Source organism: Panthera tigris, chromosome X (genome assembly GCF_018350195.1).
Source record: "Panthera tigris isolate Pti1 chromosome X, P.tigris_Pti1_mat1.1, whole genome shotgun sequence".
NCBI classification, from domain to species: domain Eukaryota; kingdom Metazoa; phylum Chordata; class Mammalia; order Carnivora; family Felidae; genus Panthera; species Panthera tigris.
This window is the reverse complement of record NC_056677.1, coordinates 70,770,259-70,842,347: the sequence shown is the minus strand read 5'-3', so window position 1 is coordinate 70,842,347 and position 72,089 is coordinate 70,770,259. Positions and strand designations below refer to the sequence as shown.

General features: G+C 38.1%; 1 long non-coding RNA gene across 3 annotated transcripts; it reads left to right on the top strand.

The window, feature by feature from the left end:
- The first annotated feature begins 27,535 nt into the window (after nt 1–27,535).
- On the top strand, nt 27,536–64,456 carry LOC122235479. Of its 3 annotated transcripts, none has more exons than XR_006213560.1 (5): nt 27,536–27,721; nt 29,070–29,152; nt 29,745–29,883; nt 58,931–59,029; nt 64,282–64,456. It is a non-coding gene; the product is annotated as an uncharacterized LOC122235479 (long non-coding RNA). The 3 variants fall into 3 exon arrangements; XR_006213559.1 differs by lacking the exon at nt 64,282–64,456 and adding an exon at nt 59,268–59,361; XR_006213558.1 differs by lacking the exon at nt 64,282–64,456 and having other exon boundaries at nt 58,931–59,146.
- Nucleotides 64,457–72,089: the final 7,633 nt, after the last annotated feature.

The window sequence follows — 72,089 nt, the reverse complement described above, 5'->3', positions numbered from 1 at the left end:
AACCAGAATAGACAAAGCAATCCTGAAAAAGAAGAAAAAAATTAGAGTACTGAAACTTCCCAACAAAGCTACTATAATCAAGATAGTGAGGTAGTGATATAAAAATAAACATATAGATAAGTGGAATAGAATTCAGAGTTAAGAAATAACCCCTCAAATTAAAGTCTGTTTGGGTTTGACAAGGGCACCAATACAATTCAATTTAAGTCTTAAAAATTGTGCTGGGAAACTGGATGTTCATATGCAAAATAATGGAATTTGGACATGTAGCTCACACCATATATAATAATGAACTCAGAATAGCTAAAAGACCTAAAAGCAGGAGCTAAATCTATACAACTCTTAGAAGAAGAAAACTAGTGTAAATCTTCATGACTGGTTTAAGCAATGATTTATTAGATATGACACCAAAAGAACAACTGATGGAAGAAAAAATAGATAAATTGGAAAAAACTAAAATTTAAATTTTTAAAATGTTTATTTATATTTTTTGAGAGAGAAAGAGAGAGAGAGAGAAAGCAGGGGAGGAGCAGAAAGAGAGGGAGACAGAGAACTTGAAAGAGGGTCCAGGCTCTGAGCTGTCAGCACAGAGCTTGATGTGGGGCTTGAATTCACAAACCATGAGATCATGACCTGAGCCGAAATTTGTTGCTCAACTGACTGAGCCACCCAGGCGCCCCATGGAAAAAACTAAAATTTAAAATTTTGTGTTTCAAAAGACACCGTTAGGAAAGTAAAAAGATAGCCAAGAAAGTTTTGGTAAAACGTGTCTCATAGGGGACTTGTATCTAGAACGCACAGAGTTCCTAAAATTCAAAAATAAAAAGATAAATAATCTAACTAAAAATTTGGCAAAGTATCTGAATAGACACTTTTCTAAAGAATATATACAAATGGTCAATAAGCACATGAAAAATTGTTCAATGTTATTAGCCATCAGGGGAATGCAAAGTGAGGTTCTTCTTCATACCCATTAGAATGGCTATTTTAATAAAAAAAAAAAATACAGACAGGGGCACCTGGGTGGATCAGTTGGTTAAGCATCTGATGTCGGCTCAGGTCATGATCTCATAGTTGGTGGGTGAGCCCCACGTCGGGCTCTGTGCTGACAATTCAGAGCCTGGAGCCTGCTTCAGATTCTGTGTCTCCCTCTCTCTCTGTCCCTTCACCCCCCCATGCTCACGCTTTGTCTCTGTCTCTCAAAAACAAATAATAATTTTAAAAAGACAGACAATAGTGTCAGTGAGGATGTGGAGAAATTGGAACCATGAAACACTGCTGGCAGGAATGTAAAAATGGTGCAGCCACTTTGTAAAGGAGTCTGGAAGCTCTTCAAAAAGTTAAACATCGAGTTATCATATGACTTGCAATTCCACGTTGGTATTTACATAAAATAATTGAAATTTTATACCCAATCAAAAATTTTACACAACTATTAACAGCAGCATTATAGTAGTCAAAAAGTAGAAATAAATCTCCTTCAACTGAGGAATAGATAAACATAATGTAGTACATCCATAGAATGGAATATTAGTTGGTAAAAAAAAAAAAAAGAGAACTGTAATACTGATGAGTGCGACAACATGGGTGAGCCTTGAAAAAATTGTGGTAAGTGAAAAAAGCTAGTCACAAAGGATTACATATTGTATGATTCCATTTATATGAAATATTTAGAATAGGGAAATTTATTTGATGGTTGCTTAGGACAGAGGTTGGAAGGACAGAACTTGGGGGTACATGATGAATGACTGCTACTGGGTACAGAATTTCTCTTGGAGGTGATGAAAATGTTCTGAAATTACAGAAATGGTTGCACAACACTTTGAATATACTAAAAACATTGAGTTTCACACTTTAAATGAGTGAATTCTGTGGTATGTGAATTATATCTCTATAAAACTGTCTTTTAGAAAAGAAAGTGAAAAAGTGCAAATTACCAGAATTCTCTTATTATACTGTTCTACTTTACATTTTAGAATATTTCATGCATGATCTCCTATTTAATACCCTCATCATTCTTTAGAGATAGGGATTAGATGATTTATCTGTTGTCTCTTCTTCCCAAAATGTATTATCTGTGTCCCATCTCTATGTCCAGATGCTTGACACATAGAAGGTGCTCAATAATAAATTATGGCATAAATACTTGAAGAAGTTATATTTCTATGTTAAAGATTTTGCTTTCACACAAACCAGATGAGAAGATATGCCTTGCCAGCCACTGGGCTCAACACTTGATACACATTGTCTCCTTTAATTCCTTTTTTTTTCAATATATGAAATTTATTGTCAAATTGGTTTCCATACAACATCCAGTGCTCATCCCAAAAGGTGCCCTCCTCGATACCCATCACCCACCCTCCCCTTCCTCCCACCCCCCATCAACCCTCAGTTTGTTCTCAGTTTTTAACAGTCTCTTATGCTTTGGCTCTCTCCCACTCTAACCTCTTTTTTTTTTCCTTCCCCTCCCCCATGGGTTTCTGTTACGTTTCTCAGGATCCACATAAGAGTGAAAACATATGGTATCTGTCTTTCTCTGTATGGCTTATTTCACTTAGCATCATACTCTCCAGTTCCATCCATGTTGCTACAAAAGGCCATATTTCGTTCTTTCTCATTGCCACGTAGTACTCCATTGTGTATATAAACCACAATTTTTTTATCCATTCATCAGTTGATGGACATTTAGGCTCTTTCCATAATTTGGCTATTGTTGAGAGTGCTGCTATAAACATTGGGGTAAAAGAACCCCTATGCATCAGTACTCCTGTATCCCTTGGGTAAATTCCTAGCAGTGCTATTGCTGGGTCAGAGGGTAGGTCTATTTTTAATTTTCTGAGGAACCTCCACACTGCTTTCCAGAGCGGCTGCACCAGTTTGCATTCCCACCAACAGTGCAAGAGGGTTCCCGTTTCTCCACATCCTCTCCAGCATCTACAGACTCCTGATTTGTTCATTTTGGCCACTCTGACTGGCGTGAGGTGATATCTGAGTGTGGTTTTGATTTGTATTTCCCTGATAAGGAGCGACGTTGAACATCTTTTCATGTGCCTGTTGGCCATCCGGATGACTTCTTTAGAGAAGTGTCTATTCATGTTTTCTGCCCATTTCTTCACTGGGTTATTTGTTTTTCGGGTGTGGAGTTTGGTGAGTTCTTTATAGATTTTGGATACTAGCCCTTTGTCCGATATGTCATTTGCAAATATCTTTTCCCATTCTGTTGGTTGCCTTTTAGTTTTGTTGGTTGTTTCCTTTGCTGTGCAGAAGCTTTTTATTTTCATAAGGTCCCAGTAGTTCATTTTTGCTTTTAATTCCCTTGCCTTTGGGGATGTGTCAAGTAAGAGATTGCTACAGCTGAGGTCAGAGAGGTCTTTTCCTGCTTTCTCCTCTAGGGTTTTGATGGTTTCCTGTCTCACATTCAGGTCCTTTATCCATTTTGAGTTTATTTTTGTGAATGGTGTGAGAAAGTGGTCTAGTTTCAACCTTCTGCATGTTGCTGTCCAGTTCTCCAGCAACATTTGTTAAAGAGACTGTCTTTTTTCCATTGGATGTTCTTTCCTGCTTTGTCAAAGATGAGTTGGCCATACATTTGTGGGTCTAGTTCTGGGGTTTCTATTCTATTCCATTGGTCTATGTGTCTGTTTTTGTGCCAATACCATGCTGTCTTGATGATTACAGCTTTGTAGTAGAGGCTAAAGTCTGGGATTGTGATGCCTCCTGCTTTGGTCTTCTTCTTCAAAATTACTTTGGCTATTCAGGGCCTTTTGTGATTCCAAATGAATTTCAGGATTGCTTGTTCTAGTTTCGAGAAGAATGCTGGTGCAATTTTGATTGGGATTGCATTGAATGTGTAGATAGCTTTGGGTAGTATTGACATTTTAACAATATTTATTCTTCCCATCCATGAGCAGGGAATGGCTTTCCATTTCTTTATATCTTCTTCAATTACCTTCATAAGCTTTCTATAGTTTTCAGCATACAGATCTTTTACATCTTTGGTTAGATTTATTCCTAGGTATTTTATGCTTCTTGGTGCAATTGTGAATGGGATCAGTTTCTTTATTTGTCTTTCTGTTGCTTCATTGTTAGTGTATAAGAATGCAACTAATTTCTGTACATTGATTTTGTATCCTGCAACTTTGCTGAATTCATGTATCAGTTCTAGCAGACTTTTGGTGGAGTCTACCGGGTTTTCCATGTATAATATGTCACCTGCAAAAAGCGAAAGCTTGACTTCATCTTTGCCAATTGTGATGCCTTTGATTTCCTTTTGTTGTCTGATTGCTGATGCTAGAACTTCCAACACTATGTTAAAACAACAGCGGTGAGAGTGGGCATCCCTGTCGTGTTCCTGATCTCAGGGAAAAAGCTCTCAGTTTTTCCCCGTTGAGGATGATGTTAGCTGTGGGCTTTTCATAAATGGCTTTTATGATCTTTAAGTATGTTCCTTCTGTCCCGACTTTCTCAAGGGTTTTTATTAAGAAAGGGTGCTGGATTTTGTCAAAGGCCTTTTCTGCATCAATTGACAGTATCATATAGTTCTTCTCTTTTTTTTTTTATTAATGTGATGTATCACATTGATTGATTTACGAATGTTGAACCAGCCCTGCATCCCAGGAATGAATCCCACTTGATCATGGTGAATCATTCTTTTTATATGCTGTTGAATTCGATTTCCTAGTATCTTATTGAGAATTTTTGCGTCTATATTCATCAGGGATATTGGCCTGTAGTTCTCTTTTTTTACTGGGTCTCCATCTGGTTTAGGAATCAAAGTAATACTGGCTTCATAGAATGAGTCCGGAAGTTTTCCTTCCCTTTCTATTTCTTGGAATAGTTTGAGAAGGATAGGTATTATCTCTGCTTTAAACGTGTGGTTGAACTCCCTTGGGAAGCCATCTGGTCCTGGACTCTTATTTGTTGGGAGATTTTTGATAACTGATTCAATTTCTTCGCTGGTTATGGGTCTGTTCATGCTTTCTATTTCCTCCTGATTGAGTTTTGGAAGAGTGTGGGTGTGTAGGAATTTGTCCATTTCTTCCAGGTGTCCAGTTTGTTGGCATATAATTTTTCATAGTATTCCCTGATAATTGTTTGTATCTCTGGGGGATTGGTTGTAATAATTCCATTTTCATTCATGATTTTATCTATTTGGGTCATCTCCCTTTTATTTTTGAGAAGCCTGGCTAGAGGTTTATCCATTTTGTTTATTTTTTCAAAAAAGCAACTCTAGGTTTCGTTGATCTGCTCTACAGTGTTTTTAGATTCTATATTGTTTATTTCTGCTCTGATTTTTATTATTTCTCTTCTTCTGCTGGGTTTAGGCTGTCTTTGCTGTTCTGCTTCTATTTCCTTTAGGTGTGCTGTTAGGTTTTGTATTTGGGATTTTTCTTGTTTCTTGAGATAGGCCTGGATTGCAATGTATTTTCCTCTCAGGACTGCCTTTGCTGCGTCCCAAAGCGTTTGGATTGTTGTATTTTCATTTTCGTTTGTTTCCATATATTTTTTAATTTCTTCTCTAATTGCCTGGTTGACCCATTCATTCTTTAGTAGGGTTTTCTTTAACCTCCATGCTTTTGGAGGTTTTCCAGACTTTTTCCTGTGGTTGATTTCAAGCTTCATCGCATTGTGGTCTGAAAGTATGCATGGTATAATTTCAATTCTTGTAAACTTATGAAGGGCTGTTTTGTGACCCAGTATATGATCTATCTTGGAGAATGTTCCATGTGCCCTCGAGAAGAAAGTATATTCTGTTGCTTTGGGATGCAGAGTTCTAAATAGATCTGTCAAGTCCATCTGATCCAATGTATCATTCAGGGCCCTTGTTTCTTTATTGACTGTGTGTCTAGATGATCTATCCATTTCTGTAAGTGGGGTGTTAAAGTCCCCTGCAATGACCACATTCTTATCAATAAGGTTGCTTATGTTTATGAGTAATTGTTTTATATATTTGGGGGCTCCGGTATTCGGCGCATAGACATTTATAATTGTTAGCTCTTCCTGATGGATAGACCCTGTAATTATTATATAATGCCCTTCTTCATCTCTTGTTACAGCCTTTAATTTAAAGTCTAGTTTGTCTGATGTAAGTATGGCTACTCCAGCTTTCTTTTGGCTTCCAGTAGCATGATAAATAGTTCTCCATCCCCTCACTCTCAATCTAAAGGTGTCCTCAGATCTAAAATGAGTCTCTTGTAGACAGCAAATAGATGGGTCTTGTTTTTTTACCCATTCTTATACCCTATGTCTTTTGCTTGGCGCATTTAATCCATTTACATTCAGTGTTATTATAGAAAGATACGGGTTTAGAGTCATTGTGATGTCTGTATGTTTTATGCTTGTAGCGATGTCTCTGGTACTTTGTCTCACAGGATCCCCCTTAGGATCTCTTGTAGGGCTGGTTTAGTGGTGACAAATTCCTTCAGTTTTTGTTTGTTTGGGAAGACCTTTATCTCTCCTTCTATTCTAAATGACAGACTTGCTGGATAAAGGATTCTCGGCTGCATATTTTTTCTGTTTAGCACACTGGAGATAACATGCCAATCCTTTCTGGCCTGCCAAGTTTCAAAAGAGAGATCAGTCACGAGTCTTCTAGGTCTCCCTTTATATGTTAGGGCACGTTTATCCCTAGCTGCTTTCAGAATTTTCTCTTTATCCTTGTATTTTGCCAGTTTCACTATGATATGTCGTGCAGAAGATCGATTCAAGTTACGTCTGAAGGGAGTTCTCTGTGCTCTTGGATTTCAATGCCTTTTCCTTCCTCAGTTCAGGGAAGTTCTCAGCTATTATTTCTTCAAGTACCCCTTCAGCACCTTTCCCTCTCTCTTCCTCCTCTGGGATACCAATTATGCGTATATTCTTTCTTTTTAGTGTATCACTTAGTTCTCTAATTTTCCCCTCATACTCCTGGATTTTTTTATCTCTCTTTCTCTCAGCTTCCTCTTTTTCCATAGCTTTATCTTCTAGTTCACCTGTTCTCTCCTCTGCCTCTTCAATCTCAGCAGTCGTCATTTCCATTTTGTTTTGCATTTTGTTTAAAGCGGTTCAGCTCCTCGTGACTGTTCCTGAGTCCCTTGATCTCTGTGGCAAGAGATTCTCTGCTGTCCTCTATACTGTTTTCAAGCCCAGCGATTGATTTTATGACTATTATTCTAAATTCACTTTCTGTTATATTATTTAAATCCTTTTTGATCAGTTCATTAGCTGTTGTTAATCCTGGAGATTCTTCTGAGGGGAATTCTTCCGTTGGTCATTTCGGATGGTCCCTGGAGTGTTGGGGACCTGCAGGGCACTTCCCCTGTGCTGTGGTGTATAACTGGAGTTGGTGGGCGGGGCCGCAGTCCGACCTGATGTCTGCCCCCAGCCCACCGCTGGGGCCACAGTCAGACTGGTGTGTGCCTTCTCTTCCCCTCTCCTAGGGGCGGGATTCACTTTGGGGTGGCGTGGCCCGTGTGGGCTACTTGCACACTGCCAGGCTTGTGGTGCTGGGGATCTGGTGTATTAGCTGGGGTGGGTAGGCAAGGTGCACAGGGGCAGGAGGGGCAGGCTTAGCTTGCTTCACCTTAGGTGATCCACTTCAGGAGGGGCCCTGTGGCAGTGGGAGGGAGTCTGATCCGCTGCAGGAGGTTTGGCTCTGCAGAAGCACAGAGTTGGGTGTTTGCACGGAGCAAGTTCCCTGGCAGGAACTGGTTCCCTTTTGGATTTTGGCTGGGGGATGGGCAAGGGAGATGGCACTGGTGAGCGCCTTTGTTCCCCACCAAACTGAGCTCTGTTGTCCGGGGGCTCAGCAACTCTCCCTCCCTTAGTCCTCCAGCCTTCCCGCTTTCGAGCAGAGCTGTTAACTTATGACCTCCCAGATGTCAAGTCCTGCTTGCTGTCAGAACACACTCTGTCCGGCCCCTCCGCTTTTGCAAGCCAGACTCGGGGGCTCTGCTTGGCTGGCAGGCTGCCCCTCTGCCCCGGCTCCCTCCCACCAGTCCGTGGAGTGCGCACTGCCTCGCTGCCCTTCCTACCCTCTTCCTTGGACCTCTCGTCTGCGCTTGGCTCCAGAGACTCCGTTCTGTTAATCCTCTGGCGGTTTTCTGGGTTATTTAGGCAGGTGTAGGTGGAATCTAAGTGATCAGCAGGACGCGCAGTGAGCCCAGCGTCCTCCTACGCCGCCATCTTCCAACATTCTCCTCCTTTAATACTTATAACAAAAATCTTTGAGGCAGGGAGAAGCCAAGTTGGTTGCATAGTAGCAGGCTGCTAGGCTCTTCTCGCCCCTCAAACATAACTAAAAAACTATCAAATCATAATGGATACCCAAACAATCAACATGAAGGCTGTCAGAACAGACTCCACAACTAGAAGGAGAGAATAGGCCAGATTGAGGAAGGTAGGAAATGCAGAGTCATAATTTGGGGAAGGAACAATCATGGATGCTGTGGAGGGGAGGGAGATGTGATTGCAGAGACAGGCGTGTGAGAGAGGAGCACACAGTGGAACACACAAGGAGAACACTTCCCCAAAGCCCTTGGTTGGGAAAACAAGAGGGACTGGTTTTTGTGAGTCTTTGTAATCAGCAGGGCTTGAAGACTGGAGTATTAAAAGTCATCAGGATTGGCTGAGGTAGAGGCCAGAGTGCTACTCCACTTCTTGAATGAAGGCAGGCAAACAATCCGAGTGCATACAGTGTGGAAACAGAGATCTGAGGAACCCTGGGACAAAAAAAGGGGGGAGATTATTACTCTTCTTGAAATTTGTCCCAGAGTTGTAGCATTCTCCGACATAATATGCCTGACGGAGAATTTAAAACAACAATCATATGGATACTTGCTGGGCTTGAGAAAAGAATGGAAGACTTCAGGGAGACCATTAATGCAGAGATAAAATAGTTAAAAAACATATGAGTGAAGTCATATGATGTTTGTCTTTGTCTGACTGACTAATTTCACTTAGCATAATACCCTCCAGTTCCATCCACGTGGCTGCAAATGGCAAGATTTCATTCTTTTTGATTGCCGAGTAATACTCCATTGTATATATACATACCACTTCTTCTTTATCTATTCATCCATCTATGGACATTTGGGCTCTTTCCATACTTTGGCTATTGTTGATAGTGCTGCTATAAACATGGGGGTGTATGCGTCCCTTTGAAAGAGCTTACCTGTATCCCTTGGATAAGTGCCTAGTCGTGCAATTGCTGGGTTGTAGGGTTTTCTATTTTTAGTTTTTTGAGGAAACTCCATACTGTTTTCCAGAGTGGCTTCACTCATATGAGGACTTCAAGAGACAAAACAGATGAACATAAGGGAAGGGAAACAAAAATAATATAAAAACAGGGAGGGGAACAAAACAGAAGAGGCTCATAAATATGGAGAACAAACTGAGGGTTGCTGGAGGGGCTGTGGGAGGGGAGATGGGCTAAATGGGTAAGGGGCATTAAGGAATCTACTCCTGAAATCATTGTTTCACTATATGCTAACTAATTTGGATGTAAATTTTAAAAATTTAAAAATAAAATTTAAAAAAGAGTTAAAAAACAATCAGTCAGAAATGAAAAAGGCAATAACAGATTCAAAACAGACTATATTCAATGAACACAAGCTGAAAAAAGTAGAGGAATGAATAAGTGATATAGAAGACAAAATAATGGAAAATAATGAAGATAAATGAAAGAAAGAAGAAATTATGGAATGGGAGAATAGATTTAGGAAACTCAATGACTCCACCAACTGTAATAACATTTACATTATAGGAGTACCAGAAGGAGAAGAGAGAAAAAAAGGGAGCAAAAAATTTATTTCAGGGAATAATACCTAAAAACTTCACTAATCTAGGGAAGGAAACAGACATCCAATTCCAGGAAGCACAGTAGAATCCCACCAAAATTAGTAAAAGCAAATCCAAAACTAAAACAGGAAGAAATAGAAAACTTGAACAGACTGATAACCAGAAAAGAAATTGAATCAGTAATCAAAAATCTCCCAACAAATAACCTTCAGGGCAAAGTGACTTCACAGGCAAATTCTACCAAACATTTAAAGAAGAGTTAATACTTAATTCTTCTCAAACTGTACCAAAAAAATAAACATGGAAAGAAAACTACAAAATTTATTCTATGAGACCAGAATTACCTTGGCTCAAAAACTAGACAAATATCCCACATAAAAAGGAGAATTACAGGCCAATATTCCTGATGACCATGGATACAAAAATTCTTAACAAAATACTAGCAAATAAAATCCATAAGTACATTAAAAGAATCAGTCACCACAATCAAGTGGGATTTATTCCTGGGCTGCAAGAATGGTTCAATATTCACAAGTTGATCAAGGTGACAGGAAACATATGGTAATCTCAATAGATGCAGAAAAATCATTTGACAAAATACAGCCTCCATTCATGATAAAACCCTCAAAAATGTAGGGTTAGAAGGAACATATGTCAACATCATAAAGACCATATATAAAAGAAGCAGAGCTAATATCATCCTTGACTGGGAAGAAGTGAGAGTATTTCCTCTATGGTCAGGAACAAGACAAGGATGTCCACTCTGACTGTTGTTATTTAGCACAGTACTGGAAGTCCTAGTCTCAGCAATCAGATAACAAAAAGAAATAATAATGGATCCAAATAGGCAAAGAAGTCAAGCTTTCACTATTCACAGATGATATGATATCCTATGGAGAAAACCTGAGTCTCCACCAAAAAATTGGTAGAACTGATACATAAATTCAGTAAAGTTGCAGGATACAAAAGCAATGTACAGAAACCTGTTGCATTTCTATACACCAATAATGAAACATTTGAAAGCAAAATCAAGACATTGATCCCATTTACAATTGCACCTAAAACCATAAGATACCTAGGAATAAACCTAACCAAAGAGGTAGGATTTATACTCTGAAAACTATAGAAAAATTATGAGACATTGAAAATAATAAAGACATGGAAAAATATTCCATGCTTATGGATTGGAAGAACAAATATTGTTAAAATGTCTATACTACTCAAAGGAATCTTCACATTAAATGCAATCCCTATCAAAATACCAACAGCATTTTTCACAGAGCTAGAAAAAACAATTCTAAAAATTTTTATAGAACCACAAAAGACCCTGAGTAGCCAAAGCAATCCTGAAAAAGCAAAGCAAAGCTAGAAGCATCAGAATGAAGCTACAGTACAAAGTTGTTGTCATCAAGACATTATGGTACTGGCACAAAAACAGACATATAAATCAGTGTAACTGAATAGAAAACCCAGAAATGGACCCACAACTTTATGATGAAGTCATCTGTGACAAAACAGGAAAGAATATCCAATGGAAAAAAAGACAGTCTCCAACAAATGGGATTGGGAAAACTGGACAGCCACATGCAGAAGAACGAACCTGGACCACTTTCTTACACCATACACAAAAATAAATTCAAAATGGATGAAAGACCTAGATGTGAGACAAGAAACCATGAAAATCATAGAAGAGAACACAGGCAGTAACCACTTTGACATTGGCCTTAACAACTTCTTACTAGATATTTCTCCTAGGGAAGAGAAACAAAATACAAAAGAAAATACTGGGACATCATCAAAATAAAAAGCTTCTGGGCAATGAAGGAAGCAATCAGAAAACTAAAAGGCAAGCTACGGAATGGGAGAAGATATTTGAAAATGACATATCTGATAAAGGGTTAGTATCTAAACTATATAAAGAACTTATAAAACTCAACACCCAAACAACAGATAATCCAGTTAAAAAATGGTCAGAAGACATGAATAGACATTTTTTGCAAAGAAGACAGATGGCCCACAGACACATGAAAAATACTAAACGTCACCATAATAAGGGAAATAGAAATCGAAAGAACAATGAGATATCACCTCATACCCATCAGAATGGGTAAAATTAACAACCGAAGAAACAGTAGCTGTTGGCGGGGATGCAGAGAAAGGGGAACTCTCTCACACTGTTGGTGGGAACGTATACTGGTGCAACCACTCTGGAAAACAGTATGGAGGATCTACAAAAAGTTAAAAGTAATACTATCCTACAATCCAGCAATTGCACTACAAGTTATTTACCCAAAGGATACAAAAATACTAATTCAAAAGGATACATGCATTACAATGTTCATAGCAGCATTATCAACAATATGTAAACTATGGAAATCACCCAAATATCTATTCATTGACTGATGAATAGATAAATGAGATGTGATATACATATTCAGTGGTATAGTACTCAGCCATATAAAATAATGAAATCTTTTGCAAAGATGTGGATAGAGCTAGTGAGAATTATGCTAAGTGAAATAAGTTACTCAGAGAAAGGCAAATTCCATATGATTCCATTCATGTGTGGAATTTAAGAAACAAAACAAGCCAGAAAAGGGAACAATAGAGAGAGAAAATCAAACAAAGAAACAGCCTCTTAACTATAGGGAACAAACTGATGGCTACCAGAGGGGGGATGGAAGGAGGATGGGCTAAATGAATAGGTGATGGAGATGAAGAAGTGTACTTATTTTGGTGAGTACTTGGTATTGTATGGAATTGTTGAATCATTAAATTGTGCACCCAAAGCTAATATTACACTGTATATTAACTAACTGGAATTTAATAAAAACTTAAAAAATATATAACTGTTTTGAATATAAACAATATAAAATAATTTCATTAGACTCTGTGCTTCTGGCTAGGGAGAATTTAAACATAGCATAAAAGAATGTTAACAACATGAATTTTTAAAGGAAATTAAGGCTCTATTATACTAGTTTTAATAGCTTTTATTTTATTTATATTTGTATAAAGTTTTTATTTCAATTCATTATAGTTAACATACAGTATTACATTAGTTTCAGGTGTGCAATTTAGTGATTCAACAATTCTATACATTACTCAGTGCTCATCATGATTATTGGACTCTTTAATTCTCTTTACTTATTTAATTCATCCCCCCACTGACCTTCCCTCTGCTAACCATCAATTTTACCTGTATAGTTAAGGGTCTGTTTCTTGGTTTCTCTCTCTCTTTATTTTCCTTTGTTCATTTGTTTTGCTTCTTAAATTGCACATATAAATGAAATCATATGGTATTTTTATTTCTCTGGCTGGCCTATTTTGCTTAACATAATACTCTTTAGCTCCATCCATGTTGTTGCAAATGGCAATATTTTATTTTTTATGGCTGAATAATATTCCAGATTATATATATAATCACATTTTCTTTATCTATCCATCTATCGATGGAGACTTGGGCTTCCAGCACAGAACCTGATGCAGGGCTCGATTCCACAAACTTTGAGATCATGACCTGAACTGAAGTCAAGAGTTGGACACTTAACTCATGAGCCACCCAGACACCCTTTGCATTTTTTGTATTAGTGTTTTGTAGTGTTTGTAGTATGATTATTGCATGGTACAGTAGGTTTATTTTTACCATTTTGAGGAACCTCTGTATTGTTTTCCACAGTGGCCACACCTGCTTGCATTCCCACCAACAGTACATGGGGGTTCCTTTTCCTCCACATCCTCACCAACACTTCTTGTTTCTTATGTTTTTTTTTTTCTTTTAGCCATTCTGACAGGTGTGAGGCGATATCTCATTGTAGTTTAGATTTTCATTTTCCTGATACTGACTGATGTTGGGCATCTTTTCATGTGTTTGTTGCCATCTGTACACCTTCTTTGGGAAATGTCTGTTCATGCCTTCTGTTAAAGGCCCATTTTAAAGATTGTATTGTGTGTTAATATACTTTTTTTCGCTTGTTCATTTTTTAAAGTTTATTTATTTTGTGAGAGAAAGGGCATGCATGTGTGAGTGGAGGAGGGGAAGAGACAGAGGGAGAGAAAATCTCAAGCAAGCTCTGTCCTGTCAGCTCAGAGCCCAACATGGGGCTTGAACTCATGAACCATGAGATCATGACTTGAGCCAAAACCAAGAGTCAGATGCTTAACTGACTGAGACACCCAGGAACCCCATCTTATTCATTTTCTATTGAAGTATAGCTGACATACAATATTACATTAGTTTAAGGTGTACAACATAGTGATTCACCTTCTCCATACATTATGTTATGCTCACCACAAGGGTAGCTACCATCTGTTACCATACAATGCTATTAAAATACCATTGACTATATTCACTATGCTGTACCTTTCATCTCCATGACTCATTCATTCCATAACAAGGAGCCTGTACTTCCCACTCCCCTTCACCCATTTTGTTTATAACCTCACTATCTCCCCTCTGGAAACCACCAGTTTGTTCTCTGTATTTATGAGTCTATTTCTTCATGTTTTTTATTGTATTATTTTTTAGATTTCTCATATAAGTGAAATCACATGGTATTTGTCTTTATGAGAATTGATTCACTTACCTTCTAGGTGCATTCATGCTGTTACAAATGCCAAGATCTCACTATTTCTATGGCTAAGTAATATTCCATTGTATGTATATATCACTTCTTTATCCATTCATTCATAAATGGACACTTAGGTATTTGTATGCCTTGGGTATTGTAAATAGAACTGAAGAAACTCAATAACAAAAGGCAGATGGCAAAAGAAAGTGCCAGTCAACATGATGATAGGTCAGTAGAAATTATCTAATCTAAAGAGAGAAATAAAAAGGACTACAAAGAAGCAGTCCAGTTTGCAATTACTTGGAATAACAGAAAGATGGATACAAAAGAATATTTGGAGAAATAACGGATGAGAATTTCACTAAATTGCTACAAACATACACTTACAAGTAGCTTGGCAAACTTGAAGCAATATAAACATGAAGAGAGCTATACTTAGGCACATCATGGTTAAACTGCTGAAAACAAAACAAAAAAAAAAACTAAGGGAACAACTAAGAAGTAGCCAGAAAGAAAAAAAAAATAAATGACATCAAAAGCAATGGAGGTCCATAGACAGCTAAACAATATCTTTAATTTATTTTTTAAATTTACGTACAAGTTAGCATATAGTGCAACAACGATTTCAGGAGTAGATTCCTTAATGCATCTTACCCACTTAGTCCATCCCCCCCCACAACAACCCTTCCAGTAACTCTATTTGTTCTCAATATTTAAGAGTCCCTTATATTTTATTCCTTTCTTATTTTTATATTGTTTTTGCTTCCCTTCCCTTATGTTCATCTTTTTTTGTATTTTAAAGACCTCATATAATTGAAGCCATACGATAATTGTCTTTCTCTCTGACTAATATCGCTTAGCACAATACCCTCTAGTTCCAACCATGTAGTTGCAAATGGATGTAGTTGCAAGATTTCATTCTTTTTGATTGCTTAGTAATACTCCATTGTATATATATACCACATCTTCTTTACCCATTCATCCATCTATGGACACTTGGGCTCTGTCCATATGTAGGCTATTATTGATAGTGGTGCTATAAACATGGGGTGCATGTACCCTTTGAAACAGCATACCTATATCCCTTGCATAAATACCTAGTAGTTCCATTGCTGGGTCATAGGGTAGTTCTATTTTCAGTTTTTTGAGAAACCTCCATACTGTTTTCCAGAGTGGCTGCACCAGTTTGCATTCCTACCAGCAGTGCAAAATAAATCCTCTTTCTCCACATCCTCACCAACATCTGTTGTTGCCTGAGTTGCTAATGTTAGTCATCCTGACAGGTGTGAGGTGTTATCTCAATGTGGTTCTGATTTGTCTTTCCCTGGTGATGAGTGATGTGGAGCATTTTTTCATGCGTCAGTTGACCATGTGCATGTCTTCTTTGCAGAAGTGTCTATTCATGTCTTTTGCCCATTTCTTCACTGGATTATTTGTTTTTCGGGTGTTGAGATTGATAGGTTCTTTATAGGTATTGGATATTAACCCTTTACCTGATATGTCGTTTGCAAAATCTTCTCTCATTCCGTCAGCTGCCTTTTAGTTTTTCTGATTATTTCCTTCACTGTGCAGAAGATTTTATTTTGATGAGGTCCCAAAAGTTCATTTTTGCTTTTGTTTCCCTTGCCTCTGGAGATGTGTTGAGTAAGAAGTTGCTTCAGCCAAGATCAAAGAGGTTTTTGCCTGCTTTCTCCCTTATGCTTTTGATGGCTTCCTGTCTTACATTTAGGTCTTTCATCCATCTGAGTTTATGTTTGTGTATGTTTTAAGAAAGCGGTCCAGGTTCATTCTTCTTCATGTTGCTGTCATTTTCCCAGCACCACTTGCTGAAGAGACTGTTTTTATTACATTGAATATTCTTTCCTCCTTTGTGAAAGATTAGTTGGCCATACATTTGTGGGTCCATTTATGGGTTCTATATTCTTTTCCATTGGTCTATATGTCTGTTTCTGTGCCAGTGCCATACTGTCTTAATGATTACAGCTTTGTAATACAGTTTGAAGTCCGGGATTGTCATGCTTCCTGTTTGGTTTTCTTTTTCAAGATTGCTTTGGCTATACGGGGTCTTTTCTGGTTGCATACACATTTTAGAATTGTTTGTTGTAGCTCTGTGAAGAATGCTGGTGTTATTTTGATAGGGATTGCATTGAATATGTATATTGCTTTGGGTAGTATTGACATTTTAGCAATATTTGTTCTTTCTATCCAGAGAGCAGAATAGTTTTACACTTTTTGTGTGTCTTCTTCAATTTATTTCATAAGTTTTCTATACTTTTCAGTGTATAGATTTTTCACCTCTTTGGTTAGATTTACTCCGAGGTATTTTATGGGTTTTGGTGCAAATGCAAATTGGATTGATTCTTTGATTTTTCTTTCTGTTGCTTCATTGTTGGTGTATAGGAATGCAACCGATTTTTGTGCATTAATTTTATATCCTGAGACTTTGTTGAATTCATGGATCATTTCTAGCAGTTTTTTGTTGGAATTTTTTGGGTTTTCCATATAGAGTATCATGTCCTCTGTGAAGACTGAAAGTTTGACTTCCTCCTGGGTGATTTGGATGCCTTTTATTTCTTTGTGTTGTCTGATTCCAGAGGCTAATACTTCCAATACTATGTTGAATAACAGTGGCGAGAGTGAACATCCCTATCTTGTTCCTGACCTTAGTGGGAAAACTCTAAGTTTTTCCCCATTGAGGATGATATTAGCCTTGGGTCTTTCCTATATGGCATTTATGATCTCAAAGTATGATCCTTCTATCCTTACTTTCAAAGGATGCTGTACTTTGTCAAATTCTTTCTCTGCATCTATTGAGAAGATCATGTACTTCTTGTTCTTTCTTTTATTGATGTGATGAATTACACTGATTGTTTGGTGGATATAGAACCAGCCTTGCATCCCAGGTATTAATCCCACTCGGTCATGGTGAAAAAAAATTGTAATGTATTTTTGGATCTGGTTGGCTAATAACTTGTTGAGGATTTTTGCATCCATGTTCATCAAGGAAATTGGTCTCTAGTTCTCCTTTTTAGTGGGGCCTTTGTCTGGTTTTGGAATCAAGGTAATGCTGGCTTCATAGAAAGATTTTGGAAGTTTTCCTTCCATTTCTATTTTTTGGAACAGTTTCAAAAGAATAGGTGTTAACTCTTCTTTGAATGTTTGGTAGAATTCCCCTGGAAAGCCATCTGGCCCTGGACTCTTGTTTTTTGGAAGATTTTTGATTAATAATTCAATTTCTTTACTGGTTATGGGTCTGTTCAACTTTTCTATTTCTTCCTGTTTCAGTTTTGGTAGTTTATATGTTTCTAGGAAATGTTCCAGTTTTTCCAGATTGCTCATTTTATTGGTGTATAATTTCTCATAATATTTTCTTATTGTTGTGTTTATTTCTGCTGTGTTGGTTGTAATCTCTCCTCTTTCATTATTCATTATTTCATTATTATTATTCACTCATCATTCATTATTCATTATTTCATTATTTCATTATTGATTTTATTTATTTGGGACCTTTCCTTTTTCTCTTTGATCAAACTGGCAAGGGATTTATTAATTTTGTTTATTTTTTCAAAGAACCAGCTTCTAGTTTCATTGATATGCTCTGTTTTTTGTTTTTGTTTCTTTGATTTTGATAGCATTGATTTCCACTCTAATATTTATTATTTCCTGTATTCTGCTGGTTTTGGATTTTGTTTGCTGTTTTTTTCCAGCTCTTTAGGGTATAAGGTTAGGATGTGTATCTGAGATCTTTCTTCCTTCTTTAGGAAGGCCTGGATTGCTATATGCCTCCCTCTTATGACTTCCTTTGCTGCATCCCAGAGGTTTTGGACTGTGGTGTTATCATTTTCATTGGCTTCCATGTTAAAAAGAAGTTAGTTTTCTCTTTAACTTCTTGGTTATCCCATTCACTCTTTAGTGCAATGTTCTTTAGTGTCCAAGTATTTGTTATCTTTCCAAATTTTTTCTTGTAGTTGATTTAGAGTTTCATAGCCTTGTGGTCTGAAAATATGCACGGCATGATCTCGATCTTTTTGTACTTCTTGAGGGCTGATTTGTGTCCCAGTATGTGATCTATTCTGGAGAACACTCCATGTGCACTGGAGAAGAATGTGTATTCTGCTGCTTTAGGATGAAATGTTCTGAATGTATCTGTTAAGTCCATCTCGTCCCATTGGTCATTCAAAGCCATTGTTTCCTTGTTGATTTTCTGTTTAGATGATCTGTCCATTGTTGTAATTGGGGTATTGAAGTCCCCTACTCTATGTTATTATTATCAATGAGTTTCAATGAGTTTGTGATTAATTGATTTATATATTTGGGTGCTGTCACATTTGGTGCATAAATGTTTACAATTGTTAGGTCTTCTTCGTGGATAGACCCCTTAATTTTGATATAATTCTCTTCTTCATCTCTTGTTACAGGCTTTATTTTAAAGTCTAGATTGTCTGACATAAGTATGGCTACTCCGGCTTTCTTTTGTTGACCATTAGCATGATAGATTGTTCTCCATCCCCTTACTTTCAATCAAGTGTCTTTATGTCTAAAGTGGGTCTCTTTTAAACAGCATATAGAGTTTTTTCTTATCCATTCTGTTACCTTATGTCTTTTTATTGGAGCATTTAGTCCATTGATGTTTAGAGTGAGTACTGAAAGATATGAATTTATTGCCATTATGATGCTTGTAGAGTGGAGTTTCTGGTTGTGTTCTCTGGTCCTCTCTAGTCTTTGTTAATTTTGGTCTTTTTTCATCTTTTCTCCCCTCAAAGAGTCCCCCTTAAATTTTCTTGCAGGGCTGGTTTAGTGGTCATGAACTTTTGTCTGGTAAACTTTTAATCTCTCCTTCTGTTTTGAATGACAGCCATGCGGAATAAAGAATTCTTAGCTGCATATTTTTCCAATTCAGCATGCTGAATATATCCTGCCACTCTTTCTGGCCGGCCAAGCTTCTGTGGATATGCCTACTGATCTGTCTTCCATTGTAGATTAAGGACTTTTTTCCCTTGCTGCTTTCATGATTCTTTCCTTGCCTGAGTATTTTGTGAATTTGACTATGAGATGCTTTGTCGATGATCTGTTTTTGTTGAATCTAATGGGAATCCTTTGTGCTTCCTGGATTTTGATGTCTGTGCCTTTCCCCAGGTTAGGAAAGTCTTCTGCTATCATGTGCTTACATAACCCTTCTACTCCTTTTCCTCTCTTCCTCTTCTGGCACCCCTATGATTCTGATGTTGTTCTTTTTTTCTTTTTTTTTTTTTGATGTTGTTCCTTTTTAATGAGTCACTTATTTCTCTAATTCTTTTTTTAATATAAAAAAATTTTAACATTGATTTATTTTTGAGAGACAGAGTATGAGCAGGGGAGGAGCAGAGTGAGAGGGAGACACAGAATTAGTAGCAGGCTGAAGGCTCTGAGCTGTCAGCACGGAGCCCAACATGGAGCCCGAACTCTCAAACCACGAGATCATGACCTGAGCCAAAGTTGGACGCTTAACCAACTGAGCCACCCAGGAGACCCTGATTTATCTAATTATTAAATCATGGTCTTTTGCCTTAGTCTCCTTCTTTTTTTTGTTTTTTGCTTAATTGTTCTCCATTAGTTTGTCCTCTAAATCGTTGATTCGCTGCTCTACCTCACCCATTCCTGCCACCGTGGCATCCTTTCAACATTGCAGCTAAGTTATACCATTTTTTTATTTCATCCTGACTAGTTTTTACTTCTTTTACCTCCACAGAAAGAGATTCTAATCTATTTTCGACCCGAGGTAGTATTCTTATTGAGATTCTAAATTCTGGTTCAGACACCTTGCTTGTATCTGTGTTGCTTAAGTCCCTGGCTGTTGTTTGTTCTTGCTCTTTCTTTTGGGGTGAATTCCTTCATTTTGTCATTTTGAAGGAAGAAAAAGAATTAATAAGGTCAAAAATTAAAATTAAAAAATTAAAAACAACACAGACACACACAAAATCAAATAAATGATGCTAGATCCTTGGTGTGTTTTGGTCTGGTTGTTGAAAGGAGCTTGATAGATTAGAGAAAAAAGGGGGGAAAAAGAAAAAAAAGGAAAACGTTTGAAAACTTGAAAAAAATGAATACAATGAAATCGAATAAAATGAAATGATGGAAGTAAAATAGAATTTGAAAAATTTGCAGAAACATAAAAAATATAGTAGAAAAATAAGGAAAAATGTTTTTAATAAAAATTGAAAAGAAAATAATTTTTTTCTCTTTCTGTATTCAAGAAAAAGAAAAAAAGACCCAGAAATTGAATAGATGGACCAGCGAACAGACTGAAATATGAATGAAATTACATCATTTTCCCCTAGAATTCAAACTGTGAAGCACTTTATAGTCTGTAAACCAAGCAGTTGGAGAGACTTGTGTTCCTGAAGAGCAAGGTTGGCTCAGTTGAGCAGGGCTTAGTGTAACAGCTCCATTCTCCACTTGATGGCACTACTTAGCTTACTGGGGTGGATTGTTGTGGCACGTGTAAGTGTTTATGTGCATGTGCAAGAGGGGTGAAAATGGCATCGCCCAGCTACCCAGTCTCTAGTATCAGAACTCTGTTATCCCCACTCAGCAATCATGCACCCGTCCTTTGCCTCTGGCTTCTGTCCACTCTCCACTTTTACACTGTCCGTGACCAAGCTGTCAGGTTGCCAGGTGGCACCTCTCTCCTGACTTTTATCTCAGATGCGGCTGTGTTTCCCTATCCCTCACTTCTGAGGGACTGCAGCTTTCACCTGCTCAGAACTTTTGGGAGAGGGTCTCACTGAGCAGTGGCCAGGTGCCAGTCATGTCCAGGAATGTTCATGGCACCGTGCTGCTGCAGATGGCCAGAGACTGTGGCTGGGTGCCAGCCTGCCCCAGAAAAAGTTCATGCAATCGTGTAGCAGCAGCATTTCAGGGATTATGGAAAATCACAACATCCATCTGGCACCAGGCTTCCCCCGTAATGTCCTTTTTCCAGCACCAGTGAATGTGATTGTTCTCCAGGCCCGCTGGGAACTTTTCTTGTAGGGCAGCCACACGGCCTCTACCAAATGACCTCCCAGCAGGGGAACCACCTCTCCACGTGTGGCCTGAGGACCCCCTGGGCCTCCCTCTGCTCCTGGTGATTCACCCTTCCCACCAGAACACCGCCAGGTATTGAGCTGTGGAAACTCAGACTCTGTGCCTCCCTGTTTAAAGAGTCTTGATGAAATTTAAACACTCTCCTTTCTCCTTTCTCCCTTTTTAGTTCTGTCCCTGTGGCTGTTTCCACTTTTACACTTTCTCTCCAGCAGCTTTTGGGGGGGTGCTTTTCCCATCCTCTTCCCCCATCTCTGTCCTCTCTCCACAAGCAAAAAGAGCTCCCTGCCCTCTACAGCTTCTCCCTCCCCCAGTTCACCTCTCTGTGTTGTGTACCTGCTGAGTTCTGTGGTTCAGGTTGTGCAGATTGTTGTGTTAATCCTCAAATCAGTTTTCTAGATGTGCAGGATAGTTTAGTGTTGATCTGGCTGTATTTCATGGACACGAGATGCAAGAAAACTTCCATGCTGTTCTGCCATATTGGCTCCTACCACCAGCTATCTTTCTTAATTGCATTGACAATTTTTACAAAGCAGGAACTTTAGTGTGAGACATTTGAAGTCTTCCGACTAATAACCTGCATCTACATTGGTTTGGGTTGGGAAGGAGATCTATGATGAATCCCAAGTTCTGCTAATGAGATCTTCTCCCAAGTTTCTTCTCATATAATTTCTGCCAGAAGGGATGCTCTGTCCAGGGGCGTGGGAGGAGAAAAGAAGGTGATATGGTAGCCGGGACTCAGGGAAGAGGGGTGGAAATCCTAAACAATATCTTTGAAGTGTTAAGTTCTCTCCTGCTTTCTTCCTCTTTAAAAATTCTATTTATTATATTTTGTCCCAATTTGCATATCATTTTCTCCCTTTTATTACATGTGAACTCATTCTTCAAACCTTAGCTTAAGCATTTCTTTTCATAAATCTGTCTTGACTTCATTGTGTTTCAGGTGATCTTCCTCTCTGCAAATTTAACATACATTCAATTCTCAATTATAACCCTAAACTCATCTAGTGTTGTCAGTTTTTTTAAAAATACTTTTCTTGGGGCATCTGGGTGGCTCAATTGGTTAAGTGTCTGACTCTTGGTTTTGGCTCAGGTCATGATCTCATAGTTTGTGAGTTCAAGCCCCACATTGTGCTTTGTGCTGGCAGCACAGAGCTTACTTGGGATCTTCTCTCTCCATCTCTCTCTGTGCCCCTACCATGCTTGCTTTCTCTCTCTCCCAAAATTAATTAATTAACTAATTAATTAATTAAAAAAATAAAATACTTTTCTTCCCATTAATTTGTGAGCTTCTTGATGGCACATATTACCACATTCATTTTTTTATGTTCTCTTAGTACCTTGCCTGACAGTAGTAGCTGCTTAATACTGATTCAACTTATTCAACTTTAGTACAGGATGCAACAAATTAATAGGTGACGAAAAATGTGCCTACTCTATCCATTAGAATCTAATGAGGAAGAAGACATTAAAAAAGTAAAACAAAATTAAGGATAATATCACAGTTGTGACAAGTGAAAGAAATACACTGTGCTACAAAGGAAAAGAACAGGGATAGGAAGCAGAGAAAATAACTTAGTAAACCTATTTAGAGGTGGAGTCAAGGAGAATTTCACAGAAATGCACTTGATCTGTTTTAAGGTATGCTTTCAATGAGTGATTTTTGCTCCATTTACATGTACTTTCTACATATTTATAGATTTTTTCCAGTTGTGGATGTGAAACTTTTCTGAGTTTAATAGTCCAGTCTACCATGAATTGAAGAACATTAAGAAAATTAAAATTCACTTCATAACTAATTCCAAAGAACTCAAAGTGGGCCTAGAGTCACTATTTTTGGTGAACAAAATTATTATTTGGGGAAGAAGCAGAAAGAGAAACAATTCTTTTCTGATTATTGTAGTAATCCTAGAGTAAGGGATTGAAGATTACATACTTCTTTCCTTTTATTCCATTTCTTTGAATCATTCCCTGGTTAGGTGACCATTATTCACCAGATCTTAAATGCCTAATGTTCATGTTGCTTATGAATTGAGGCAAGAGAAAATATGGATATATTTAATCTCTAGACAAAAAAAAATTAATTAAATTTCCCTTCACAATATTTTTCTTTCTACCAACTTTTGATTAAAGATGCTAATGGAACAATCCTGGTTAATCAGTAGACTGGTTCTGATTTAAAGCCATTATGCCTTATTTATTTTTAAGATTATTCCTCATCTAGGATTAGTGTTCTTTCAAGATAGACACATCACGAGGTCATTAAAGTATAGAATGACAGCAAAGGAATTGTAGACTCCAAGTGAGAAGAAACCAATGTTGTTCCCTTTTGGTTCCTAGCATAAAAACCCACTTAGTAGTGTTTATTAAAAAAAAAAAAAAAAAAAAAAAAAAAAATTTTTTTTTTTTTCAACATTTATTTTATTTTTGGGACAGAGAGAGACAGAGCATGAACGGGGGAGGCACAGAGAGAGAGGGAGACACAGAATCGGAAACAGGCTCCAGGCTCCGAGCCATCAGCCCAGAGCCCGACGCGGGGCTCAAACTCACGGACCGTGAGATCGTGACCTTGCTGAAGCCGGACGCTTAACCGACTGCGCCACCCAGGCGCCCCTAGTAGTGTTTATTAGATACCATTGTTCATTTATCTATCCAACAACAACAAAAATATCGAATGCTTACTATGTGTTTGTGGAACTATTGTATACTCTCAGGATACAGTGGTATCTGAGATTAAGTGTTATCCTCATGTAACTTACATTAGGGAAGGGAGAGGAGGTAGACAGTAAATAAATAATCAAGCAAATAAGATAATTTCAGATTGTGATAAATTCTATAAGTGCAAAAAACAAGGTGATGTAATAGTGACTTGGAAGGGGGCAATGTTAGATACGAAGACTCTTCGAAGAGATATTTGAATTGAGACTTAAAGCTGAGTAAAACACTCTCATTAAAAAAAAAGTCAGGGTGGGGTGCCTGGTTGGCTCAGTTGGTTAAGCATTTGACTCTTGATTTTGGCTCAGATCATTATCTCACAGTCAGGAGATCGAGCCCTATGTTGGGCTTCATGCCCAGAATGGAACCTGCTTAAGATTCTCTCTCTCCCCTGCCCCTGCCTCATGCTCTCTCACTCCCTCTCTCAAAAGAAAAAGTCACAGAAATAACTTAGCAGAGAGAATAGCAACTACAAAAATCCTAAGGGAAAAACAGGTTTTATGTGTTCAAAGAAAGAAATTCAACATGGCAGGAATGTTAATGAAGTAGACAGATCATGCTGGAGTTTGTAGAATATGTCAAGACATTTAGTTTTATTGCCAGCTCAGTGGAAAGTCACACTGTAGGACTACACAAGAATGAGTTTGAATGCTGTTCAAAGAATGGTTTGCAGGGTTCCACAACTGGAAGGAGAAAGAAGAGTTCAGAATCTGACAGAAGTACAAGAGAGTATTGATACCTTCAACTAGAACTTGACAGTGGGGAAAAAAGAAGTAATATATTTCAGCAGTGTAACAAAGTTTATTGATAGATTGGACATAGAGCATAAGGGAAAGAGAGAAACTAATGATGACCATTAGTTTTTGTTTAAGCAGCTGAATGAATGGGGAACACTGGAGGAGGAGCAGGAACACTGTGAGGGGAATAATCAGACTTCGGTTTTGACATGGTTAGTTGGGGCACCTACTAGACATCCAAGTGGAGGTCTTGAGTGGGCAGTTGGATATATAAATTTGTATCCCAGGAGACAAGTTTGAAATAGAAATAGAAATTTGATAGTCACCAGGATATGGCTACTATTTAAAGTCATGTTACTAGACTTATGCACAGAGTGTAAATATAGAAAAAAAAAAAGAAAGGTTAGTAACAAGACTTCAGATGTTTCAACATTTAGACATAAGGTAACAAGGGGAAGCTGGGCCAGCAAAAGGAACTGGGATAGATCAAATAGATCATTAGGAGGAAAAACAGGAGAGTGTAGTGTCATGGGAGCAAAGAGAGAGAAGAATGTATTTCAAGAATTAAGAAATGGCCCACTATATTACATGCTACTGACAGAAATGCCAGATGAAGAGAAATAACATTGGATTTGGCAATGTGAATTGGTTAGTAACCTTGACAAGAGCTGTTTTATCAGAGTAGTGGGGACAGAAGCAAGCCTGGCATGGATTGACAAGTATAGGAGAAGTTAGAGGGTTGTTACAATGAAGACAGACACCTTTTTTTGAAATGTTTTAGAGGGAAAGGAAGCAAAAAAAAAATTAAGCAGTAGCTGGAAGATAATGTGGAGTTAAGTTTTTTGTAATGCAAATCTGTATATTAATAAGAATAATCCAGGAGAGAAGGATAAAAGTACTACAAGATAGAATGGGAAAAATTACATGAATAAAGTCCTTGAGATGGCAAGAAGAAGGATCATGAGCACATTTGGAGGAATTGATCTTTGGATATCTTTATCCAAATAAAGTTTATGGATACAGATGTAGGTAGGTTTGTAAGTTGGTGGTGGGAAGATAAAAATAGTTCTCTTCTGATCATTTCTGTTTTCTTAGTGAAATAAAGTGACGTCATCAACTAAAAATAAAGAACATGTAGAAGTAGGAGGTTTGTGGAGAGATGGGGTGATAAAATAATTGTCTCAGAGAGTAGAAGTATGAATTAATTAATTCTAGAATGGCTAGGCAGTGCGTTTAGGCCCTTTGCAATTTTTTTTATCACACATTTTCAAACTTGAAGTTCATCTGAGAAAATCAGATCCAGCCCTCCATGATGCAGTCTATTCCTGGTTCTGGGTATTGCGCCCTAGATAGAGCCTTAATCTATAACAACTGGAAAAACTTTATTGACATAGGAAAATGGAATGAATAGGACAAGTGCTTTGCCTGTGACTTCTAATACATGGGGCACCCGGTCAGGCTGTCCCAGGTAGATAAGATGGACCTGTTGTGTATATTCTTGCACACAATATTTTTTGCTCTATGGAATGTCATTAGAGAAGTCCAGAAACTTCTCTTGATTTTCTTACTTTTACCAACCCTTAGATGATGTTTTGCTCTTTGATCATGAATTCAAATGGGAATCTACTGACTTTCCTTATCAGGTCCTAATCGGCCCCTCCACAAGGCTTTTTCTTTGTCCTTTGAAATTGTCAAGCTAGACCACGGCTTAATGCTCTACTAAATAGATCTGTCTCACACTCTCACAGCATCATCTTCACTGTGAGTGCTGAAAAATGGAATTAATGTTTGTGGCTGTGTAATACCGAATAGGAAATTTCAAGGTTTTTTTTAAAAATAAAATATAGAAAAGGAATTATTTTTGATGGAGAAAGTGAAAGCCACATTGTTTTTGAAAAACATGAAAAGGCTCAACTTTGGGTCTAATAACAGTGACTTCAGGATAGGGTGACCAGGATAGTCCCACTTTCTGTTGGTTGTTCCAATGCAAACATTAACAGTTCCTCGTGTTACTCTCCTAAGTGTTCTGGTTTGGACAATAAACTATATTATCACCCTGTCTCAATGGTCTAATATAGTCACTGACTCTGGAGAAAACTGTCTTCAGTAGCTAGCTGTTATTTTTTCTGGACTCCCATGTGCTTCTAAGAGTAGAGTGCCACACTACTATCAGAACCACCATCACCACTACCTATAGGGCATAATCTCAAAAAATAATCTCACCATGTCAGTCTGGCCCTGCCTTCTGCTCTATAATTTTGTACTCTTAGATTCTGCCTGAAACACATTTCTACATTTAACTAGTTAAATCAAGGGCTAGTTCGGGATTAATAACTTTAAATCAGGCCCAAAATGGGACACACTACAGGTACACAGTCCTTCTACATGATATGACCCTTTTACTACTTTCTATGGTATTTTCTCCCCAATATATCCATTCTCCTGAAGCTAGAGAATCTGGTTTATAACCCCTAGTCCAAATTTTGGATAAGCCTCTTTTCACCAGATCAGATATACTATTCTCTTTTGCCTTCTAGAGAAAGAAACCTGATACAATGAAGTTAAGTCCACTATGGAAGCAAAGGTAGCCCCTTTAAGACCTGATGTATGGAATGATCAGGAACGCTTGATTCTGACTACTGTGACATCAGGAATCAAAGATCAGAGGGACTGGCTATAGACACAAGTGAAGTTTTCTTGTCAAGCTTCACTGAAATCAAACTTTCAAGAATCATGGTCTTCATTTTTTGTTTTGTTGTGATTTTTTGTTTTATTTTAAAGAAAATCGCAAAAACAAAGCAGAAAAGGAAAGGTCGAAGACCAAAGAAAGATATTTAAACAACGGAGGAGACATATTGGGTCAGTCTCATTCTTCTCGTTTGTATCAGAGAGGTTTTCTAGATACCTAATCTTTATCTCATCTCTGACATTATTACCAATCCAAGATTCCTCACTTCACCCCCCAGACGTGGTTGTTAACATGACCTGAAAGTTAGGAATGAGTCATGATGTATATTTCACATATTACTTACTTACTCACTTACTTAATTTTTAATTTTTTTAATGTTTATTTATTTTCGAGAGAGAGGGAGACAGAGCCCGAGCAAGGGAGGGAAAGAGAGAAAGGGAGACATGGAATTTGAAGCAGGCTCCAGGCTCTGAGCTGTCAGCACAGAGCCTGATGCAGGGCTCAAACCCAAAAACCATGAGATCATGACCTGAGCCAAAGTCAGATGCTTAACCAACTGAGCCACTCAGGCAACCCACTTAATTTTTTTTTTAATCAGAAAGTGCACTGTTTTATAGTCTGCATCAGATTTCCCCGTGTCAAAATATCTCTACCAAAGTAGCAATGTAAAACAAAATCAATATCCTTGATTTCAATATGGCTCCATCAAAATCATCATGTCAGCAATGTTATGTACCCAACATAACCAGTGTGATTATAAGAATAGGCTTTGTGTAGATCCAGTATGAATCCAGTTATATGCCTCATATCTGTGTTAAAATGCTGATTTCTTGTTTCAATGCCCATATTATTACAACTTACTCTTTCTAATGCAATTACTCAAAGTGCAGTCTTTAAGTACCAAGCATTTATCAATCGATTTGTATGTATTACCTTCTCTCCAAAGCTCTCTGCAGTATGCCGTGCCTGTTTGATATTGAAGCTCTCTATATTCAGAGAGCTGAAAAGTATTCTTTTTCTGCATTACTTTTGTCCACTGTGTTTTCTCTGGGTATGTTTTACACACTATGACAATGGGAAGAGGAATTCACATATAATCCTTTTGGCTAGAAAGGTCAGTTAGTGCTTAGAGTGGCAGCTGAAATGAATCTTCTATTTGCATTTCCCCTTCAGCAAACCATTCTCCATCATAGATAAAAAGATGGTAGATAGATGTTGATAGATGATAGATGGATAGATAGATAGATACATAGATAGACGATATAGATAGATAGATGATAGATAGATAGATAGATAGATAGATAGATATGAGAGACAGACTTGCTAAGTTATCGCTATAAGTAAGCATTTGCCTGTTAGCAATAACTTTGTTTATTGGTCATTTTTAATAATGAAGCCTGGAGATATATTGGCATTTAAATATTTAGCATGTAGAATCATTGTGGGCTATTGTGTTTCAAATTTCCTCAAAATCATGGCTAAATTTTTCCTCACTCCCTTAAAAAAATCTATGTGCAGATTCCCTGGAGCTCATCCTGTCAGAGTATCCTTCCTAGAAGTCCTGTATCTCCACCGCCAAAGTTCTCTGGAGGAAATTACAAGTAAGTTCTCTTAAAAAGAAAGTCAAAACATGTAAATACTGAAGAAGAAAGCCCAATCTTATTTGGAAATAATTTTAGTAGGGAGTTTTATGTATTTATTTTTCAGTAGGAGGTGGGGGTGCAGAGAGGAAGAGGCACTGTCAGAGATAACAATGTTTCTAACCAGAAGTATCTGTCGCTGTATTTATACCAGACTAGAAGATAACTCTTTGACACATTTCCTGAGGAAAAAGGCAGTATTGACCAAATTAATCTGCAAGATTTTTAAAATTGTACTTCCTTCATTTATCTAAATATCATAGTAATTTCTCAAACATTCTGAGGAAGAACAGGAAATATTCCCTAACAAAACCCCTAGTTTTAGTGAGAAATTGAATAAAAGGAGAATGATTTTCTTTGTTTTATGAGGGTGCCATTATTTTACTATATGTGTTATATCAATCAAAGGTGACTTCTGGATTATTTCATTTATTTGTTTCCTGTAGAGTATAGTAATAACAATCTATTTTATTATAATACTTAACACTATGTATTTTATTTTTTAAAGCACCCTGAAATATTTCATATTTATTTTTTTTTTCATTTAAAATAGCTTTATGATTCATGAACACAAAGAGGACAATCCTTTCATCCATCTGTCTTATAAATGGGATGGCTCTCTGGGAACAGCTAAACTTGAAGGAAATTATGGGAGCAACTATTCTTCAACCACATACTTGAAGCCACTCTTCGTATGTATCATACATTTCAATCTCTATATGTGGTTATCATCATCATAATTCAAGTAAAAATAACACAATGAATACTAAGACTTTGCTATAGCAAAATGATATGACAATATCAGTTGAGATAAAGATGGAAAGATTAGCTTATAAGACTTGCTATCACAACTATTTCATTTGTAAAATGAGATTAGGAAATATGAGTCAAAGATATAGTATATTTAATACTCCATACACATGAATATACTTTATGTATATAAAATATTATGTAAAATATTATATAAAGTATACATGAATCATTAGAAATATGAGTCAAAAGTATAGTATATGTAATACTTCAAATGTATTAATATACTATATATACCTTAGTGAAATTTGCAATTTTTAGAAAGGAGATTTGATATCACAGGAAGACTAGTTAAATGCTATGAGATCAATTCAGAGGTCAGAACAGCCTTATGTTATTATAATATTAACTTTCATAATTTACCTGCTATTTTGTGTTGCAAATAACACATTAAATAGTACATTGTTCAAGCTAATGCTGAACACTAGCTAATTGCTTATCTTTAGTTACAAGACGTATTAATAATGAACATAAAGTGCAAACTGCGTTTCTCTGTACAAGTAGAAACAGCAATCAAAATAATAGTGAAATGGATTATCATCTGAAAGTTATTTTTATGGATTTTCTTGAAATGTAATAAATTATAGAAAAATGGGACTAAAAATTCATCAAAAATGAATACCTGGTTTTGTTGACATATTGAAGTGTTTTTTTGAGGAGGCAGTTTTAGTTAAGTTGACCACATGACAAAATAACCTTCCCCAAAAAACTCACTGTGGGGAGTGACAACACCAAGATGGCAACATAGGTCTTTCCTGACTTCACTTCCTCTCACAAGAAGAACAACTAATGACTATTTATGAACAAGACACCATTGAAAGAATCCTAGAACATGGGGCTGAGGTTGAAACACCCGCCAGCACCACAGAGACCAAGACAGACTTCATTAGAAGGGTAAAAGAAGCAGCTACACAGTGACCACATCGTCCCTCCCCTAGGCCAGCATACCACCACTGGGAGACATCTCTCCTGAGTCTCCAGTTCCTCCAGTGGGAAAAAAGATCCTAAGGGGACAACTAGTCCCCCCAGCACTGTGGGAGTCCCTAATGTGGTGTCATCCCATGAGGGCTACAGTGGAATCTGCAGGGCTCAACCACTGGCAATCTGTGACAGAGAAGGTAGGGGGCTTGCAACAACCAATTTACATATCTTGGAAAACTGAGTTCATATCTGCAGTGTCCAAGTAGTAATTCCAACCAGCAGTTCTGCTCATCTGAAGAAGTTGGCAGTACACTTTGGCTAGAGAAGTTTTAGGATGCAGAATTGCCTGATTTGGGTCCTCAATTGAGTTTTTCAGGCCTTAGTGTCTGCTCTGTCCATTCCCAGGAAAACCCCCCATGGGAGGAGTGTCTCTGGGCCCCATCTGACCATAGGGGCTGGCAAGAGCACATGGAAGCTGTGTAGTCAAGCAATGCTCTTGCTGAGAAGCACGTGATGGTGATTGCTCCCAAAGAAAAGCCAGTAGCAGGCATGGAGGATTATTCTGCTATGCCCAGGCAGGAGGGTTAATTTATAGCCAAGGCTGAAAGTAGCTCCCAGTCCCTCTGAACTGGAAAGCCTGTTTGTGAAAAGTGTAAGGGGCCTGGAAGGGCCCTTTCTTATTCTGCCCAAACGAGGAAACTGAGACACAGCTCCATCCACTGTGGAGAGTGTCTCCCAACCCCGTCTGAACAAAATGACTGGAAGTAAGATCTGGTTACACAGGTAACTCAGTAATGCTCTAGCTGAGAGATAGGCAGGCAGAGCCAACAGACTGCAGAGTAAAGCCAGTGGCTCTCTGTGGCCAGGTAACTTGGAGTATGGGTTGGCTTGAGTTAAGACAACAAAGAGCTTTATCACCTTGAGAGCTGCTTCTTCTGCTGCACCTAGTAAAGAAAACTAATTCATAGCCTCACTTATTGCTGAATATAGTTTTCAGCCTGCCTGACAATGGAACCTAACCAGAACACATGGGAAGCTGTGTAGCTCATCCAACAGTCTTGCTCACAGTGGCACTTGAACAAAGCATGGCCTGTGGCTTTCCCCAACTGCAGAGCAAAACTAGTGGCCTCACCTGACAAGGGAATTCAGTCACACTCTTGCATGATTGGGGTCCCCAAACAATGAGCCCAGACCCTGAATCCCAACCTGCTTCCCAACAGGGAAGCTAATTCATAGTCCCGTTTACTACTGAATATAGTACCCAGTTCCAGCCATCTAGTAAGCCTGACCAGAGAATCAGAGCAACCCCACAGCCCATACTACAACTTCACTTGAGCAGTGAACCAAGCCAGCAATTCTATACAACTGTTCTCAGCCAGTGGTACACCTCCTTCATTCCTGACCTCAGAGCTTTAACAGCTGCCTCACCTAAAAATAGACCTTAATAGCCATCTCCACCTACCCAAGGACATTACCAGAAGATACCCAGAAATGCAAGCTACACCTAATGGTGAATATCTGCCTCTACCAAAATAAACTTATAAAGTCTGGAAGAAAACGTCAATTACTCAAATGTACAGATACCAATATAAGGAATCAAAGATAATGAAAAATCAGGTAAATATGACACCACCAGAGGAAACTAATAAGGTTCCAAATAACTCACCCTAAAGAAATAGATATTTATGAACTGTCAAAAAATTCAGAATAATCCTCTTAAAGGAGATTAGCAACTAAAGGAACACACAAAATCTAAACAAAATTAAGTGAACAAGACGTGAACTAAACAAGAAGTTCAACAAATAGAAACCATAAAATAACCCCAGAAATCTTAGAGTTGAAAAATACAATAGCTGAAATGAAGAGTTCAACAGAGAGCTCCAAAAGCAGATTCAACCATGCAGAAGAATGAATCAACGACTTGAGGATAAGACGCTAGAAATCATTTAGTCAGAGGAGCAAAAAAAATTATTTTTAATGAGACAGAGTGAAAAAAGCCTATGAGACTTATGCAACATAATGGAAACATACAATAATCACATTATGGGAATTCCAGAAGAAGAGAAATAGAAAAGAACAGAGAGTATATTCAAAGTAATAATCACTGAAACCTTTCTGAACTTGAGGAAAGAAATGGACATCCAGATACATGAGGCCTAAAAGATCCCAAATAGGTTGAACCCAAATAGAACTACATCAAGACACATTATAATCAAATCATCAAAAGTCAAAGAGAAAAAAAAAAGAATTTTAAAAGCAGAAAGAGAAAAAAGAAAAGTTACATACAAGAAAAACTCCATAAGACTATGGGTAGATTCCTCAACAGAAACATTTCAGGCAGGAGACAATGGGATGACATATTCAAAATATTGAAAGGGAAAAAAAAATGTATCAACCAAGAATATTATACCTGGCAAAGCTGTCTCCAGAAATGAAGGACAGATAAAGACTTGCCCAAACAAACAGAAGGTGAAGGAATTTATTACCACTAGGCCTGCCTAACAAGAAATGCTCAAAGGAGTTCTTTGAGTGGAAATAAAAGATGCTAGTTAACATCATGAAAACACAAAAAGTTAGTGTAAAACTCACTCAATGGTAAACATATAGTCAAAGTTAGATTCTGTAATTTGGTAATGGTGGTAAATAATTCACTTACAATTCTAATTTAAAGGTAAAAACAAAGGTAGTAAAAATAACTGTAATGAAAATAATCTATTATTAGTTACATAAAAAATATGTAAAGTGTAACAGCAGTAACCTAAAATTTGAAGGAGAGGAAATGTAAAACTGTAAAGTTTAGGAATTATATTGAAGTTAAGTTGTTATTGGCTTAAAACTAGAGTGTTATAATTTAAGATAGTTTATGTAAGCCTCATAGTAACTGCAAGGGAAAAACCTGCAGTAATTACACAAAATAATGTGATAAAGATGTCAAATTATACCGATACAAAATATATCAAAATATACACAAAAATACAGCAGAATAAGAAGCCAAAAACCGTGAATCTACAAAATACCAGAAAACAATTAACAAAATGACAAAAGTAAGTCCTTACCTATAAAATATACTTTAAACATAAAAGGATTAAATTCTCCAATTCAAACACATAGAGTGGCTGCCTACAAGAGACTCACAGTAGCCTTAAAGACATGCATAGACTTAAAGTGAAAGGATACAAAAATACATTTCAAGCAAATGGTAACACATACACACACACACACACACACACACACACATATATATACATATATATACATATATATACATAAAATGTATACACACACACACATATATAGGATAGTCATACTTCTATAAGACAAAATACGCTTTAAAGTAAAAATGGTAAAAAGAGACAAAGAATGTCATTACATAATGATGGAGTCAACCCATCAAGAAGATATAACAATTGCAAATATTTATGTGCCCAACATTAGAACATCTAAATATATAAAGCAAAAGCAAACATAGCTGAAAGGAGAAATAAACAGAAATACAATAATAGTTCAGGACATAATATCCCACTCTCAAAAATAGCACTGCTAGGAATTTACCCAAGGGATACAGGAGTGCTGATGCATAGAGGCACTTGTACCCCAATGTTTATAGCAGCACTTTCAACAATAGCCAAATTATGGAAAGAGCCTAAATGTCCATCAACTGATGAATGGATAAAGAAGTTGTGGTTTATATATACAATGGAATACTACTCGGCAATGAGAATGAATGAAATATAGACTTTTGCAGCAACGTGGATGGAACTGGAGGGAGTTCTGCTAAGTGAAATAAGCCAGGCAGAGTAAGACAGATACCATATGTTTTCACTCTTATGTGGATCCTGAGAAACTTAATAGAAGACCATGGGGGAGGGGAAGGGGGAAAAAGTTACAGAGAGGGAAGGAGCCAAACCATAAGAGACTCTTAAAAACTGAGAATAAACTGAGGGTTGATGGGGGTGGAAGGGAGGGGAAAGTGGGTGATGGGCATTGAGGAGAGCACCTGTTGGGATGAGCAATGCGTGTTGTATGGAAACCAATTTGACAATAAGTTTCATATTAAAAAATAATAAAAGAATAAATAAATAGACTATCCAGACAACCAATAAACAGTGGATTTGAACAAAATTATAGACCAAATGGACCTGACAGATATATACAAAACATTCTATCCAATAACAGCACTGTACACATTGTCTCAATTGCACATGGATCATTTTCTAGGAGACATTATACGTTAGGCCACAAAATAAGTCTTAGCAAATTCAAGACTGAGATCATAACAAATATCTTCCCTGACCACAATCACATAAAACTAGAAATCAATACCAAGAATAAAAATGGAAAATTCACAAACAAATTGAAATTAAACAATACTCTTCTGAACAACCAATGGATCAAAGAAGAAATTAAAGAGAAAATAAGTGAAAAGAAATGTATTGAGACAAATGAAAGTGGAAATCAAACATACTAGAATTTACAATTTGCAGCAAAAGCAAGTCTAAGAGGAATGTTTATCAAAATAAATGTCTAAATTTTTTTAAAAAAAAGCAAGAAATATACCAAATAAAAAAATTAACTGAACACTTTAAGAAACTAGAAAAAGAAGAAAGAACTGAGCCCAAAGTTAGCAGAAGGACAAAATAAAGACTAGAGCAGAAATAAATGAAGTTGAGATCAGAGAAACAATAGAAAAGATTACCCAGACTAAGAATTGGTTCTTTGAAAAGGTAAACAAAATTGACAAACTTTTAGTTAGACTAATCAAGGAAAAAAGAGAGAGGACCCAAATCAATAAAATTACAAATGAAAAAGTCATTACAACTGATACCACAGAAATACAAAGGATTATAAGAAGCTACTATGAATAACTACATGCCAACAAAGTGGACAACCTAGAAGAAATGGAAAAATTTAGGGGTGCCTGGGTGGCTCAGTCGGCTAAGCAACCGACTTCAGCTCAGGTCATGATCTCACGGTTCATGTGTTTTTGGGGCCCACGTTGGGCTCCATGCTTAGGGGTTGGAGCCTGGAGCATGCCTCAGATTCTGTGTCTCCCTCTCTTTCTCTGCCCCTCCCCTGCTCGTGCCCTATCTCTCTCTCTCAAAAATAAACAAACATTTTAAAAAAATTAAAAAACGAAATGGAAAAATTCTTAGAAACATACAACCTACCAACTGAATCAGGAAAAAATTAAAAATCTGAATAAACCAACTACTAGTAAGGAGATTGAATCAGTAAGCAAAAATCTCCCAGTGAATGAAAGCCCAGGATCAGAGGCTTCTCTGGTGAAGTTTACCAAACATTTGAATAAGAATTAACATCAATCCTTCTCAACCTCTTGCAAAAATAAATAGATGAGGGAACACTCTCAAACTCATTTTACAAGGCCAGCCTTATCCTAATTATGCTAATGTCCTAATACTTAATATCCAAATCAAAGCCAGAAAAGGACATTACTAGAAATTATAGACCAATATCCTTGATGAATACAGACGCAAGAATTCTCAACAAAATACTAGCAAGGCAAATTAAGCAGCACATTAAGAAGGATCATTCACCATGATCGAGTGGGATTTATCCCTAGGGTGCAAGGATGGTTCAGCACATGCCAATCAATCAATGTGATGCATCACATTAATAGAATGAAGGAAAAGGATGATTATCTCAATAGACAGAAAACATTTGACAAAATTTAACATCAGTTCATGATAAAAACACTTAACAAATTAGACATAGAAGGAATATATATCAACATAATAAGGGACATATGGGATAAGCCCACAGCTAACATCATGCTCAATAGTGGGAAATTAAGAGCTTTTCTTCTAAAATCAGGAACTAGACAAGGGGACTTAATGTCACCATTAAAAAAAATCAAGTCTAAGTTAGCATATAGTGTAATAATGGTTTCAGGAGTAGAATTTAGTGATTCATTACTTCCATACAACACTCAGTGTTCATCCCAACAAGTGCCCTCCTTAATGCCCATCACCCATTTAGCCCATCCCCTCCCACCTTCCTCCAACAACCCTCAGTTTGTCCTCTGTATTTAAGAGACTTATGGGAGCGCTTGGGTGGCTTAGTCGGTTGTCTCTGACTTCAGCTAAGGTCATGATCTCATGGTTCATGGGTTTGAGTCCAGATCAGGCTCTGTTCTGACAGCTCAGAGCCTGGATCCTGCTTTAGATTCTGTCTCCCTCTCTCTCTCTGCCCCTCTGTCTCTCTCTCAAAAATAAAATAAACGGGAGCCTGGGTGGCTCAGTCGGTTAAGTGGCCGACTTCGGCTCAGGTCATGATCTCGCGGTCCATGAGTTCGAGCCCCGCGTCGGGCTATGTGCTGACAGCTCAGAGCCTGGAGCCTGTTTCGGATTCTGTGTCTCCCTCTCTCTGACCCTCCCCCATTCATGCTCTGTCTCTCTCTGTCTCAAAAATAAATAAACGTTAAAAAACAAATCCTTCAGCTTTAAAAAAAATAAAATAAACATTAAAAAATTTTTAAAAAAGAGTCTCATGGCTTGTCTCCCTCTCTGTTTTTATCTTATTTTTCCTTTCTTTCCCCTATGTTCATCTCTTTTGTTTCTTAAATTCCATATATGAGTGAAATCACATGATATTTATCTTTCTCTGCTTGACTTGTCTTACTTAGAATAATACATTCTATTCCCATCCACGTTGTTGCAAATGGCAAGATTTCATTCTTTTTGATTGCCAAGTAGAATTCGTCACATCTTCTTCATCCATTCATCAGTCAATGGACATTTTGGCTCTTTCCATAATTTGGCTATAGTTGCTAGTGCTGCTATAAACAATGGGGTGCATGTGTCCCTTCAAATCTATATTTTTGTATTCTTTGGATAAATACCTAGTAGTAGTGCAATTGCTGGGTCATAGGATAGCTCTGTTTTAATTTTTTTGCAGAATCTTTATACTGTTCTCCAGAGTGGCTGCACCAGCTTGTATTCCCACCAACAGTGAAAAAGGGTTCCCCTTTCTCTGCATCCTCACCAACATCTGCTTTGATTTTCTTTTTCAACATTACTTTGGCTATTCGGGGTCTTTTCTGATTTCCTATAAATTTCAGATTTGTTTGTTCTATCTCTATGAAGAATGCTGGTGTTATTTTGATAGGGATTGCATTGAATATGTAGATTGCTCTGCGTAGTGTCGACATTTTAACCATATTCTTCTGATCCATGAGCATAGAATGTTTTTCCATTTCTTTGTGACTTCTTCAATTTCTTTCATAAGCTTTCTATAGTTTTCTGCATACAGATATTTTACCTCTTTGGTTAGGTTTATTCCTAGGTATTTTTTTGGTTTTCTGTGAAATTGTAAACGGGATTGATTCCTCGATTTTTCTTTCTGCTGCTTCATTATTGGTGTATAGAAATGGAAATGATTTCTGTGCATTGATTTTATATCCTGCAACTTTGCTGAATTTCTGTATCAGTTCTAGCAGTTTTTTGGTGGAGTCTTTCAGCTTTTCCATGTAGAGAATCATGCCATCTTCCAAGAGTAAAACTTTGACTTCTTCCTTGCTGATTTGGATGCTTTTTATTTCTTTTTGTTGTCTGCTGAGGCTGGGATTTCCAGTACCATGTTGAACATACATCCCTGAACTCAGGGAGAAAGCTCTCAGTTTTTCCCCATTGAAGATGATATTGTCTATGGGTCTTTCTTATATGGCATTTATGGTTTTGAGTATGTTCCTTCTATCCTTACTTTCTTGAGGGTTTTTATCAAGAAAGATACTGTATTTTTTCAAATGCTATTTCTGCATCTATTGAGAGGATCATACGGTTCTTATCCTTTATTTATTAATGTGATATATCACTTTGATTTATTTGTGGATATTGAACCACTCCTGCATCCCAGGAATGAACCCCACTTGATTGTGGTGAATACTTCTTTTAATGTATTGTTGGATTCTCACTCTCGCCATTTTTATCCAACATAGTAATGGAAATCTAGCTAGAGCAATCAGAGAAGAAAAAGAAATTAAAACCTCAAAATTGGAAAGGACAATTAAAATTGTTTCTATTTACTGATGAAATTATTTTATATATAGATAATCCTAAAGAATCAACCAAAAAGACTTAGAAATTATCAACGGATTCAGAAAAGTTGCAGGATATAAAATTAATATACAAATATCAATAGTATTTCTATACACTAACAGGAAATTTTCTGAAAAAAAGAGAAAATGATCCCATTTACAATAACATCAAAAACAGTAAAATCCTTAGGAATAAATTTAACCAAGGAGGTGAAAGATCTGTACTCTGAACACCATAAGGGATTAATAAAAGAAATTGGAGAAGACATAAATAAATGGAAAGGTATTCTATGTTCGTGGATTGGGATAATTAATATTGTTAAAATATCTATCCTATCAAAAGCCATCTGTATATTCAATGCATTCCCTACCAAGATTCCGATGGTATTTTTTACGAAAAAAAAAAAAACTTCCTAAAATTTATATGGAAACACAAAAGACCCCAAATAGCCAAAGAAATCCTGAGAAAGAAGAACAAAGCGGGAGGCATCATACTTCCTGATTTCAAGCTATATTATAAAGCTATAATAAGTAAAACAGTAAGGTACTGGCATAAAAACAAATAGACCAGCAGAAAACAATCAAGAGCACACAAATAAAACCAAGCATATACCATCAGCTAATATTTGACAAGGGAACCAAGAATACTTAATGAAGAAAAGGCAGTATCTTCAATAAATGGTTCTAAAAACATTGGATATTTACATATTAAAAAATGAAGCTTGACCCCTATCTTACACCACTCACAAAAACAAACTTAAAATGGATTAAAGACTTAAATGTAAAAACTGAAGGGGTGCCTGGGTGGCTCAGTTGGTTAAGCATCTGATTCTTGATTTCAGGCTCAGGTCATGATCTCATGGTTTGTGAGATCCAGGCCCCATCAGGCTCTGTGCTGACAGCGTGGAGTCTGCTTGGGATTCTCTCTCTGCCCCTCCCTTGATTCTTTTAAAGTAAGACCTAATCTCTGCCGCTCCCTTGATTCTTTTATATTTATTTTTATTTTTTTAAATTATATAAATATATAAATATATATAAATGTATATTATATAGTCAAATTGGTTTACATACAACACCCAGTGCTCATTCAAGTGCCTTCTTCCATGTACATCAACCATTTTCCCCTCTACCCCACCCCCATCAGCCCTCAGTTTGTTCTCAGTCCTTAAGAGTCTCTTAATCACTGGGCTTGAAACAGGCATAGAAGACAGCAGAGAATCTATTACTGCAGAGACCAAGGAAGTAAAAAATAGTCGTGATGAATTAAAAAAAATGCTATAAATGATGTGCAAAATAAAATGGAAGCAGCCACAGTGCAGATTATTTTAAAATAAGACCTAAAACACAAGCAACAAAATCAAAAGTCAACAATTGGGGCTACATCAATCTACAAAGCTTCTGCACAGTAAAAGAAACCATAACCAAAGTGAAAAGACAACTTATGGAATGGGATAAAATATTTTAAACCATATATCTGACAAGAGGTTAACATCTGAAATATATAAAGAACAAATACAACTCAATATAAAAAAAAACAAATAATCCAAAATGAGCACAGAAGCAGAATAGACATTTTTTCCAAAGAAGATATACAAATGCCCAACATGTACATGAAAAATGCTCAACATCAGTAGTCATCAAAGAAATGAAAATTAAAACCATAAGGAGATATCATCACATTTCTGTTATAATGGCCATCATTAAAAAGACAAGAAATAACAAATGCTGGTGTGGATGTGGAGAAAATGGAACCCCTGTGCATTGTTGGTGGGATTATAAACTGGTACAGCCAGTACAGAAAACAGTAAGGAAGCTCCTCTAAATAAACAAACAAACAAACAGAGGAGAAATAAGTAAGTAAGTAAGTAAGTAAATAAATAAATAAATAAATAAAGGAGCTATGAGATGATCTAGCAATTTCACTTCTGGGAATATATTCAAAGGAAATGAAAACACTAACTCAAAAAGATATCTGCATTACCATGTTCACAGCAGCATTATTTGCGGTAGCCAAGACATGGAAACAACATAAGTGTCCATCCATAGATGAATGGATAAAGAAGCTGTGGTATGGGGCGCCTGGGTGGCTCAATTGGTTAAGCGCCCAACTGTGGCTCTGGTCATGATCTCACGGTTCGTGGGTTCGAGCCCTGCATCAGGCTCTGTGCTGACAGCTCAGAGCCTGGAACCTGTTTCAGATTCTGTGTCTCCCTCTCTCTCTATCCCTCCCCCACTCACGCTCTGTCTCCCTCTGTCTCAAAAATAAATGAACATTAAAAAAAAAAAGAGAAGTTGTGGTATATGTATCCAAAAGGAATATTCAGCCATTAAAAAACTGAGGAAATCCTATCATTTGCAACAACATGGATGGACCTTTCAGGCATTGTGCTAAGTGAAATAAGTGAGACAGGGAAAAACAAATATTGTATGATCTCATTTATATGTGGAATCTAATAGAGGTTGGGGTGAGGGGAGGAGGAACAGGAGGAAGGTGGTCAAAACGTACAAACTTCCAGTCATAAGATGAATGAGTACTAGGTGTGTTAATGTAAAACACGATAACTATAGTTAATACTACTGTGTGATATATAGGAAAGTTGTTAATAGAGTAAATCCTAAGAATTCTCACCACAAAGATACTTTTTACCTTTTTATTGTATCTATAAGAGATGATGAATGTTAACGAAACCTGTTGTGGTAATAATTTAACGATATATGTGAATCAAACCATCATGCTGTACACCTTAAATTTATACAGGGATGTAAGTCAATTGTTTCTCAATAAAACTGGGAAAAAATCTGATGAGTGGCATCAGAGAGGTAAATTAAGGAAATGCAAAAATGGAATTTTAAAGATGTTAATTGTGCAAAATAGAGACAAAATGCTGGATGTGTGATAGAATAAAAACTGACTTTTGTAATTTGCTCAGCACATATTACATAGGTGGTACCATCTATGCGGACCAGTGATTCTGGAAGATAGTACTGGGAAGAACCTGGGAACATTTAAATGACATGTGAAATTAGTTAGAAAGAGGAGGAAATAAGAGAGTGGTACTGAACTTATTGTGGGCCATTATATGTGGAAATCCAAGAAGAGAAAGTCTAAGTAATAAGAGAGGAAAGACTGATATTGAGACTATAGAGGGAAAACTGGCTGAGTTTGAATGCAAGTAGCTTCAGAATTAGTTTTGATATGTAGATTAGTTTTGTTGCTGCAAATTACCACAGACTTATCAGCTTAAAACAGCATACATTCATTATGTCACAGTTTATGTGGGTCCAGAGTCTGGATATGACTTATCTGAGCACTCTGCTTAGGGTCTTACACAAGGCTGCGATTAAAGCATTAGGTGGGCTTAATTCTCATTTGGAGTTTGGGTTGTCTTGCAAGTTCACATGGTTGTTGGCAGAATCCAGTTCCTTGCAGGTGTAGAATTTAGGTAGTCTCCTCTCACCCCATTTCTTTCCTTGCTGTCTGTCAGCTAGGGAGTTGCTATTAGCTCCTAGATATCATTTACAGTTGCCATGTGGACCTCTGACAGACCATCTCACAACATTGTAGTTTTCATCAAGGCTAGTGGAAGAATCTCTAGGTCCATTGTTCCATGAGGGTGATAGAGGCTGAGACACTGATCCTTGTCTCACGGTGTCGAAGAATGAATCTCCCGGACAACAGAGAGTGAGCAAAACGATAGAGCTTATTGAGGGAAAGCATAAAGCTCTCAAGACTGAGAGGAGTTCCTACTGGGTTGCCATGGAGGAGTTTTGTCCCTGAATGGGACCTCATTAGAAAGTTTGTGAGACTCCACTCATGGCACCTATCCCAGGAAGGTCTGGAATAAATTTATCGGTTTTTTTTTTCCCCAAAACTCCCCACCACTTCTTCCGCTTCCCACTTGAAGCTACAGCTTTCCTCCTCCTCCCAGAGGGTCCCTTATGTCTCTGGGCCTAATGTTAACCCTTTCCCTACTCACCATTATGCTAGGACAGAGTCTTATACAACAAAACCTATTCAAGGAAGTAACGATCCCATTTATATCCCCTCACATTTCCTCCACATTTTATTGGCTAGAAGAAAGTCACAGGTTCTGCTCACACTCAAGAGTAGGGGGTAATGCAAGGGACATGACCCATTGGGGGGATCATTCATTAAGGTGTGAACAGATAAATAGCATGTTAGCCATTAAAAGGGACTAAAGTGGTACTAAATGAAATAGCTCAGCTTTTTGCTTCAAGGCAAGGTGAACAGGAAAAAAGCATACATATGGCAACCATTCAAGGTTATAAAATTAGAGAAATCTTGGAACAGATAATCGTTTAAAACTTAGTGACGTTAACTGAGTAACATGACATTTTTCATTCATTCAACCAAGTGGTTGTCCATGTTGTGTCAGGCATTGTTGTTGTAGTTAAACAATGATAAAAGTTACTATGCCTGCTCTTTGGATCTATAATATAGTAGGGGAAACAGACATTAAGCAAGTAAACACATATAGAATTACAAATTTCAGACTCCAGGGGAAGATGGCTGTGTAGTAAACACATATAGAATTACAAATGGCAGACTCCAGGGGGAAGATGGCTGTGTAGTAGCAGTCACCTTGTCCTCTGACTGCTTAGATTCCACCCACATCTGCCTAAATAACCCAGAAAACCACCAGAAGACTAGCAGAATGGACTCTCTGGAGCCAAGCATAGACAAAAGGCCCACGGAAGATGGTAGGAAGAGCAGAGAGGCAGTGCGTGCTACACGGACTGGCAGGAGGGAACTGGGATGGTGGAGGGGCAGCCCGCCTGGCAAGGCAGAGCCCCCGACTCTGATTTGCAAAAGTGGAGGGGTTTTGACTCTGTGAGTTCTGACAGTCAACGGGACTTAACATCTGGAATGTTAAAAGTCAACAGCTCTGCTCTCAGAGAGCGGGGATGGTGAGAGGACGTGGGGAGGGAGAGTTGTTGAGCCCCGGTAGAGAGAGCTCAACCCCGAGGGGAACAAAGGTGTTGGCATGTGCCATCTCGCTCTCCCATCCCATAGCTGAAATTCCAAAGGGAACCAGTACACATCAATGAACTTAACTTGCACGCACAAACACCCTACACCGTGCTCCAGTGGAGCCATCCCTCCAATGGGTCTGCCTCCCTCTTGATGCTTCAGGGTCCCTCCCGCAGGGGACCTCCAATGGCAAATCGAGCTAAGCCTGCCCCTCCCGCCCCTGTGCACCTTGAGAATCCACGCCGGCTAATAGCCAGATCCCATCAAAGCATTACCACAAGACTGGCAGTGTGCAAGTAGACCCGACAGGGGCCACACCACTCCACAGTGAGTCCTGCCCCTGGGAGAGGGGAAGAGAAGGTACACACCAGTCTGACTGTGGCCCCAGCTGTGGGCTGGGGGCAGACATTGGGTCTGACTGTGGCCCCTCCCACCAACACAAATTACTCTGGACTGCACAGGGGAAGTGCCCTGCAGTTGGGAGCTACTGCAGGGACTACCCAAAATGACGAAATTGAAGAACTCTCTTCAAAAGAAACTCTAGGAAATAGCGACAGCTAACAAATTCATCAAAAAATGATTTAAACAATATAACAGAAAAAGAATTTAGAATAATAGTCATAAAATTAATCACTTGCATTGAAAAAAAGTATAGAGGACAGAAAGAATCTATTGCTACAGAGATCAAAGGACTAAGTAATTGTCATGAGGAGCTAAAAACTGCTAAAAAAAAAAGGTGCAAAATAAAATAAAGGTGGCCATAGCACAGTTTGAAGAGGCAGAGGAGAGACTAGTGAATTCGAAGATAAAATTATGGAAAAAGAGGAAGCTGAGAAAAAGAGAGATAAAAAAAATCCAGGCATATGAGGGGAGAATTAGAGAATTAAGTGATGCAATCAAACAGAACAATACCCGTATCATAGGAATTCCAGAAGAAGAAGAAGAGAGAGAAAGGTGCTGAAGGTGTATTTGAAGAAATTATAACTGAGAACTTCCCTGACCTAGGGAAGGCAAAAGGCATTGAAATCCAAGAGGCACAGAGAACTCCCTTCAGATGTAACCTGAATCAATCTTCTGCATGACATATCATAGTGAAACTGGCAAATACAAGGATAAAGAGAAAATTCTGAAAGGAGCTAAGGATAAACAGGCTCTAACTTACAAAGGGAGACCCATAGGAGTAGTGGCAGACCTATCTACTGAAACTTGGCAGGCCAGAAAGGAATGGCAAGAAATCTTCAATGTGATGAAAAGAAAAAACATGTGGCTGAGAATCTTCTATCCAGAAAGTCTGTCATTCAGAATAGAAGGAGAGATAAAGGTTTTCCCAAACAAACAAAAACTGAAGCAATTTAACACCACTAAACCAGCCCTACAAGAGATCCTAAGGGTGATTCTGTGAGTGAAATGTTTCAAGGACCAAAAGTATCAGAGACATCACTACAAGCATGAAACCTACAGACATCAGAATGACTAAACACATATCTTTCAATAATGAATGTAAATGGACTGAATGTAAATGGACTAAATGCTCCAAACAAAAGACACAGGATATCACAATGGATAAAAAAATAAGACCCATCTATTTGCTTTCTACAAGAGACTCATTTTAGACCTGAGGACATCTTCAGATTGAAAGTGAGGGGATGGAGAACGCTCTATCATGCTACTGGAGGCAAAAGAAAGCTGGTTGCCATATTTATATCAGAGAAACTAGACTTTAATTTAAAGGCTGTAGCAAGAGATGAAGAAGGGCATTATATAATAATTACAGGGTCTATCCATCAGGAAGAGCTAACAATTATAAATGTCAATGCACCGAAAACGGGAGCCCCCAAATATATAAAACAATTAATCACAAACATAAGCAACCTTATTGATAAGAATGTGGTAATTGCACGGACTTTAATTCCCCACTTACAACAATGGATAGATCATCTAGACACTGGGTCAATAAAGAAACAAGGGCCCTGAATGATACATTGGATCAGAAGGCCTTAACAGACATATTTAGAACTCTGCTTCCCAAAGCAACATAATATACTTTCTTCTCGAATGCATATGGAACGTTCTCCAAGGTAGATCACATACTGGGTCACAAAACAGCCCTTCATAAGTATACAAGAATTGGGATCCTCCCATGCACACATTCAGACCACAATGCTATGAAACTTGAAATTAACCACAGGAAAAAGTCTGGAAAACCTCCAAAAGCACGGAGGTTAAAGAACACCCTACTAAAGAATGAGTGGGTCAACCAGGCAATTAGAGAAGAAATTAAAAAATATATGGAAACATATGAAAGTGAAAATGAAAATACAACAATGAAAATGCTTTGGGATGCAGCGAAGGCATTCCTGAGAGGAAAATACATTGCAATCCAGGCCTATCTCAAGAAACAAGAAAAATCCCAAATACAAAATCTAACAGCACACCTAAAGGAAAGAGAAGCAGAACAGCAAATGCACCCCAAACCCAGCAGAAGGAGAGTAATAATAAATATCAGAGCAGAAACAAACAATATAGATTCTAAAAAAAACTGTAAAGCAGATCAATGAAACCAAGAGTTGTTTTTTTTGAAAAGATAAACAAAATTCACAAACCTCTAGCCAGGGATCTCAAAAATAAAAGGAACATGGAGGTTCCAGAAGATGGCGGCGTAGGAGGACGCGGGGCTCACAGCGCGTCCTGCCGATCACTTAGATTCCACCTACACCTGCCTAAAGAACCCAGAAAACCGCCAGAGGATTAGCAGAAGGGAGTCTCCGGAGTCAAGCGCAGACCAGAGGCCCACGGAAGAGGGTAGGAAGGGCGGCGAGGCGGTGCGCGCTCCACGGACTGGCGGGAGGGAGCCGGGGCGGAGGGGCGGCTCGCCGGCCAAGCAGAGCCCCCGAGTCGGGCTGGCAAAAGCGGAGGGGCCGGACAGACTGTGTTCCGACAGCAAGCGCGACTTAGCGTCTGGGAGGTCATAAGTTAACAGCTCTGCTCGGAAAGCGGGAAGGCTGGAGGACAAAGGGAGGGAGAGCTGCTGAGCCCCGGACGGCAGAGCTCAGCTTGGCGGGGAACAAAGGCGCCAGCGCCATCTCCCCCGCCCATCCCCCAGCCAAAATCCCAAAGGGAACCAGTTCCTGCCAGGGAACTTGCTCGCTCCGCGCAAACACCCAACTCTGTGCTTCTGCGGAGCCAAACCTCCGGCAGTGGATCTGACTCCCTCCCGCTGCCACAGGGCTCCTCCTGAAGTGGATCACCTAAGGAGAAGCGAGCTAAGCCTGCCCCTCCAGCCCCCGTGCACCTTGCCTACCCACCCCAGCTAATACGCCAGATCCCCAGCAACACAAGCCTGGCAGTGTGCAGGTAGCCCAGATGGGCCACGCCACCCCACAGTGAATCCCGCCCCTAGGAGAGGGGAAGAGAAGGCACACACCAGTCTGACTGTGGCCCCAGCAGTGGGCTGGGGGCAGACATCGGGTCGGACTGCGGCCCTGCCCACTAACTCCAGTCATACACCACAGCACAGGGGAAGTGCACTGCAGGTCCTCACCACGCCAGGGACTCTCCAAAATGACCAAACAGAAGAATTCCCCTCAGAAGAATCTCCAGGAAATAACAACAGCTAATGAACTGATCAAAAAGGATTTAAATAATATAACAGAAAGTGAATTTAGAATAATAGTCATAAAATTAATCGCTGGGCTTGAAAACAGTATACGGGACAGCAGAGAATCTCTTGCCATAAAGATCGAGGGACTAAGGAACAGTCACGAGGAGTTGAAAAACGCTTTAAACGAAATGCAAAACAAAATGGAAACCACAATGGCTCAGCTTGAAGAGGCAGAGGAGAGAATAGGTGAACTAGAAGATAAAGTTATGGAGAAAGAGGAAGCTGAAAGAAAGAGAGATAAAAAAATCCAGGAGTATGAGGGGAAAATTAGAGAACTAAGTGATACACTAAAAAAAAATAATCTACGCATAATTGGTATCCCAGAGGAGGAAGAGAGAGGGAAAGGTGCTGAAGGGGTACTTGAACAAATTATAGCTGAGAACTTCCCTGAACTGGGGAAGGAAAAAGGCATTGAAATCCAAGAGGCACAGAGAACTCCCTTCAGACGGAACTTGAATCGATCTTCTGCACGACATATCATAGTGAAACTGGCAAAATACAAGGATAAAGAGAAAATTCTGAAAGCAGCAAGGGATAAACGTGCCCTCACATATAAAGGGAGACCTATAAGACTCGTGACTGATCTCTCCTTTGAAACTTGGCAGGCCAGAAAGGCTTGGCACGATATCTACAGTGTGCTAAACAGAAAAAATATGCAGCCGAGAATCCTTTATCCAGCAAGTCTGTCATTTAGAATAGAAGGAGAGATAAAGGTCTTCCCAAACAAACAAAAACTGAAGGAATTTGTCACCACGAAACCAGCCCTACAAGAGATCCTAAGGGGGATCCTGTGAGACAAAGTACCAGAGACATCACTACAAGCATAAAACATACAGACATCACAATGACTCTAAACCCATATCTTTCTATAATAACACTGAATGTAAATGGATTAAATGCGCCAACTAAAAGACATAGGGTATCAGAATGGATAAAAAAACAAGACCCATCTATTTGCTGTCTACAAGAGACTCATTTTAGATCTGAGGACACCTTTAGATTGAGAGTGAGGGGATGGAGAACTATTTATCATGCTCCTGGAAGCCAAAAGAAAGCTGGAGTAGCCATACTTATATCAGACAAACTAGACTTTAAATTAAAGGCTGTAACAAGAGATGAAGAAGGGCATTATATAATAATCACAGGGTCTATCCACCAGGAAGAGCTAACTATTATAAATGTCTATGCGCCAAATACCCGAGCCCCCAGATATATAAAACAATTACTCATAAACATAAGCAACCTTATTGATAAGAATGTGGTCATTGCAGGGGACTTTAACACCCCACTTACAGAAATGGATAGATCATCTAGACACACAGTCAATAAAGAAACAAGGGCCCTGAATGATACATTGGATCAGATGGACTTGACAGATATATTTAGAACTCTGCATCCCAAAGCAACAGAATATACTTTCTTCTCGAGTGCACATGGAACATTCTCCAAGATAGATCATATACTGGGTCACAAAACAGCCCTTCATAAGTTTACAAGAATTGAAATTATACCATGCATACTTTCAGACCACAATGCTATGAAGCTTGAAATCAACCACAGGAAAAAGTCTGGAAAACCTCCAAAAGCATGGAGGTTAAAGAACACCCTACTAACGAATGAGTGGGTCAACCAGGCAATTAGAGAAGAAATTAAAATATACATGGAAACAAGCGAAAATGAAAATACAACAATCCAAACGCTTTGGGATGCAGCGAAGGCAGTCCTGAGAGGAAAATACATTGCAATCCAGGCCTATCTCAAGAAACAAGAAAAATCCCCAATACAAAATGTAACAGTACACTTAAAGGAAATAGAAGCAGAACAGCAAAGAAGCCCAAACCCAGCAGAAGAAGAGAAATAATAAAGATTAGAGCAGAAATAAACAATATAGAATCTAAAAAAACGGTAGAGCAGATCAACGAAACCAAGAGTTGGTTTTTTGAAAAAATAAACAAAATTGACAAACCTCTAGCCAGGCTTCTCAAAAAGAAAAGGGAGATGACCCAAATAGATAAAATCATGAATGAAAATGGAATGATTACAACCAATCCCTCAGAGATACAAACAATTATCAGGGAATACTATGAAAAATTATATGCCAGCAAATTGGACAACCTGGAAGAAATGGACAAATTTCTAAACCCCCACACTCTTCCAAAACTCAATCAGGAGGAAATAGAAAGCTTGAACAGACCCATGACCAGCGAAGAAATTGAATCGGTTATCAAAAATCTCCCAACAAATAAGAGTCCAGGACCAGATGGCTTCCCAGGGGAGTTCTACCAGACATTTAAAGCAGAGATAATACCTATCCTTCTCAAGCTATTCCAAGAAATAGAAAGGGAAGGAAAACTTCCAGACTCATTCTATGAAGCCAGTATTACTTTGATTCCTAAACCAGACAGAGACCCAGTAAAAAAAGAGAACTACAGGCCAATATCCCTGATGAATATGGATGCAAAAATTCTTAATAAGATACTAGCAAATCGAATTCAACAGCATATAAAAAGAATTATTCACCATGATCAAGTGGGATTCATTCCTGGGATGCAGGGCTGGTTCAACATTCGCAAATCGATCAACGTGATACATCACATTAACAAAAAAAAAGAGAAGAACCATATGATCCTGTCAATCGATGCAGAAAAGGCCTTTGACAAAATCCAGCACCCTTTCTTAATAAAAACCCTTGAGAAAGTCGGGATAGAAGGAACATACTTAAAGATCATAAAGGCCATTTATGAAAAGCCCACAGCTAACATCATCCTCAACGGGGAAAAACTGAGAGCTTTTTCCCTGAGATCAGGAACACGACAGGGATGCCCACTGTCACCGCTGTTGTTCAATATAGTGCTGGAAGTTCTAGCATCAGCAATCAGACAACAAAAGGAAATCAAAGGCATCCAAATTGGCAAAGATGAAGTCAAGCTTTCGCTTTTTGCAGATGACATGATATTATACATGGAAAATCCGATAGACTCCACCAAAAGTCTGCTAGAACTGATACCTGAATTCAGCAAAGTTGCAGGATACAAAATCAATGTGCAGAAATCAGTTGCATTCTTATACACTAACAATGAAGCAACAGAAAGACAAATGAAGAAACTGATCCCATTAACAATTGCACCAAGAAGCATAAAATACCTAGGAATAAATCTAACCAAAGATGTAAAATATCTGTATGCTGAAAACTATAGAAAGCTTATGCAGGTAATTGAAGAAGATATAAAGAAATGGAAAGACATTCCATGCTCATGGATTGGAAGAATAAATATTGTCAAAATGTCAATACTACCCAAAGCTATCTACACATTCAATGCAATCCCAATCAAAATTGCACCAGCATTCTTCTCGAAACTAGAACAAGCAATCCTAAAATTCATATGGAACCACAAAAGGCCCCGAATAGCCAAAGTAATTTTGAAGAAGAAGACCAAAGCAGGAGGCATCACAATCCCAGAATTTAGCCTCTACTACAAAGCTGTCATCATCAAGACAGCATGGTATTGGCATAAAAACAGACACATAGACCAATGGAATAGAAGAGAAACCCCAGAACTAGACCCACAAACGTATGGCCAACTCATCTTTGACAAAGCAGGAAAGAACATCCAATGGAAAAAAGACAGTCTCTTTAACAAATGGTGCTGGGAGAACTGGACAGCAACATGCAGAAGGCTGAAACTAGACCACTTTCTCACACCATTCACAAAAATAAACTCAAAATGGATAAAGGACCTGAATGTGAGACAGGAAACCATCAAAACCTTAGAGGAGAAAGCAGGAAAAGACCTCTCTGACCTCAGCCGTAGCAATCTCTTACTCGGCACATCCCCAAAGGCAAGGGAATTAAAAGCAAAAGTGAATTACTGGGACCTTATGAAGATAAAAAGCTTCTGCACAGCAAAGGAAACAACCAACAAAACTAAAAGGCAGCCAACGGAATGGGAAAAGATATTTGCAAATGACACATCGGACAAAGGGCTAGTATCCAAAATCTATAAAGAGCTCATCAAACTCCACACCCGAAAAACAAATAACCCAGTGAAGAAATGGGCAGAAAACATGAATAGACACTTCTCTAAAGAAGACATCCGGATGGCCAACAGGCACATGAAAAGATGCTCAACGTCGCTCCTTATCAGGGAAATACAAATCAAAACCACACTCAGATACCACCTCACGCCAGTCAGAGTGGCCAAAATGAAGAAATCAGGAGACTATAGATGCTGGAGAGGATGTGGAGAAACAGGAACCCTCTTGCACTGTTGGTGGGAATGCAAATTGGTGCAGCCGCTCTGGAAAGCAGTGTGGAGGTTCCTCAGAAAATTAAAAATAGACCTACCCTATGACCCAGCAATAGCACTGCTAGGAATTTATCCAAGGGATACAGGAGTACTGATGCATAGGGGCACCTGTACCCCAATGTTTATAGCGGCACTCTCAACAATAGCCAAATTATGGAAAGAGCCTAAATGTCCATCAACTGATGAATGGATAAAGAAATTGTGGTTTATATACACAATGGAATACTACGTGGCAATGAGAAAAAATGAAATATGGCCTTTTGTAGCAACATGGATGGAACTGGAGAGTGTGATGCTAAGTGAAATAAGCCATACAGAGAAAGACAGATACCATATGGTTTCACTCTTATGTGGATCCTGAGAAACATAACAGAAACCCATGGGGGAGGGGAAGGAAAGAAAAAAAAAAAAAAAAAGAGGTTAGAGTGGGAGAGAGCCAAAGCATAAGAGACTGTTAAAAACTGAGAACAAACTGAGGGTTGATGGGGAGTGGGAGGGAGGGCAAGGTGGGAGGGAGGGCAGGGTGGGTGATGGGTATTGAGGAGGTCACCTTTTGGGATGAGCACTGGGTGTTGTATGGAAACCAATTTGACAGTAAATTTCATATATTTTTAAAAAAAAAAAAAGTAAAAAAAAAATAAATAAATCATGGAACTGAGATCAAAGGAAAAAAAAATAAAATAAAATAAAAGGAACATGACCCAAATAGATAAAATAATGAATGAAAATGGAACTATGACAACCAATTCCTCAGAAATACAAGCAATTATCAAGGAATACTGGTAAAAATTATATGCCAGCAAACTGGACGACCTTGAAGAAATGGACAAATTCCTAAGCACCTACACTCTTCCAAAACTCAAACAGGAAGAAATAGAAAACTTGAACGACCCTTAACCAGCAAAGAAATTGAATCAGTTATCAAATATCTCCCAATGAATAAGAGTCCAAGACCAGGTGGCTTCCATGGGGAATTCTACCAGACATTTAAAGCAGAGATAATACCTATCCTTCACAAGCTGTTCCAAAAAATAGAAAGGGAAGGAAAACTTCCAGACTCATTCAATGATGCCAGCATCACTTTTATTCCCAAACCAGACAGAAACCCAGCAAAAGAAGTACAGTCCAATATCCCTGATGAATATGGATTAAAAATTCTCAAGAAGATACTAGTGAATCGAATTCAACAGCATATAAAAAGTATTATTCACCATGATCAAGTGGGATTCATTCCTGGGCTGCAGGGCTGGTTCAATATTCGTAAATCAATCAATGTGACACATCACATTAATAAAAGAAAAGAACCATATGATCCTGTCAATGGATGCAGAAACAGCATTTGACAAAATTCAGCATCCTTTCTTGATGAAAACACTCAAGATATTCGGGATAGAATGAACATACTTAAACATTATAAAAGTCATTTATGAAAAGCCCACAGCTAATATCATCTACAGTGGGTAGAAACTGAGAGCTTTCCCCATGAGATCAGGAAGGTGACAAGGATGTCCACTCTCACCACCATTGTTTAACATAGTATTGGAAGTCCTAGTATCAGCAGTCAGACAACAAAAGGAAATCAAAGACACCGAAATTGGCAAAGATGAAGTCAAACTTTCACTTTTTGCAGACGACATCATAATCTAAATGGAAAACCTGGCAAACTCCACCAAAGTCTGCTAGCACTGATACATGAATTCAGCAAAGTCACAGGGCACTAAATTAATGTACAGAAATAGGTTGCATTTTTAGACACCAACAATGAAGCAACAGAAAAGAAATAAAGACACTGATCCCATTCACAATTGCAGCAAGAAACATAAAATACCTAGGAATAACCCTAACCAAAGATGTAAAACATCTATATGCTGAAAACTATAGAAAGCTTATGAAGGAAATTGAAGAAGATGAAAAGAAATGGAAAAACATTCCGTGCTCATGGATTGGAAGAATATTGTTAAAATGTCAATACTACCCAAAGCTATCTACACATTCAATGCAATCCCAATCAAAATGGCACCAGCATTCTTCTCAAAGCTAGAACAAGCAATCCTGAAATTTGTATGGAATCACAAAAGACCCCAAATAACCAACATAATATTGAAGAAGAAGACCAAAGCAAGAGGTATCAATCCCAGACTTTAGCCTCTACTACAAAGCTTTAATCATCAAGACAGTATGGTATTGGCACAAAAACAGACACATAGACCAATGGAATAGAATAGACACTCCAGAATTGGACCCACAAAAGTATGGCCAACTCATCTTTGACAACGCAGGAAAGAATATCCAATGGAAAAAAAGACAGTCTCTTTAACAAATGTTGCTGGGAGAACTGGACAGCAACATGCAGAAGAATGAAACTAGAACACTTTCTTACACCATTCACAAAAATAAACTCAAAATGGATGAAGCACCTGAATGTGAGACAGGAAACCATCAAAACCCTAGAGGAGAAAGCAGGAAAAAACCTCTCTGACCTCAGCCACAGCAATTTCTTACTTGACACATCTCCAAAGACAAGGGAAGCAAAAGCAAAAATGAACTATTGGGACCTCATGAAGATAAAAAGCCTCTGCACTGAAAATGAAATAGTCAACAAAACTAAAAGGGAACTGATGGAATGGGAAAAGATATTTGCAAATGACATATCGGACAAAGGGCTAGTATCCAAAATCTATAAAGAACTCACCAAACTCCACACCCGAAAAACAAACAATCCAGTGAAGAAATGGGCAGAAGACATGAATAGACACTTCTCTAAAAAAGACATCCAGATGGCCAACAGGCACATGAAAAAATGCTGACCGTCACTCCTCATCAGGGAAATACAAATCAAAACCAAACTCAGATACCACTTCATGCCAGTCAGAGTGGCAGAAATGAACAAATCAGGAGACTATAGATGCTGGAGAGGGTGTGGAGAAATGGGAACCCTCTTGCACTGTTGGTGGGAATGCAAACTGGTGCAGCCGCTCTGGGAACATTGTGGAGGTTCCTCAAAAAATTAAAAATAGATCTACCCTATGACCCAGCAATAGCACTGCTAGGAATTTACCTAATGGATACAGGAGTGCTGACGCTTAGGGGCCCTTGTACCCCAATGTTTATAGCAGCACTTTCACCAATAGCCAAATTATGGAAAGAGCCTAACTGTCCATCAACTGAAGAATGGATAAAGAAATTGTGGTTTATATATACAATGGAATACTACATGGCAATGAGAAAGAATGAAATATGGCCTTTTGTAGCCACGTGGAAGGAACTGAAGAGTGTTCTGCTAAGTGAAATAAGTCATACAGAGAAAGACAGATACCGTATGTTTTCACTCTTATGTGGATCCTGAAAATCTTAGCAGAAGACCATCGGGGAGGGGAGGGGAAAAAAAGTTAGAGAGGGTGGGAGCCAAACCATAAGACACTCTTAAAAACTGCAAACAAACTGAGGGTTGATGGGGGATGAGAGGGCGGTGATGGTGGTTGATGGGCATTGAGGAGGGCACCTGTTGGGATGAGCACTGCGTGTTGTATGGAAACCAATTTGACAATAAATTTCATATTAAAAAAAGAATTACAAATTGCAATAATCACTATGAAGGAATAGCTCAGAGAATAGTGACAGAAAATAATTGAGCTGGTGCAATCACCTTCAGTGCAGTGTGTATTATCAACATTACTCTTAAGTATAGCCAATAAAAGAAAATCAATAAAATACAAGAGGTGAACAAGAGACTTAAAAGGGGAAAAATGGGCCAAAGCTCCTTTTCATGGCTTCTTCAGTAAAATAATAGTAGCAATAATTTCTGAGAAGTAGGGGCAGAATTAGAAGTAGAGGAGGCAAGGTTAGAGAAACAGTTGAGGTGAAGTTGATTTTGATAAGGCTAGAAGATAGTGCATCAGACAAGAAAGAATGTGCCCAGAGCTCTTTAGGAAATAGTTGAGGGAAAATTTCATTTGAGTTTCTTTTGACAGCTTGAACTTACTTTTTTCTCAAGAAATCTCTCATTACAGATGTGGTATATATATATATACAATGGATTGTTACTCAGCCATAAAAAATAATGAAATCTTGCCATTTGCAATGAGGTGGATGGAGCTAGAGAGTATTATGTTAAGTGAAATAAGTTGAAGAGAGACAAATATCATATGATTTCATTTATATGTGGAATTTAAGAAACACAACAAATGAGCATAGGGAGAAAAAAAGAGAGGCAAGACAAGAAACAGACTATTAACTATAGAGAACAAACTGATGGTTATCAGAGGGGAGGTAGATGGGAGGATGTGTTGAATAGGTTATAGGGATTTAGGAGTTCACTTGTGATAAGCACCAGGGTGTTGTAAGGGAGTGTTGAATAACTAGTACACCTGAAACTCATATTACACCATATGTTAACTAACTGGAATTTTAATAAAAATGTTTTAAAAAAGTGGGACACCTGGGTGGCTTAGTCGTTTAAGTGTCCAACTTTGGCTCAGATCATGTGATCTTAAGGTTCACAAGTTTGAGCTCCATTTTGGGCTCTGTGCTGACAGCTCAGAGCCTGGAGCCTGCTTCAGATTCTGTGTCTCCCTCTCTTTCTGCCCCTCCCCATTCACAATCTGTCTCTATCTCTCTCTCAAAAATAATAAATAAACATTAAAGAATCTTTTCAAAAAATTTTTAAAAAGATCTCTCATTGCACTATGATTTAATGGACACTTGAAAAGCAAACTTAACATTCCCTTAAACGATATTATTAAAAGTGTTCTCATTGAGTATACCTGTAATTCCGTTTTTGTCAAACCTAAATGTCTACTGTTAAGACTCTACCTACCCTGATGTGTCTCTTGGCATTTGATACTCACTGCCCTGGTTGTCTGCATACCTCTCTATTACTCCCCAAATTCACTCTGAGACACCTTTAACTCTGTCCAAACTTAAATGGTGGTATTTTTCAGGGTTCCATCTTACTGGTGATTTCAAGTAATTTCAACCCATAAAAGTCTCTCTAGATCTATACCAGTGATTTTAATAGTTTACAAGATATTTGTACATTTTTATTTCTAGCAGGCCTCTTAAAAACCTAAGTCATTATCTCTTCACTCTATCCTGTTCCTCCTCTCCAGTATTCTGTACCTCAGTGAGTGTTGTCATTTTTCCATTTTTTTATAACTGAAGTCTGTGAACACCAGAAGACTCTCTTCACTCCCTTACTGCCCTCCCTAAATCTAATCGTGCACAAAGCCATATGAATTATTTTATCCTAAATCTAGGATGACCAAATCATCACAGTTTGTTTGGGACAGTTTTTGTTTTAAAACTGAAAGTCCTACAGGAACTCCCTCAATCCTGGAAAAACCCATTCCCTTTGCCATTGACTTAATTTAAGTCTTCATCATGTCCCTATTCAATTATTGCTAACTAATTTCCCTAACATTTGTCTCTCCCTTTCAGACTTAACTGTCACACTGCTGTCAAAGTTATCATCCTAAAACTAAATACGATCTTATTGTGATCCAGTTTAAAATATCATACACAATTCTTATTGCCTATAGATTTACTTCAAAATATAAAAGTCCTTAATATTTTAACCTCCCTCATCTCTCCAGCTCTCCAGCTTAATCTCCTGCTAATCCTGGGCTTGTGCCCTATGTATCAGCCATGTCAAATGTATGGTTTTCCAAGTATATGGTTCTCAAGCATTTATGGATCCATGACTGGGAAACTTTCAGTCATCTTAAAATATCTACTTTAAACATCACATTCTTCCTGAAGCCTTTCCCAAATCTCTAAGCAGAGGTAGTGCTCTGTCATCTGCCTTCCCAACAGCAGTTATTGCCTTTATTCTTGTACTAAGGTATAATGTTATAATTATTTATTATAATTACTTAAATATTTTTATGTATTTATTTATCTTTGGACCATTCTTTTAGAAATGAAGAATGTGATCAGTACTGTTTTTCTTTTAAAAAAAATTAAAAATGTTTATTTACTTTTGAGTGAGAGCATGAATGGGGGAGGGGCAGAGAGAGACAGAGACACAGAATCCAAAGCAGGCTCCAGGCTCTGAGCAGTCGGTGCAGAGCCCGACGTGGAGCTTGAACCCACGAACTGTGAGATCATGACCTGAGCCAAAGTCAGATGCTCAATCAACTGAACCTCCCAGGTGCCCCAGTACTATGTTTTTCAAAAAAAACAAAAATAGAGAACTGTAAAAATAAGGACCTTCAGTGTTCATACTTTCTCAAATCTATTTTTAAGTGATATTTCAAAATGCTCATGAACATGTTTTCTCTGGGTCTCTGCAATAGAAAAGTGACTCTGTGAGTGTAGAATTTTAATTGTCAAAAAGTAACATATCAACTACACTGAAATAAAAAAAAATTAAGTAACATGTTATGCTGAAAAAATGAAGTTTTAGCATGAACCCCTATCATATAACAATTCTATAGCAGTGACAAAAGTCTGGTTAGTATGACATAAACAATATTGCTATAATAACATGATGTGAAAACACTAATGATGTAATTTAACATTTGTTCAAATAATCATACAATAAGAGAAAAGTGGAATACTTTGTAAAAGCAACAAATTTAATTTTGCAGTTTTACAGTACTAACAGTCATCACTGTGCAAGATCAGAGTGTGAAGTATTATAACTTTTGAAAAGTAGAGATATTTGGTTTTTTATGTAAATTTGTTCCTGTAATGTTTGTTTCTTACTTTAGTAGAGATTCTGGATTGTACAATATTTAAACTTGTCTGGAGCAACTGTATTACAACTACAGTATTTAATGGTTATTTAAAAATAGCCAACAATTCATTTGCTAAAATAAACTATTTTTGTATGTTGTTTTAAATCAGTAAAATTTATAATGGTGATTAAATAGGTTTTTAAAATGACTCAGATATTATATGACCAATTTTCTAATACATAAGTGTATCTAAACAAGAATAGAAATTTTATTAAATGCCATTTAATTACAATTGATACTTTTTAACTTCCTTGCAGAGTTTTTCCACACCAGAGGTCCCAAAGTCAAGCTACATTCAAAAAGATAAACAACAAATTGGATACCCAAGTTCTGAAGAGCCAGAAATCCTTTATAGGGTAGGACATATGCAGATGAAACCCAACTATTAAAAAATCTCCTGCAGAAAAAAATGTTTATATATATTTATACACACATGCATATGATTATTAAAAATCATACTCAGAATACTTTAAGAAAACACTATGAGTATGACTCTGCTGTCAATTATACTTTGCCTTTATTTCTGAATTTATGCTATTAATTCTTATCTCTTTGTACCTTTAACTTTTCATTCCCCCCACCCTATGACTACAGAGCAAAATTTTGATTTCCAATATCTAACTTCATTAACTCAGAAGAGATGGCAAATACCTCCAGAATTCAGCATAATGCTTGCTTATTCATTTAAGACATGTATCTTCATAAAATGGTCAGTGAAATGCATTGAAGGTTGGTTGCAAATTGCTTATAAATAATAGTAAATACTTTTTAGTTACTGGATAAATCTAAAGAATTGCACCAAAGCATAGGCATATAAATAATCAATTCTATTTGAAATAAATAAGCCATACAGAGAAAGACAGATACCATATGGTTTCACTCTTATGTGGATCCTGAGAAACATAACAGAAACCCATGGGGGAGGGGAAGGAAAAAAAAAAAAAAAAAGAGGTTAGAGTGGGAGAGAGCCAAAGCATTAGAGACTGTTAAAAACTGAGAACAAACTGAGGGTTGATGGGGGGTGGGAGGGAGGGCAGGGTGGGTGATGGGTATTGAGGAGGGCACCTTTTGGGATGAGCACTGGGTGTTGTATGGAAACCAATTTGACAGTAAATTTCATATATTAAAAAATAAAAAAAATAAAAAAAAAATAAAAAAAAGAAATATGCAATTTGATTTTAAACTAATTCATTAAAATAAAGTAAGGATTGCTAAATGATTTCTGTAAACTGAGTGGTGAGTGATCCCAAGATCTATGTTCCTTCTTTCCTTCTTCCCTTTCTTCCCCTATTCCTTCTTCTCCCCTTTATCTCTCTTTTCTTTAAAAGGCACTTATTTCACACCACCTATGTGCCAAGCACTTGTTAGTTGCTAAGGTACAAAGACAAATCTGAGACAGTCCCTGCAGCTCAAGACTGGTAGAAGAGACACAGACAAAAATCACTTATTATTCATAAATGGCTAACAGACACATGAAAAAATGCTCAACATCACTCATCATCAGGGAAATACACCTCACACCTGTCAGAATGGCTAAAATTAACAACACAGGAAACAACAGACGCTGGTGAGGATACAGAGAAAGGGGAACCCTCTTACACTGTTGCTGGGAATGCCAACTAGTGCAGCCACTGTGGAAAACAGTATGGAGTTAAAAACAGAATTATCCTATGACCTAGAAATTGTACTAGGTATTTACTCAAAGAATACAAAAATACTGATTCAAAGGGGCACATTCACCCTGATGTTTATAGCAGCATTAACAATAATAGCCAAATTATGAAAAGAGTCCAAATGTCTATAGACTGATGAATGGATAAAGAAGATGTGGTATATATATATACAATGGAAAATTACTCAGCCATAAAAAAAAGAATGAAATCTTGCCATTTGCAACAATTTGGATGGAGCTTGAGTATATTATGCTAAATGATTAAATCAGTCAGAGAAAGACAAATAAAATATTTCAATAATATGTGGAATTTAAGAAACAAAACAAATGAACATAGGTAAAGAAAGAAAAAAAGAGAGGGAGGCAAACCTAAGAGATTCTTAACTATAGAGAAAAAAACAGGGTTGCTGGAGAGGAAGTGGGTAGGGTAGGGCTAAATGGGTGATGGATATTAAGGAGAGTACTTGTGATGAGCACTGGGTGTTATTTTTTTTTAATGTCTATTTATTCTTGAGAGAGAGACAGACAGAGACAGAGTGTGAGTGGGGGAGGGTCAGAGAGAGAGGGAGACACAGAATCTGAAGCAGGCTCAAGGCTCTGAGCTGTCAGCACAGAGCCTGACGCGGGACTCGAACTCACAAACTGTGAGATCATGACCTGAGCTGAAGTCGGACACCTAACTGACTGAGCCACCCAGGTGTCCCTGAGCACTGGGTGTTATATGTAAGTGATAAATCATTAAATTCTACTCCTGAAACCAATATAACACTATATGTTAACTAACTGGAATTTAAATAAAAACTTGAAAAAAAAACTTCCAACCCTTACTTAATACTTTATAAATGAATGAATAAATGAATGAATAAAATGTATACATAAAAGCTAAAAAAAATAATAAAACCTAAACTTTTAAAATAAAAAAAATCACTTATTATTCAGTGTGATCAATAGAATGATAAAAATGTATACAAGAAAGTGGGAAATCAAAGAACAATTAACCAAATCTAGGGGCAAAATGCGCTGATAAAGGTGGAGGAAGAAGGAGATAAAGAAGGATGATGCTTAAGCTGTCATAGAAGGTAGACGGCGGGGGGGGGTGGTGTGTCTGGGTGTCTCTGTTGGGTAAGCATCTGACTTTTGATTTTGGCTCAGGTCATGATCTTATGGTCGTAGGATTGAGCCCTGCATTGGGCTCCGCAATGATAGCTCAGGCCCTGCTTGGGATTCTCTCTCTCCCTCTCTCTTTCTCTGCCACTCCCCTGCTCTTCTCTCTCTCCCCACACAAATAAATAAAATTTTACAAAAGGTAAATGGTAGTCAGCTTCATGAGACACGAGGAAAGCAAAAGGCAAGGAAGTAAGAAACAACATGGAATATGCAGGGAACTTCAAGTACTGCTGGAGTGTAAAACAGAGGAAGAGAATAGGATAAGAGATGAGGCTGAGGAGGTAGCTAAAGACTAGGTCATGGAGGCTTTCATATTCCTTGTTAAGGAGTTTAGACTAAATCTTATTAGTTATGGGGATTCATTGAAGGGTTTAAAATAATCATAGCCAGATTTTATGTTTTAGACTGATCACTTTGATGGCTGTGTGAAGGATGTGTTTGAAGGAAACAAAAATGAGAGGCAGAGCAACCATTTAGAAGGCAGAGATAATGAGTACTATAACTGGAACAGTGAGAAAAAGGACTGAGAAGAAAGGCATATTGAAGCAACTTCTAGGAAGTAAATTTACCAGAGCAGGAGGCTCATGAGATGTCACAGATGAGAGGAAGAAGTTATGATTGAAAGAATGTTGGCACTATTCATAGAGGTAGGTCTTTATCAGGTCAACAGGTCAACGAGCAGACAGGGTGGGGGTAAGAGAATGGAAGAGCTGGAAGGATAGCAGCAAATTAATGTCACTGTAAACCTATGACCTTCAGATTTAGCTGGGCCATTAACACCACCAGCCATCTGACCATGAGATAGGTCGCTCTACAACTCCCCACAGTGATTGTTGGCCTTTCCTTGAACTTTGACCAGTTTCCCATTCTTACACCCCCTTTCCCATGAGATGACCTCACTTTGTAATTTAAAGGGTAAATGGAAACCAGAGATGGGAATTCCCAGACCTACAAATGGTCCATAATTCACTCGCTTATTTCAAGGTGTCTCACACCTCATTTAAGGGCAACACTTTTACCTGTTCTCTTAATTCCATCCTCCCCAGAATTTATCTGGCCCTTGCTGCATCAATTATCTTCTTTTTATCCTGGGCATCTTCAACCTTTCCCTCTCTACTGGCTCCATCTGATTAGCTGAAACATACACTAAACTTTAAAAAAAGAAAAAAAGAAAATCCCTCTATGAAAGCTGTGAGAATGTGCGTGGCAGACCTTTAACCAAGGGCCCAAGCTACTGTGCTCTGAAATACATCCCTGCACTTGCCTGGAGACTATGCTTTCCCAAGGCTGCTCCTAGCTTAGGCAAGAGAGAAAGAGGGATACTCATGTGAGCACATCTCTAAGAGTTATGGGACTACTCTCAATGCTGACTGGTTTGAGGATTCCCTAATGGCTTTCTGAACATTCCTCAGACTGCACAGGTGTCTAGGACACTTCCTCCCAACTTTCCTTACTTCTCTCCTTCACTCAGGGTAAGACTCTGTCAACCTTTTCCAAATTCCTTCCCATTTTCTCTCAACAGGTGTTTACTCTAATAAAAAAAATCTTTGCACAGTCTAATCCCGTCCTGATGTTTACTTCTGGGAGGGACTAGTTAAACATACTTTCTCAACACCGTTTTCTTCTGCAACTTGTCTATTCACCTTCACAGTCAGGCCTCTGAAATAAGTTATCTTTACTCCCTTTTTTCATTTCTTTCTCTCTGTCTCATCCCTCAATTCACATCAATTTACCTTCAATACCTACTACACCTACTATTACACTCACAATGTTCTCAGTAAGGTCATAAATTACCTGTGTCATAAAATCTATATATGATTTCTAATCTGTTATTTTACTAGTCATCAGCATTCATCATTAATGACCCTCCTTGAAACATTTTCTTCCTTTGATTTTGTGAGGCTATGTTCTCCTTGTCTTATATATAACTTTTTGCTCTTTCTCAGATTCTTTTGTTGGCTTCTCCCCTTACTCAATTCACTATTAGAATTAGGCCTTTTTTTTTCTTCTAACACTATTCATTCTTCATAAGTAATTTAATTTCCCCCTATTGTTTTAATTATCTGCAATAACTCTCAAGTCTGTATTTGCAGTCTAGACATCTTCCTGACCTTCCCATGTAGCCATTTGCCTATTGGACATCTCCACTTGGATATCTCAAAAACACTGAAATCTCAGTATTTCTTAAAGTGAGCTCATCTATGTAGTTGCATGTATTATTTTACCATGGCTACTGTAACAAATTATCAGGAATTTAATTGGCTTATAACACATATTTATTACCTTGAAATCTATATAGGTCAGAAGTCTAACATGAGTCTCACTGGGTTAAAAAAAAAAGGTACAGATGTTGTTTCATTCCTTCTGCTTTAGGAGAAAATCCATTTATTTTACTTTTCCAGTTTCTAGAGGCTGCCAAAATCCCTTAGCTCATGGTCTCCATGGCCTCCAACAATGGTGGGTTGACCTTTCATATTGCATCACTCCAAATTCCTCTTCTGTCTCCCTCTTTCACTTTTAAGAATTACATTGGACCTACCCTGATAAATCCAGGATAATCTCCTTATCTTGAGGTGAGCTGATTAGCAATCTTCATTCCCTCTGCAACCTTAATTCTCTTTTACTATTTAAAGTAACATTAATGGGTTCCAGGGATTATGACATGGACATCTTTGGGGTAAAGGCATTATTCTACTATTCCATTGTTTAAGCCAGAAACTTGAGACTCATAATTTACTCATTAATCTCTTTGTATCCTGTGTCTTTTAGGGTCTCATTTGATTGCAAGTAAGAGAAAACCTAATTCCAATAGCTTCAACAGATGGATCTATTGATCTCATATAACATGAAGTCCAGAGCTCAACAGCCTATCGCTGGTGCAGAATATTTCAAGAATATCATCTTTCTAGTTCACACTTCTCAACATGTGGCTTTCATCCTTAGCATGTGACAACCATCCATAGTTACAGGGTGGTTGCTTCACCTATAGCTTCACATAAATGTTTAGGAGGAATGGGTAGTGGCAAATGAGTAAAGGGTGAAAGACAAAGTATTTGTCAGCTGTCTGTCTCTTTTCGGAAACCTTCCTGGATGTCCTGGTCAGCAATTTCCCCTTAAATTTCATTGGTCAGAACTAGTCAGACAGCTAGTCCTAATTGCAAGGTTTTCTAAATTTCTAAATAAATAAGTTGCTTTGATCACAGTGAGAGTTGTGTTAGCAAGAGGGAAGGAGAGAATGGATATTGGAATGGTATGCTGTGTCTGACACATTCCCCAAATACAATTCTGACCCATGCAGCACTTCTTTTTTTTTTTTAATTGTTTTTAATGTTTATTTATTTTTGAGACAGAGACAGACAGAGCATGAACAGGGGAGGGTCAGAGAGAGAGGGAGACACAGAATCCGAAACAGGCTCCAGGCTCTGAGTGGTCAGCACAGAGCCCGACGCGGGGCTCGAACTCATGGACCGTGAGATCATGACCTGAGCTGAAGCCGGACGCTCAACCGACTGAGCCACCCAGGCGCCCCTAATGCAGCACTTCTTTTTAGAAAGGCATATGGGGATGGGTAAATGGGGAATTGACTTAACAGTTTCTCCATTTAGGCTATTGTTTCAAGAAAATGTTCAATTGCTACTTAGTATTCCACAGGAAAGATGCTGTCACTCTTGTCAACAACTGGAGAGAAGGGATTCGTATGATTATTCCAATGTTGGGGGAGGAAGAATCAAGCATAGTACTTTTGGCAGTTACTCTACCCCCTTTATTGCATAATGGGTAAGATCTGATTAGGCCTCCTTTGTAGAGGTTATGGGATCATGTATCTCCTCCTTAAGCCTTGGAAGAATAAACCAAGTGCATCCCCTCATTCCTTAATTACTCAATATCTCTATCTCATTCTGTCTCTTTGTCTCCATTACTCTTTTGCTCTACCCAGGCTTCCAGCACCCCTTTCCCTTTTGGCCCCTTCCCTCCCCAGCCAACTTTCTATGTCAGTGTCTCCTACAAAAAGCCCTACAGAAATGAACAAATCCTAAGACCCTTTTTGGATTCACAAATTTCATAGTCTCCAGTGTTGAATGTAGCATCTCTTCAGATTTCATGGATGGAGTGGGGATGAAAAAAATATAGAGGTCTTCCAGTATGGGCTTCACTGAGGCTAATTGTTCTTTAAAAAATCTAAAATCAAACACATTTATCTGCCAAAACTATTATAGTAAGAGAGCAATTGCCCCCTCCTACATTTGCATCACAAAGTGTCCTGCACTAACTTTTCAATTACTGTTCCTGTTCTTCAGTCATCTGTCCTTAATCTTCTGAGGAGAAGTGAGGAGGGGGTGAAGAATTAGCTGGCAAGTCTTATTTCACTTGCCTCCACTCCCTATCTCTTCTCCTTCCTAAGTATATCTCTAATATGTTCCTTTTACTACCTATATCTCTATGCACACTGTCCTAGTCTAAGACACAACTATCTTTCCCCTGGACTATCATAACAGATTCTTAATTAAACTCTCTACATCTTCACTTCCCTCCATCTAATCCTTTTTGCCACAGTACAGCCAGAGTAATATTTTAAAATGCTAATCTAACCTTGTTACTTCTCCCTTAAAAACCTTCAATATTTTCCAATTACCCTAGAATAAGGCTTCAAACCCTTACCATATTTCATAAGGCTCTCCAAAACCCCAAGACCTAGGGTCTCTATTTCTCTAACATCTATCTATCTATCTATCTATCTATCTATCTATCTATCTATCTATCATCTATCTATCTAATCTATTTACATCTGTATCTATCAAGTGTGTGTTAGTGTATAATACTTACAGAATACTTACTATGATGTAAGTACTGAAATGTTTTACATGCATCGTCTTATAAAGTCCTCAGAAAATCCCTATGAGGTAGATAGTATTAATTTTACTGATTTACAAATAAGGAAATTTAGGCTTTAAGTAGTTTAGTAACTTGCCCAAGTCCCCACAATTAGTATCAGAGCCAGGATTCAAACCCAACGAGCTTGACTCCAAAGTCTGTAACTATTGCAGTGCTTTTTTTTTAAGTTTCCAGTTTCTTCACACATCATTCTCCATCTTGCTCTCTGTTCTAATCATACTGGGCTTTCTGTTTCTCTTTTAGAACCTTATACATGTAGTTCCCTATACATAGATAACCTAATCAGAAATAAGTCCCTGGCATTCAGATGTTTCTTCTCTGAAAAATGTAGCCATTCCAGAAAGAAGCCTCTAAGTTAGGCTGACCCTGAAAGAGTTCCTGGATGGTTAAAAGTTTTGTATCAAATGCCATATAGTCCTGAACATGAACAGGCTTCAGGTTATTGAAAGCTTCCTTTCAATAGTTGTGTAGGACAAGACCCTGGATGGTAGAACTTCTGTAGGTATGTAATACAACACAAGAGTAAGCTCTATCTGGCTTTTAGAGGTCTAAGCAGTAATATATGTTGGGTATGTTCAGTATTGGTCTCTTCATGATGAGGCTGGCATAAGAACTATTCTAGGTAGTTAAAAATTTTGTCTGTATGTACTGAAGAGTTCCAAAATTGCTGGAAACTTTGGAGTTAGAGCAGGAAAGACCTACGATGGTCAAAGATATAGTCTATACACAGAAGATAATGTAGCATAGTGGCTAAGAGCCTAGACAGCTCTGTAGTCAGCCTTCTGCATTAAAGTCCTAGATTCTCCACTTACTAGCTATGGGAAATTGGGTAAGTGGCTTATCCTTTATGCTTTTGACCCTCTAAAGAAGAAATATCACATTTGAATTTACAGTATATGCTTCATTATACCGTCCTTAGCTATTTCCAATCCTGTCTATTTCTCTGGTGTATGCCACCTGGACTGCCTTATTTAACTACCTAATTATTAAATTATGACCAGGTCTGTTTTGTTGACTTCTATATCTCACAGTGATAAAGACAATTTGTTTTTAAATTGCTTCTTTCCAGGCACAAGTATGATTTTGGTTTGCCTTTCTGACACTGTCAAACAATATGCATGTCCTTATATCCCTTGCTCATCACAGCTAAAAAAGACAAAAAATAACATTGATAAGAGTTTAAGAGAGTAAGTACCCACACAAATAGGTTCTCCTCAAGCAGGAGAGAATTTTTTACTAAACTCTTAAGGAATAAAATATTCCACTTTACATTACTTTTTAAACTAGAAATATCTAGCTAATATTATTTTCAAGTTTATACACAATAGCTCTTGTTTTAGTTATCCTTGAGATGGCTACAACTTTATAGTCTTATATACAAAGTTTTCACGGTCTTTCCTGAAGCAATATTCATCCCTTCCGGGATTTTTAAGAGTTTAAGAGGAATTTTTTATTTTTCCTCACTATTTTATCTTAATAGATATTTCGAACACATTGTGTATTCAGTTATCATTGGTCTAGGTAGTACATGTTCAAGGTTTGTGCCTTCATATCATCTGGTTGAGATACTGTGAGATACACGGTAAAATTATTTTATCTTAGGAATTATCCCATGTCCTTGCCCACAAAGGTTGTGTTATGACACTTGTAACTTAGAGAATTCTTGGTATTAGGTGAGTGCTTGGCTGGAAGTTTTATTAGACTGGAAAAGGGGTAATATTTTGAGTAAGGCAGAAAAGAGAATTTCAAGGAAGCTATCTAAGACCAAGAAAAGGCAATAGGGGCACCTGGGTGGCTCAGTTGGTTGAGTGTCCAACTTCAGCTCAGGTCATGATTGCACAGTTCACGAGTTTGAGCCCCGCGTTGGGCTCTGTGCTGACAGTTCAGAGCCTGGAGCCTGCTTTGGATTCTGTCTCCCTCTATCTCTGCCCCTTCCCTGATCATTCTCTCTCTCTCTCTCTCTCTCTCTCTCTCTCTCTCTCTCAAATAAATTAAAAACAAACATTTAAAAATTAAAAAGAAAAGAAAAGGGAGATATGATAGAACCAAAGAGAAAAGACAGGTCAAATTCTTGGGTTCCTCCTCTGTAAAATGACAAGGTTAGACTAGATAACCTTTCAGTTCCCTCCCAGCCATTATGTTGCATTATCCAAACCCTGGCGGGTGAGCCAAGATAGGACCCTGGTCCAGAAAGTGGGTCAAATAGAAGAGGACAATTAGTAAAGAAAAGAAACTCAGGCTTGCTAATTGGGAAATAAAGATCTTATACCAAAGAATCAGGGCCACAAAATGTTGCTATCTAATTAGGGATCTATGAGATAGGCATAGGGCATCAGCAAGATATCAGCAGAGATGCTTGATACTGAGCCAAAACCACTTTTAGGAAGCAACTTCTTACATGCCTTCTTTCTAGGGTCACTCAGGATAGTTTTCAACATAGGTACAGGCTTAAATCTATACACAAAAGCAGGAGTAACTATTTGAAGAAATGGACTGGAGGAGGACGGGAAAAGATAATTCTAGATAATGACCATAATAGAAATGGTCTTTGTCAGGGATTGAAGGTAAGTTCAAAAGGAAAGTTCCTAAATAAAAATTATGTTTCTGAGTGAGTTATTAAAAGCCTGAAAATTACCATATTTTATTTATAAGAAAATAATTTTTCTTTTAGCAATAACTTTCTTTTTAAAAAGTAATTTTGAGAGAGAGAGAGAGAGAGAGAGAGAGAGAGAGAGAGAAAGCGCAAATGGGGGAGGGACAGAGAGAGAGGGAAACAGAGAATCCCAAGCAAGCTCTGTGCTGTCAGTGCACAGCCTGACATGGGTCTCGAACTCACAAATGGTGAGATCATGACCTGAGCTGAAATCAAGTGTTGGACGCTTAACCATCTGAGCCACCCAGGCACACGAGCAATAACTTTCTCCTGATAAATAGTACAAGATGTTTTACATTATCATGATCTTAAAAGCACCCAATTTTGTAGTTTTCCATTATAAATGGATTTTAAAAGTCTGAATCTCTTAACATTGGTAAAGAAATCAGAACATGTTTCATCTTTTCAAGAAGTTCTTGAAACTCAAGTCCTGCTAAACTTATTTCTCTCCTTTATTAAGCCAGACAAAGGTCCAGCTATGGTCCCCAAATGAGAGACAAAATCTCTGTGTTAGGAGCCTGCAATTCATGAGTTGTTTTTCTTTTAAGAAAGCTGGCAGTTAGTTGGTTAATAGCATGCTTAATTTTCAAACACGTGTGAAAAGTCACCATGAGGATGTGAACAGAAACATCTAGACTGTAGGAGATTGTATAGGACAAATAATTCAGTTTTGTTCAACAAAGTGGAGAAAATAGATGGAAAGAGAATCTATAAATTAACAGTGACTTAAGATACATATTGATCAATTGCAATGAACGGACCTTATTCAGATATCTTGTTTCAAAAAAAAAAAAACATTGCTAAAAGGCAATTGGGGAATTGTGATTGGACACTAGTGATATTAAAGAATTATTATTGGGGCGCCTGGGTGGCGCAGTCGGTTAAGCGTCCGACTTCAGCCAGGTCACGATCTCGCGGTCCGTGAGTTCGAGCCCCGCGACAGGCTCTGGGCTGATGGCTCGGAGCCTGGAGCCTGTTTCCGATTCTGTGTCTCCCTCTCTCTCTGCCCCTCCCCTGTTCATGCTCTGTCTCACTCTGTCCCAAAAATAAATAAAAAACGTTGAAAAAAAAATTTTAAAAAAAAAGAATTATTATTAACCTTTTAAGTGTGGTAATGTGGTTATATTTTTTAAAGAGCCATCTTTTAGGGACATATAATGAAGTGTTTATGGCTGTAATAATATGACATACGGATTTCCTTCAAAATAATCTGAGGAAAAGAGAGACTGTAGGTGGGGATATAAGAGAAATGATAGGTGATGAACAGATAATTGTTAAAGCTGCAAAGCCTGCTTGGGATTCTCTGTCTCTGTCTCTCTTGCTCCCCTGTCGCTCATGCTGTACCTTTCTCTCTCTAAATAAATAAGGAAACATTTTTTTTTTTTAATCTGGGTAATGGCAACATGGAGGTTCATTATCTTGTTCTTTTTACTTTTGTATATGTTTGAACTTTTCCATAATAAAGCACATTTTATTTTTTTATTTTTTAATATAATTTATTGTCAAATTGGCTAACATACAGTGTGTAAAGTGTGTTCTTGGTTTTTGGGGTGGATTCCCATGGTTCATTGCTTACATACAACACCCAGTGCTCATCCCAACAAGTGCACTTCTCAATGCCCATCACCTATTTTCCCCTCTCCCACACACCCCCATTCACCCTCAGTTTGTTCTTTGTATTTAAGAGTCTCTTATGGGGGTGCCTGGGTGGCTCAGTCGGTAGAGCATCTGACTTCGGCTCAGGTCATGATCTCCGGCTTGTGAGTTAGAGCCCCGCATTGGGCTCTGTGATGACAGCTCAGAGCCTGGAGCCTGCTTTGGATTCTGTGTCTCCCTCTCTTCCTGCCCCTCCCCCACTCATGCTCTGTCTCTCTCTCTCTCTCTCAAAAATAAAATAGAACATAAAAAAAAGAGTCTCTTGGGGTGCCTGGGTGGCTCAGTTGGTTAAGTGTCTGACTTAAGCTCAGGTCATGATCTCACAGCTTGTAGGTTTGAGCCCCGCATCCGGCTCTGTGCTGACAGCTCTGAGCCTGGAGCCTGCTTCGGATTCTGTGCCTCCCTCTCTCTCGGCCCCTCCCCCACTTGTGCTCTGTTTCTCTCTCTCTCAAAAATGAATAAACATTAAAAAAAAGAGTCTCTTATGGTTTGCCTCCCTCTCTCTCTGTACCTATTTTCCCCCTCCCCCACCACGGTCTTCTGTTAAGTTTCTCAAGATCCACATATGAGTGAAAACATATATCTGTCCTCCTCTGACTTATTCCACGTTGCTGCAAATGGCATAATTTCATTCTTTCTCATTGCCAAGTAGTATTCCATTGTATATATAAGCCACATTTTCTTTATCAATTCATCAATAAAGCACATTTTATTTTTTTTACTTTCTTTTTTGAAATTTATTGTCAAATTGGTTTCCATACAACACTCTGTGCTCATCCCAACATGTGCCCACCTCAATGCCCTTCACCCACTTTCCCCTCCCTGCCATCCCCCATCAACCCTCAGTTTATTCTCAGTTTTTAAGAGTCTCTTATGGTTTGCCTCCCTCCCTAACTTTTTTTCCCTTCCCCTCCCCCATGGTCTCCTGTTAAGTTTATCAGGATCCACATATGAGTGAAAACATATGGTATCTGTCTTTCTCTGTATGACTTATTTCACTTAGCAGAACACTCTCCAGTTCCATCCACGTTGCTACAAAAGGCCATATTTCATTCTTTCTCATTGCCATGTAGTATTCCATTGTGCATATAAACCACAATTTCTTTATCCATTCACCAGTTGATGGACATTTAGGCTCTTTCCATAATTTGGCTATTGTTGAAAGTGCTACTATAAACATTGGGGTGCAAGTGCCCCTATGCATCAGCATTCCTGTATCCCTTGGGTAAATTCCTAGCAGTGCTATTGCTGGGTCATAGGGTAGATCTATTTTTAATTTTTTGAAGAACCCCCACACTGTTTTCCAGAGCAGCTGCACCAGTTTGCATTCCCACGAACAGTGCAAGAGAGTTCCCATTTCTCCACATCCTCTCCA